The 69,973-nt window shown below is 55.7% G+C and overlaps 1 protein-coding gene and 1 long non-coding RNA gene across 4 annotated transcripts; one reads left to right on the plus strand and one right to left on the minus strand.

Annotated features, from left to right (window-relative positions):
• Positions 1 to 23,939: 23,939 nt before the first annotated feature.
• LOC105468775 (Wnt family member 11) lies at positions 23,940 to 48,847 on the minus strand. 3 transcript variants are annotated; one of them, XM_011719118.2, is made up of 7 exons: positions 48,597 to 48,847; positions 44,402 to 44,575; positions 34,624 to 34,859; positions 32,749 to 33,026; positions 29,754 to 30,046; positions 24,978 to 25,078; positions 23,940 to 24,796 (listed from the first exon to the last, which is right to left on the minus strand). In XM_011719118.2, exons 2-7 carry the CDS (start codon positions 44,482 to 44,484, stop codon positions 24,663 to 24,665), a joined length of 1,125 nt encoding a protein of 374 aa, XP_011717420.1. In that variant the 5' UTR covers positions 44,485 to 44,575; positions 48,597 to 48,847; the 3' UTR covers positions 23,940 to 24,662. The 3 variants fall into 3 exon arrangements, with proteins under 3 accessions (XP_011717420.1, XP_070931424.1, XP_070931425.1); XM_071075323.1 differs by lacking the exon at positions 48,597 to 48,847 and adding an exon at positions 46,763 to 46,884; XM_071075324.1 differs by lacking the exon at positions 48,597 to 48,847 and adding an exon at positions 46,763 to 46,884 and having other exon boundaries at positions 24,790 to 25,078.
• On the plus strand, positions 45,191 to 54,114 carry LOC105468774 (uncharacterized). The gene is made up of 3 exons (XR_979601.2): positions 45,191 to 45,531; positions 52,480 to 52,663; positions 53,901 to 54,114. It is a non-coding gene; the product is annotated as an uncharacterized lncRNA (long non-coding RNA).
• The last annotated feature ends 15,859 nt before the right edge of the window (positions 54,115 to 69,973 follow it).

Here is a 69,973-nt window from a genome sequence, read left to right on the forward strand (position 1 = left end):
CGCACGGGGGACACACACACGGGGGGACACACGCAGGGGGACACGCACGGGGGACACACGCAGGGGGGACACACGCACGGGGGGGACACACGCAGGGGGGACACACGCACGGGGGACACATGCACGGGCAGACACACACGGGGACACACACACACAGGGGACACACGCACAGGGGAGACGCATGCACGGGCAGACCACACACACGGGGACACACGCACGGGGGGACACACGCAGGGGGGGCACACGCACGGGGGACACACACACGGGGGACACATGCACGGGGGGGCACACGCACAGGGGACACACACACGGGGACACACATGGGGGACACATGCACGGGGGGGCACATGCATGGGGGGACACACACATGGGGACACACACACGGGGGACACACGCACGGGGGGCACACGCACAGGGGGACACAAACACGGGGGACACGCACACAGAGGGACACACACGGGGACACACGCGGGGGGACACATGCACAGGGGGACACACACACTGGGGACACACGCAGGGGGACACACACAGGGGACACACACGGGGGGACACACGCGCAGGGGGGACACGCACAGGGGGACACAAACACGGGATACACGCACAAGGGGGACATGGGGAACACATGCACGGGGGGACACACACAGGGGGACACACGGGGACACACACATAGGGGGACACATGCACAGGGGGACACACACGGGGACACGCAGGGGGGACACATGCACAGGGGGGACACACACGGGAGACACATGCACGGGGGGACACATACACATAGGAGACAACATGCACGGGGGGACACACGCACGGGAGGGCACATGCACGGTGGGACGCAGGCATGGGGGGAAACACGCGTGGGAGGACACACGCACAGGAGGGACAAACGCAGGGGGCGGACACGCACGGGGGGGACACACGCACGGGGGACACAGGCACAGGGGACACACCCACTACTGCGGGGGACTCATGCATAAGGGGGACACAGCACAGGGGGGCACACGCACGGGAGGACACACGCACAGAGGGGACGCATGCCCAAGGGGACACACACCTGGGGGATGCACACACTTGGGGACTCACACACAGGTGGACGCACGCACAGGTGGGGCACATGCACGGGAGGACACACGCACGGGGTGGACGCAAGCACAAGGGGAGACTCATGCACGGGGAGGATGCACGCACAGGGGGCACACACGCACAGGGAGGACACAGGCCTGGGGAGATGCGTGCCCGGGAGGATGCACACACGGTGGGGACACACACAGGGGGACGCACGCACAGCAGGACACACTCACAGAGGGACGCACGCACCGGGGGGGTGCACGCATGGTGGGGACACACGCATGGGGGCACACACGCACAGTAAGGACACAGCATGGGGGGGTGCACGCATAGGGGGAAGCACACACGGTGGGGGACACACAAGGGGATGCACGCACAGGGAGGACACACTGGGGGACGCATGCACGGGGGGACACACGCATGGGGGATGCACGCATAGGGGGGACGCACACACGGTGGGGACATACACACGGGGGGACACACGCATGGGGATGCATGCACAGGGGGGACATACACACAGGGGGACACGCACAGGAGGACAGACATACAAGGGGGACACACGCACGGGGAGACGCATGCATGGAGGGACGGACACACGGGGAGGACACACGCACAAGGGGGATGCATGCACGGGGGGACGCACACATGGTGGTACGCACGCACAGGGGGGATGCATGCATGGGGGGAGGCACCCACGGTGGGGATACAGGCATGGGGGGACACACGCACAGGGGGACCCTCCCACAGGGAGGGCACACACACGAGGGGACGCACACACAGGGAGGACACGCGCATGGGGAGAAGCACGCACGGGAGACGCACGCATGGGGGGATGCACGCACAGGAGGGACACAGGCACAGGGAGGGCACACGCACAAGGGGGACGCAGCACAGGGAGGACATGCACTGTGGTATGCACTCACAGTGGGGACACACTCATGGTGGGGACACACGCGCAGGGGGACGCATGCACAGGGAGGACACATGCACCTGGGGGACGCACGCATGGGGGGGACACATGCATGGGGGGGACACATGCACAGAGGGATGCACACATGGGGGGACGCATGCACAGGGATGACACACGCACTGGGGGACCCACGCACGGTGGGGACACACGCATGGGGGGTCACACGCACTGGGGGACACACGCACAGGGGGACGCACACACAGGGAGGACACACGCACAGGGGGGCGCATGCACAATGGGTACACATGCACAAGGAGGACACGTGCACGGGGGGATGCACACAGGGGTGACACATGCACAGGGGGACACAAGCTCGGGGGACGCACGCACAGGAGGACACACGCACAAGATCCTGGGAAGTGGAGCTGCAGCCAGAGCCAGGCCTGGAAGGTGGAAATGGGTTCTCCCTGCACGCTTGTCCACCCTCTCTCTTCATCCTTCTGCTGCTGTTGTTCATCATGTATTCAGAGAATGTTGTCAGTGTCCCCGAGGGCTGTCTGGGACCTCTTTGTCCTTGGTTTGAGTCCACTAGAGCTCGGAAGCAAAACCAGTATCTCAGAACCCAAACTCCAAACTCAATGTGCAGCCCAGAATGAGGACTGGAGGGCAGGGGAGGCGGCAGCCGCCACCCTCACAAGGCTTCTGCACCTCTAAAAATCCATGCTCCCTTTCGGTGGCCGTGCAAATCTCATGCCTTGTTTTATTGTATTATTTTATTTTATTTTGAGATGGAGACGGGCTGGAGTGCAGTGGCACTGTCTTGGCTCACTGCAACCTCTGCCTCCCGAGTTCAAGCGATTCTTGTGCCTCAGCCTCCTGAGTAGCTGGGAACACAGGCAGGTGCCACCATGCCAGGCTAATTTTTGTATTTTTAGCAGAGAGAGGGTTTCACCATGTTGCCCAGGCTGGTCTCTAACTCCTGAGCTCAGGCAATCCACCCGCCTCAGCCTCTGAAAGTGCTGGATTGCAGGCGTGAACACCACTCCTAGCCTCATGCCATCTTTTAATATTCTCTTAATATTTGAAAATCAAAGCGAATTCAATCCTGTGACAAAATGTGAATGAGAGCAAGGGGACTCGGCTGTGCCCCCCTGTTGGGGGGGTGCGTCCTGGCCTCCCCACCTATAAAGAATCACTGCAGGAAGATTGGCAGCAGGATAGAGCCCCCCAGACCTGCCACACACAAAGGCTGCTAGTGTCCCTTACACTCATGCAGGAGGGGACCTGCAGGAAGCCAGCCCTGTCCTCTGACAACTCAGCCAGTTAGGCTCCTTGCACTGGTCAGTGCCCTTTCAAATGCAAGCTGTCCTCTGGGGGATGGAACCCAGTCCCTCAGTCCTTAGTGTGAGAGGGCAGCTGATGCATGCCTATTGCCAACCACATCTTGACATTTTCTGTGGCTTTTAGGGAGTTTGTTTTGGAGCAAAAAGGGTGACTCAGAGGCCCAGAGAACTCCAGGGTTGTAACCCTAGACCAGGGTGAGCATCCTACCAAGATCAGGTGGATCATCTCAGTCCCCAAACAGGCAGGGAGGGAGAATCACCTGGAACACTTGTGTGTTTTAAATTTATTTTTTATAGAGATAGGGTCTGGATCTCACTCTATTGCCCAGCAATCCTCCCACCTCAGCTTCCCAAAGTGTTGGGATTACAGGTGTGAGCCAGCCACCTTACCTGGCCTGGAACCCTTGTTAAAATGCGGACTCCAGGCCGGGCGTGGTGGCTCATGCCTGTAATTCCAGCACTTTGGGAGGCCAAGGCGGGTGGATCACAAGGTCAGGAGATCGAGATCATCCTGGCTAACACGGTGAAACCTCATCTCTACTGAAAACAGAAAAATTTGCCGGGTGTGGTGGTGGGCGCCTATAGTCCCAGCTACTCGGGAGGCTGAGGCAGGAGAACGATGTGAACCCGGGAGGCGGAGCTTGCAGTGAGCCGAGATCGCGCCACTACACTCCAGCCTGGACGACAGAGTAAGACTCTGTCTAAAAAAAAAAAAAAAAAAAATGCGGACTGCCAGACCCAGTCCACCCTATTGAGTTAAAATCTCTCTATTTGTTTTAGACAGGTCCTGACACAAAGTTGTGTGTGTGTGCGTGTTGTGCAGGGGTCTTTCAGCCCAGCCCTCACCTCTGCTAGGCACAGTTCCTTGGCTTTGTGGGCACCTCCCATAGGGTCAGCATACACAGAGTCACAGGCAACCCATGGAACTGGAGGAAGATGTCACCGCGTGGGTGACACAGCCTCACTAGTCAAAACCCAGTTCTGCACTTCCTCCTCTTTTTTTAGGCGGAGTTTCACTCTTCTTTCCCAGACTGGAGTGCAATGGTGTGATCTCGCTCACTGCATCCTCCGCCTCCTGGGTTCAAGCCATTCTCCTGCCTCAGCCTCAGCCTCCCGAGTAGCTGGGATTACAGGCATGTGCTGCCACACCCAGCTAATTTTGAATTTTTAGTAGAGATGGGGTTTCTCCATGTTGGTCAGGCTGGTCTCGAACTCCCGACCTCAGGTGATCTGCCCACCTCAGCCTCCCAAAGTGCTGCCTCCTCTCTTTTATGAACAGGAAGATGCGGTCAACAATAAAGGAAGAGGTGCTGACACCCCAGGACCCCTCAGAGGCTTCGAGGGACCTGAGGAGGGTGGCTGCCTCCATCACAGTTCTTCAAAGGTTTGTTGACCGCATGAATGAAGGAGATAACAGGGCCAGACTCCCAGGTGGGTGGGCCCTGTGGGGTCCAGCTGGCAGCCCTCACCACTGTGACCATGTGACAGGTGGGCAGCCCCGTTAGCCAATGCCCATCCGCCACAGGCTGATGTGGTGGGAGCACAGCTGGAGGCCTGGCGGTGGGGGGCGGGGGGGGTCTCCTTCCTTCCTGGCCCCCCTGGTCAAGTTCACTGTGAAGAGAGGAGGTGAGACATCCAGCCCGCCCTGGGATCCCCATGGGAGCCCAATTATTTACTGGAAACAGTGAGGGATGAATTCTTGGCAGCTTCAGTCCATGCGAAGCAGAGACACAACTCAGCACCAGTCTGGTTTTGATCAGTTCCAACTGAACAGACAGCTTGTTAAACCTGAGCTGAAGGCCTCCCTTCTGGAACCCCTGCCCTACCCTCCCCTCCCACCCCAGGGCTGCAAGGCCCCCTTGAAGAGCAGTGGGTCCAGCCCACCCATTTTACAGATGGGGAAACCAGGCTGGAGTGCAATGGCATGATCTCGGCTCACTGCAACCTCCGCCTCCCAGGTTCAAATGATTCTCCTGCCTCAGCCTCCCCAGTAGCTGGGATTACAGGTGCCCACCACCATGCCCAGCTAATTTTTGTGTTTTTAGTAAAGATGGGGTTTCACCGTGTTGGCCAGGCTAGTCTCAAACTCCTGACCTTGTGATCTGCCCACCTCAGCCTCCCAAAATGCTGGGATTACAGGCATGAAACACTGTGCCCAGCCACCCTCAAGGCCCTTTGATCTGCAGCCACCTCCAGTAGCTGGAGCCTGGGCTGGCAGGGCCCAGGCAGTGATGGATGTGCCCTCCTGGCATCCCATTGGGTAACATGTGTCTACTCACGCAGGTCCTGAGGCCTCTGCCTGGCATTCAAGCTCCTAGCCCCAGCTCACATGGCTCCTTTGCCCACACCCAGCCCTTTTGTCCACTCAGTACCTTCATCTCCCCCAGCCACATTGTCTCTGCCCCCACTGTCTCCTCCTGCGGAGCCTTCCAGGCCAGAGTCAAGTTTATGAGTTCCTGGTCTAGTTCACACATGGGTTTCATGTGTGGCCCCTCACTTTATCCCCACCACTACTTGTGAATTAGGTGGCATTGTGATGGTCCCCATTTTACAGAGGGAGCCACTGAGGCTTGGAGACGCAAAGCCACTGGCTGCGGTTAGTGAGCAGGGACTGAGGTTGTGATCTATATGTTCATGCACTGCAGGGCTTGGCCAAGAGGCTCAAAAAATCCTGAAGTCAGGGCTAGAAGGAGTCTGGGGAGGGAGTGGCATTTAATCCAAACTCAGGAGATCACTAACACTCAGAATCTTGGAAACTCCACGCCTGGAAGGACTCTTGCTGGTCACTGAAACCACCCACCCTACTCAGCAGGAGCCTCCAGCCCTTGCTTGGACACTCCCAGAGATGAGAAGCTCACTTCTTCGCACTTGGGTCAGCGCCCGCCCTTGTGGGACTGCTGTGACTGGAGGAACACCTTTCCTCCTACAGAGCCAAGAGCTGTGTGCCTCCCAGGCCCATCAGTCTGGAGGCCACTGTGGAGGGCCTCTGCGTCCTCTTCCTTCCAGGCAGGTAACAAGGGAGGAATGGGGTGAGGCTGACATCTGGGGCTGGGTTGGACAGTAGGGGGTTCCCAGCTCAGACCACAAGGGCAGAGCAGGAAGTCCAACCCCACCTGCCGCTGATGTGTGGCCCCCACGAAGTCCCTCCGGTCTCTGAGTCCTGTTTCTCTGTCTGGAAATGAGAGAGGGCAGCTGAGGGGCTGACAGGTTCCCAGCTCACGGTGCGGGTGTCGCGTCAAGGGCTGTGGGAATCTCAGGTGACCTTTGACTGCCCTCATCTCCCCAAGGTTGGGGGTGCGCCGCACCAGTGGCTCCTTCCAAGCATTGATTCACAGCTGGGGAGCACCTGGTTGGCAGATGTGGGCTCCTGTCACCCTACTGGATCCTGCTTGTGTACGGGCTTGAGGGTTCGTGTGTGTGCGTGTCGTGCACATGCGTGTATGAGAGCGCATTGGGAAGTGAGGGCAGCACCCAGTGGGTCAGGGGAAGGTGCTGGCTCTGCCAACTCACACTGGGACCCTGGGAAGTCCCTGGCCCACTGCATCCAGCCCCGCATGGGCCCTGAGCAGTGCCCTTCAGAGCAGAGCCTCCACTGCAGGCTCAGAGCCCTGGGGCTGTAGGGGCGCCAACGTGCCTTCTCCGCACTGACCTCCGCCAGTGCCAGACACCGAGGCAGGGAGTGAGTCTGCTTCAGGCAGCGAGTGTCTCAGGAGGATGCAGCCATGCAGGGCATTTTCTGAGAGCAAAGACAGCCTCATGTCAAGGTTGGGTGGAGGGGGTGAGGCCTCGCTTCACCTCCCAGAGCCTGGTTGGCGGTACAGGGAGAGGGGTCACTGGCTCCTCCAGAGTGGGCCCAAGCCATGTCAATGACCCTGTGAGGTCAAGGTTGAATTCCCCATTCCACAGAGAAAGAAACCAGGAACCGGGGGACCCAGCCAAGGTCCCTGACTAAGGGCTGACTCCTCAATCAGCAGTTGCCCCACACAGGACTCAGGGGAGGATTCTGCTGGGCCTGGGCAGCTGGGTGGGGCTGGAGTGCTCTTTGGCCTCCCAGGAATATGGGAGTGAGAGAGGCTCTGGGCAGGACCCTGCTGCCCTGCAAACCAGCATCCACACCTCAGGGCAGGGCTTGGTGCTTTCCAGGCTCAGGCCAGGAGGAGGTCAGGCTGCAGGAGGGGATCTGGGAACGATTTGGTAATTAGGCAAGAGGCCTTGACAAGCAGCCTCCAGGGGGTCCATTCGGGGGGCCCTGCGGCCTGTGGTGAGGCTGGCCACTTGCCAGCCCCATCCTCACTGGTCCCCCATGGCCCCTCTGCTCCTGCCCCCGCACCCTGCCATTCCCCATCCTTTCTTCTGGCCCCCAGCAGCTCCTGCCAGCACCCCCAGTGCACCAATAGCTCTGACTGAGCAAGTAGTGGCTGAGAGCTTCATCCGCTCCAGCCTCAGTCACACGTGGATGCACTCCACAGCCCTGTGAGGCCGACCCTTCTACTTGCCAAAAGGAAAATGAGGCCCAGGGAGGGACTGCACTTTGTCCAAGTCCATACAGTGAGCCCCCTCTGCGGCCCCAGAGAGGCCACAGGGCAGCTCTGCAGGTGAGGGCACCTGGGCTGCAACCTGCTGTGCCCTTTGCTGAGAGGCCAGGGGGCATGAAGAAACAAGCTACAGAAAAAAGCTGGGGGACCAGTCAGGACAGGAGAGGGCGTGGGGAACAGGTGAATGTTGGGGGTCAGTCTCATTGTCCTCAGCTCTGGGAGGGAAAGGATTGAGACGGGTTGTGGGGGGTGGGCAGACATCATCCCACCATCCCCAAATGCTAGAGCGCTGGAAGGGCCTGATGGAGCAGGAAGCTCTTGGCCTCAGCTTCCTGAGTCCTGGCCAACCGCCTGGCATCCCTCATCCTGGCACCGCCTCACCCCTCCTCTGAGCAGCCCTGACTCTGAGTGGCCATCCACCCTGGTCTTGAACAGAAAAGAGGTGTGTGGGCTACCCTGACCCCTCCCAGTGCCCAGGGAGGGCCCCTCCTCAGGTGTCCCGCCCTGGCGGTGGGGATGGCAGGCGGGAGGTTCTGCAGGGAGAGGTTGTCAGGGCCTGCACACTCAGGCTGGACCCACTGACATTGCACTGACCACCAGTGGTGCCGGGTCCTGTGCTGAACCCTCACAGGCATTCTCATATAATCACCCTAAATGGAGGCACAGGATGTGGCAACCAGTGTCCCCGTCTCAGCCTTGGCTCAGAGAAGCTTCGAGACAGAGACAGACCCAGGAATGTATATAGGTGGCAGGGCCAGATGGTCAGTAGGCCCCTCTGACACCGAAGTCATGATTCCTCCCTACCCCCAATCCCCACCCCACACTCCTCCCACGGTGTGGCGTGACCTGGAAATGAAGTGTGGTGTGGGTGTGTGCCCACAGACAAGCCCGGGGCAGGGTATTCGATCCATTCTGAAGAGGAGTCGGCCTGAGCGAAGGGAGTGGTTTCCATGCCCAAGGCAGGTGTGGAAAACAAGGCGTGGGGGGTGGCAGTGGGAGGAGAAAGAGGAGGAGGAGAGGGGCCAGACCTTGAATGCCAGGCTGAGAAGTGGGCTGCACTCGAGACCAGCGGCTCCTCGAGGCTGGGGTGCGGTGTCGTGACGCTGCCCCACACAGCTCAGAGCCCCACACAGGACAGGCGCTCCCCAAATCCCTGAGGTTTGTCCAGAGAACAGCCATTTCTCCAGGGGTCCCTGCGAAGTCACGAGGCCAAAAGGCCCCCAGCCCGCTTCCCGGTGAAAGCATTTGGTGGTGCCTGTGCCGGCACCTTACCGGCCGGGGTGGTAGGGTGGAAGGCAGTCGGGGTTGAAGGGGATCTTCCCTTTCTGGCGAGCACCCTTGTCTTGTGCCTGCCTCTGTTCCAGTGCCAGCTCCAAAACAATCCCAGATGCTTCTGGCACCACCAGAGCCTTCAGAGTAAGGGAGGGCCTCCTCCCTCCCCCGGAGCTTCTGGCCACAGCATGCCCTCTATACCTACCCATGGTCAGACCCAGGTCTCGCCCAGATCTTTGAGCAGCCGATTTGTGTTCTCCCAACCCTTCATCTGGTAGCCAGATCCTCTGGCCTGGGTGGCGGCAGGGGTGGGGGGTCCTCCCCTTTCTCCTGAACCCCGTCTTGGCCCGGGGAAAACACGACTCCCCTGGTGTCTGAGCCCGGCATTTGGGGCCCTGGGCTGCTGGGCAGCCAGCATTCAGAGCCAAGAACCACAGGCTCGCCAGAGTACAGGGCCTGGGAACCGCTCACCCACGGAGGTGATGTGGAATCCGGCCGTGCCCCCCTCGTCGTGTGTCAGAGTGATTTATGGGCAGACGCTGAGAGAAGAGGCTGAGGAAAATAAGCCTTGCCAGCTGCCAACCTGCCACAGATCCGGAAAGGGGGAAAGGGCCGAGCTGCTTCATGACCTCCAGCAGGCTCCTTCCCTCTCTGGGCCTCTGCCGCCTCTGAAATCGGGGTCTGAAAGCCAGCGCCAAATCACAGACTTGCCAGAAGGATCAAGTGAGAAGTTGGCCATCAAGCCCCCAGCCCAGAGCCTGGCACAAAACAGGTTGCACCCCTGCTCCCAAACCTGCAGTGGCTCCCACGCTCCCTCAGTCTAACCCTGGTCCCTCACGGACATCATCCCTGGCCCCCATGGCTCTGGGGTTTGCAAGAGCTGCCATTTGCATTACGAGGTCTTCCTGGACCACTGAAATAGACTAGAATCCTTCTGACCAGTACTGTCTACCCTGTTAAGACTGTTTTTATTAAGTTTTTCCTTAATATTGGCCACCACTTGATTTAAAAAGACAAAAAGAGTCCCAAGTGTTTCTTATTTGTTATCATTCTTCTCAAATAAAGTGTCAGTTGCATGGGGGCAGAGGATTTTTATCTCATTTATTTACTGCGGAATCCCTAGAACAGAGCCTAGAACAAAGTAGATGGCCCAGAAACGTGTAGACAGGCAAGAAGGGAGAGGCATTGGGACTTCAGAAAGGGAATGTGTGGGTGACAAAGCCAGGGATTGTCCAGGGGGTGTGACACCTGGACGGGGGTTTGGTATCTACCAGGTGCAGGGAAGGCTCTCTAGTCTGGGCATAGCCAAGTGCCTGAGGACAGGCATGGCCGGAGTGGACACAAGAAAGTGGAGGCTGGGCTGGTGAAGAGGAGATAGGGCAGGCCCGGAGGAGGTATGGGCCAGGTTGGGGCTAGACAGCAGACAGCTGCCTATGGCGGGCAGGGCTGAAAACTATAATGCATTCCCCACATAATTTTAAAAAATTATGGGTCACTGAAAAGAAAGGATGCTACAGCGGTCTTAAACCATACTCCTAGAAGGTATAGGAAGTGGCTCCACAACCACACAGTAACCTGTGTAATGGCTGTGATTAAGAGGAAGTTTAGCTCTGAATTTCCTGGAAACCACAGCAATAAAGGAAATAATGATGCATCAGATACTTTGCATTGTCTGACAGAAGAAGGCAGGCAAGCTCTTTAGGAAACCTTCCCCAGAGCCCCGCCTGCCACCCTGATGCTAAATTCTAAGTATAATTTATCAAGTGGTTTAGCTGGTAGACAGGGAAGAGGGGAAGGCACTGAAGGAGACTCTGAGAGTGAGGGGCTGTTCTAGAACCATCATTTGCCCATCACACTGTACGCTTTGGCGATGGGTCCTGCGTTACTGCGGATGTATCAGCAAGATGTGGACTTAGAGATATGAAGTCACTGGCCAAGGCCACACAGCTAGTAAGGGGAGTTGCTCGGATTCAAACTAAGGACCGTCTATCCTGAAGACTGAGGAAAGTGGTAGCCACAGTGGGGTGCCCCGGGCTGAAGGAGGGGAAGTGAGGGGATGGGGGGATGAACAAGCAGCCTTGGGCTGGGCGAAGGGCATCTGTGCTAGAGGTTCCTGGAGCTGAACTGCCCCAGGGCAGCAGCTGCTGCTCTTAAGGGCCTCTGGAGGCACTGGTGGGGCTGGAAGACCCCCAGCTGCAGATCCTCTGAAGTCTGTAAACTGTGGGGAGGGGCCAAGTATGGTAAAGGCAGGGGCAAGACAAACACTTTTCTGGAACCAAGGTGTCGGGGGCTCAACTCCCTCCCTGGAGGAGCTGCTTGTGGCTGTTCTGAAGATGCCTTTTCTCCATTGGGATGGGAAGGTCATGTAGCAGCCTTATAGAGATTTGGATAACTTCCATCCTCTGCTCCAAAGCCCTCCATGGCTCCCCACTGCCCTCAGGATCCAGTCCGATTTCTCAGCTGGTGTTTGAACAGACAACACAGCATGGCATACTCAGACCTCTGAATGCAAGCCCCAGCCCACCATCTCCTCACTGTGCGACCCCAGGAGAGTTACCACATCTCACTGGCGTGCTGCAGCTCATCCACCTGAAAAACAGGGATGCAGATAGGATCTGCTGGGAGGCTTAAGTACACCGGTACATGTAAAGGGGTTGGCACGTGTAGGCAAGTGCACTAAAAGCACTGGGAGTGGTCACTTTTAACTGCAGTGCCTTCCTCCTCAACCCCCATCCCTGTCCCCAGCAGGAGCAGCATCACAGCTGGCCTCTACCGACCTCTCCTGAGCTTACCCTCCTGCCCCTCTCCTTCAGACTGGACCACTTACCTAACTGGAACTGTCATTCATTTCTCATTCGTTGTCCGGAAATTCCCCGAAAGCCTCTCTGGACAAGTACTGGATTGAGTATCAGGGACACAGATGATCCAGACCCCTGTCCTATTCTTGGGGAGCCCCAGTCTGTGCTCAGCCCCCTGAGACAGAAAAGGCCAGGGATGGTGGAGGCTTGGTGGAGGCTCGGACCAAGCTGGGAGATCAAGGAAAACTTCCAGGGGGACTTCAGGCTACTTTTAAATAACATCCATCCGTTCATCCATCCGCTTGCCTACTCATCCATCCATCCATCCATCCATCCATCTGCCATCTACTTCCCATCTACTCACCCCCCATTCATCCATTCATTTATTCATGCACCCATTCACTCACCCTTTCATCCATCCAGCTATCTATCCAGCCGTCCATCCATCCTCTCATCCATCCATCGACCCATTCCTCCATTCATTCATCCGTCCGTCCGTCAGTCCGTCTGTCCATCCAACCATCCATCCATCCATCCAACCATCTGTCCATCCAACCATTCATCTATCCACCCACTCATCCATCCATCCATACATGGAAGCATTAATTTTTCCATATATTAGTGTTTTCATCCACCCACCCATCCATGTTTATCCATGCATTATTCATCCAGTAGTTCAGCCATACATACCTCAAGTGATTTGGAAAAACTAGGCACAAACCCTCCAGCCCAGCAGTTCATCTTCAAGACTAGAAAGGATGACAGAGGTCATGTGGTCAGGCGGATGACCACCGAAATCCCAGAGGAGATGAGCCCCTTCAAGAATCTCCCTGACCCTCCTGGCTTGGCCCTTCCCATCTGTGGACCATTTGGATGGCCACACCACAGGTGAGAGGTTAGAGGAGAGTGGGACCTCACAGGGAGTGATCAGGGCCAGGCCTGGCTGTGTGCACAGATCAGGGGCAGCTGGGAAGAGCAGGGTGGGCCTGGGTCCACTAAGGAGGCGCTCTGAGGAGTCTCTCAGGGAACCTGCAGTTCTTCTGGGCAAGAGCCTGACTCCAGTGGGAGCCGCTGTGAGGGTGGAGTCCCAGGCAGGGGACCCTCAAGCCTGGGTGCAGGAGGGGTTCCTAGAGTCCTCAGATCACACCGGGGGTCGGGGGTGTTGAGCGTCTCTGCAGACAGAGTGGAAAGGAGCAGCTGGAACACTGGTAATGTTGGGGAGAACAGACCCCTTGGCTGGGAGGGCATCTGCTGTCTCCAGCACCCTGGCATAGAGCGGATCACAGTCTTGGGTGCTGGTGGAGAAGACAGACGGCCATGCTGTCACTTCACGTCTGGTGTCTCATCTGCCCCTCACCCATGAGGTGTGCTTGGCTGTGTCCATGTGAGAGGAGAGGAGACAGAGGTGCAGAGGGGCTCAGGAGTGCATCTGTTTCCCAGCATCCCCACCAGGTCAACCGACCCCTGTGAGCACAAGATGCTGGTGGGGAGCTGGCTCCCCTCCTCCCAGCCAGCCCAGTGAGGGGTGACTTGGACCCTCTGCAGATTCAGCTGTTTCCCTAGCCTCATTTTCCACCCCATAAAATGGACCATGGGGCTGGGGGTGCAGGCAGTGGACAGCCACAGAGGGTGTCAGGCAGGAGGGTGGCGAGGCTGGGGCCTGTGCTCCGGCAGTGCTGCTCAGTCTCCAGCCTGCTTCCCAGAGTTTCCAATTTGGTAGGTCTGGGGTGGGACCTGAGGGACCCAAGCAGGTGCTGGGGTCACCATTCCTGGGGTGGTGGTGGGAGAGGCAAGTGGACAGAATGAGAGCCCTGGAGTGAAGGGCACTGTGACCTTGACCCAGGGGCCCCTGAGCTGCCGCAAGGGGCTGCCTCTGTCCCCTCCAGCCATATGGAGAACAGGCCCATGGGGCAGGAAGACCCACAGTGAGGCGGTGGTGGCAGGACCCAGAGGTGATCTAAACCAGCTGGGCTCAGTTTAGAAGATGCAGCCCCTTGTCTCTGCAGCCAGACTCTCTTGTTCTTTTCATCTCAGCATTTACTGAGGCCTTCCCTGCGCCAGCCCTTGTATGAAACTGAAACAAGCAGGACCACACAGGGTGACTAGAGCTGTCCCAGAGGGAGCCCAGGGTGCCGTGGGTACTAATTTGGGGCCTCTGCCTGGAGAAGTCAGGGAGGATTTGCCACAGAGGGTGGTGAAGGATCATCGATGTTTCCAGGCTGCCCAGGGACAGGCAGGAGGGATGGAGACATGCAAGAAGACGGCCACGTGGGGAGTGTGGGCTACAGGGCGGTGGCTGGGAAGGAGGGCAAGGTGCTCGGGTGCAAAGAGGAGCAGGCTAGGAGGGGAGACACCAGAGCAGGTTGGTGGCCAGACCAGAGGGGCTGTATGTGCCAGCCTGGAGCTATACTTGATCCTGCAGGCAGTGGCGAGCCACAGAGGGTGTTGGGAAGGAGGCTGGCAAGGCTGGGGCCTGTGCTCCAGCAGCGCCGCTCAGTCTCTAACCTGCTCCCCAGAGTTTCCAATTCGGTAGGTCTGGGATGGGGCCTGAGGATTTGCATATAGGGAGGGGGGACGCTAAAGCGGGTGGGGAATGATGGCACTTCCCATTCATGGAGATAGGAACCCAGAGGGGCTCAGGACAGGGGGATGAGAAGAGGAAGTTAAATCTGAGGCCCCTGTAGGAATCAGATCCCTGTGGTGTCAAACTTCTGCCAGGCTTGAGGCTGCGGAGAGGTCTGGCTATAGAGGAAAAGCGGAGGAACCTGGGATACAATGGTCCCTTCCCCAACCCAGGAGGGGTCCCTTGCAGGCCTGCGGCTGAGGATGGCTCCCTCCTCCAAGAACCCAAAGGCACCACCACCTCCAGCTGCCACTGCCTAGGGGGACCAGGACTGAGACCAGGACTCTACAGTCAGACCTGGACCTGAGTCTAGTCGCCTACTGCTCTCTGTGACCCTGGGCAAGTCCCACCACCCCTCTGAGCCCTGGTTTCCCATCGAAAATAGCTAAAACAGTACCTGCCTTACCGAGCTGTTATGAGGGCTGGGGGATGGGAAAGTCCTGGGTTAACTGTACACCCCTGGACATGCACGTGTTGCTCTTATTGTTATTATTATTATTATTGGAAAAGGGAGCCTAGTGGGAAGATATGATGTCTCACCCCCAAGGAATTATAAATGGTGGCATTTCTGGCACCATAATAGGTCTGTGCAAGAAATCATTTGTGGTGGGGGCCCTAGGACACTGGGGGCCTCATAGTCCTCTGTGATGTGGCTCCTGGCACAGGGCCTGAGGCAGGGCCACCAGGCCAAGATCTGAGCTCTGCTCTCTTCCGCACAGACTAAATATTTGTGTTGCTCTTCCCCCAGCTTGTCGGGACCCAGGAGCCTCTCTGGTAGGGAGAGGGGAAGACCCTGCCTCAGAGGGCAAGGCAGGCGAGGGTGGCAGGATTGATTACAACAGGCCCTGCTTGGCCCAGACCCCACCGCCCCCCAGCCCCTCGGAGGCCCGAGCACAGCCAGGGAATCTGCCTCTGACACACAGCAGAACCGGGGGCAGCCCTGCCCCTCTGGGCCTCAGTTTCCCCATCTGTAAAGTGGGGTTGAGGCCAGGAGAGTTGGAGAAGCTGACTTCCAAAGTCCTTCTGGTTCTCTCTCCAGTGACCGAGGCCTCCCTGAGCCTCCAGCCCTTAGTGAGCAGAGCCGAAAGGGACCTGCAAAATGGGACAATCCCTCTCGTGCTGGGGGGTGGTAGGACCCAGCAACAACATGGATGGATGTCCTCGGGAGATGGGAGGCCTTGCAGTGGAGGCGTCAGGCTTACCCAGAAGCATCCCCAAATGCCACTAATTCTCCCTCCTGCCCAACATAATACATGCTGTGGCCATTTGTAAGCACCTGGTCTGTGCCTAGCATCATGGCAGGGGCTATCACAGGAGGCCAGGCCTCCAGCTCCCCAGGGAGTGGGGGTCCCACGGAAACAGCCTGATGGGACCAGCCATGAGGGTAGGCAGAGCTGTGCCTGAAGAGGAGCCTAGGTGCCAAATCCTGGCATCAGGATCTTCGTGCTGATCATTTACAAGACCTCGACTCTGCCAAAGGCTGTCCCAAGCCCTTGACCTTACCTGCTTCTCTCAACATCCCAGAGAACAGAGGACTGGCCTGGTCCCCATTTTAAGGATGAAAAAACAAAGACAGTGGTCACCCAGGGATGAAATAGTGGAGCTGCGCCTTGATCTGGCTCCAGCGTCACCCACAGTACCTGTTTCTTCAGTAGTAATGATGCCACAGCCTACTCACAGGGCATGTGAGCAGCTAGGCCAGCAGGGGCCGTGTGTGCCCTGTGCGTAGGGCCTCAGAAGTGCTCAGTAAGGGCTGGTTGTGTGCTTGCTACCACAGCAGGGGCTCAGCTGCAGGCCAAGGGCCAGGCTTCCATACTCCCAGGCAGGTGAGTCTGGGGCTGCTGCTGTGAGTGTTTCTTAATCATAGTGCCTTCCAGTAGTGCCCCTTTGCAAGCTCCTTCCAGGGAACAGCTGTTCTGCCTCCAGCAGCCAGGCCTTTGCGGGGAGCCAGGTACCCAGGCAGAGGTGTGGTGCTGTGGCCTTTGCAACGCGTACTGCAACCCTTCCATGGGCCTGAGGCCTGGAGAGCTCTGAGTGAGGCCCCCAGTGCACACACGCACCAAGGGCAGCCCCCAGCACACAGGAGGTGCTCAGGAGACATGGATGTGGCAAGAGGGCAGGAAGGCCCTCAGCACAGGGCCAGGCATCTCTGCAGGCCTCTGAAGTCAGAACCGCTGGGAGCCAGCACCCATCAGGAGCAGCCTTCTTGTCCCGGTTTCCTTGTCTGTAAGTCGAGGTTAGCCTGGGGGAGGATGGGTTCTGGGGGCCCACCACTCACCAGTGAGCAGCATCCTTCAAGAAGCACACATGTCCCACCTAGAGCCTGGACCTGAACCCCAGCCTCGGGCTTGCGGGGCCACCCGCTCCTCTGGTACAGGCCCTTGCTGCCTTGGGCTTCTGCTGTGTCTATGGACCAGGCCTGGGTCGGGTTCTGGGGAGACAGCAGGAGCAGATGGTGTCCTCGCGGACCCTGGTCCACCAGCATCTGCAGTCCCAGGACCACATGAGGTATGGGTGGGTGCTGTAAGGGGCCGGGGGACTCGATGGTGGGGCCAGCCCCTCTCAGAGGCCCACAGCCTCCTGGGAGAAGGGCTGCAGGGCTACAGGGCTTCATCAAGAAGGGCAAAGCCGCCCCCTGCTCACACTCCGTTCCGGCTGTCAAAGGAGCCTTGTGTGAGGGCGGGACTGAGCTTCACCCCTGCAGAGCCTTCCCGTGCAGCTCCCCTGGGATCCCACAGAGCTGGGCTTTTCCAGAAACCCTGAAGGCCCCTGTGAGTGTGTCTCCTGAAGAGACCTTGCTCTCCTCGCCCCGACCTTGGCCACACTGTCCTCTGCCTCAGTGTCCCCCTCCAGTCTAGCCAGGCCATGTTCCTCTTCCCCATGGGGCCTTCCCTGGGAGGGCCACCCTGACTCCATCCCCTTGCTCCTGACCCCAGGCCCCCAGCCCACTTTGCTTACCCCTCAATTACAGTCTCTTCCCCAGACTCTTGGGGCTTTGGGGCTCTGAGGGCTGGAGCCATTTAGCCTCAGCTCTTACACCCCAGCATCTGCAGAGGCTGGCTCAGTGGAGGTTTGTTGACTGACTATGTGACTGAATTATTCTTTAATCACAGTGGCTACCAGTGGATAACTCTTACTATCTGTCTGCTGGGTGCTTGATGTGCATTACCTAGTTTGAACCTTACAACAAGACAAAGAGGTGGGTGCTGTCATTCATCCTACTTCACAGATGAGCAAACAGGGACTCAGAAAGCTGAAGTAACTCACGGCCAGCAAGGGCAGAGCCAGGAGCCACAGTCAGGCCTGTGCCTGTAACACATGGTCCTCCCCAGCCCCTCCTGCAGCAGATCATCTCTCCTTGGTGCTCTTGGGTCAGGTTACCAGTCCCTCACCCCACAGCAGGTGTGTAGTACAGGAGCTGGGGCTAGATTACCTGTGTCCTCAGCCTGCAGCACAGGGCAGGGCATGGATCCCAAGTTCAGGGCAGCTTTGGGGAAGGAATGGCAGGTTGTATAACAGGCACAACCCACCTAGCTTTGGCTGGGCCTGGTCAGCCAGGCAGGGTGCTGGAGGTTTTACACACTTGACTTCTCCCGAGTGTCAGGACAAGCTGTGTTCACCCCCATTTTACAGCCAAGGAAAGGGAATCACGGGGGTTGTGATGTGTTCAGGGTGACTCAGCTTAGAGGGGGCAGTGCAGGGTTAAAACCCTGTCTGTGTGGCTCTGACAGGCCATGCTCCTGCCTGCTACTCAGGACAGCCTCCCACAGAGTTCCTGCATTTCATGTGTGTTCTGGAGAGGGAGAGAGAGAGAGAGAGAGAGGTTGTGGGGGGTGTTGGCATCGGAGGTATGCTGTGTATGTGCAGGAGGTGGTGGGGTCTGTTTTTCTTTGCTCTTAAATGGATTGTACACCATGCCTGGACTTTGGCCTACACAGGAAGTGTTGATCATCATTCCCGAGAATCTGGATCGGCCCCTGGTGCTGATGGAGTCTGTTTGCTGGGAGAGAAGCCCCCAGGGGCCTGCAGGTCCACCCTGCAATACAGCAGGAGGGAAGGACAGCAACTGCCAGGAGGGAACAGCCTCCAAACCAACCCAGATGTCACCTGGAGCACAGAGCCCGCCCCATCACAGGCCTGCAGGACAACCCAGGATGAAGAGCCAGGTCCCAGGAGCTGGTCTTGGATCAGAGGGTGCCCTGGTTACCCACCATCTCTCACCCGGGATGTCCAGGGAAAGTCCAGGGCTGAAGAGAGCCAGGGTCTGCCTGTGGTGGCCTCCTGCCTGCTGCTCCCACTCCGCCTTGGGTCAGATGGGACTGTAAGAGAGGGCAACTCCCGGGGGAGGGGACGTGGGGAGGCAAGGGTGTAGATGCAAGAAAAGAGAAATCTCGCACTTCAGGTGCAGAAAGCCACAGCAGACAGTTCTGGAGTCTTCAAGTACTAGAGGCATGATGGACTTGTAGTGTCTTGAGTCCAGTGTCCTGAAACCTCAGGGCTGTGGAGTGGTTCAGAATGGACGACCAGAATCTAGGAAAAATGGACTCTGGGAATCTTGAGTGTGAAGGAGGCTCCGAGGTAATGACATCTAACAGGCTGTTGTCCCGGCAGCCCTCAGGCAGCCTCCCACTCCACCGCCTTCTTGAGGGCCGCATGCTTTCGCAGATGCGCAGACAGTGGAGACATAAAATACTCTGATTTGAACTGCATCTGTGCCCAGGAGCACAGGAGGCTGGGCCTCTGGCAAGCTCTTGCCTTCACCTGCCAGCCTGAATAGGGGTGTCTGGGATGACTGTCCTGATCAGTCACGTCCTCCTCTTGCTCCTCCCCCATCACCCATCCCTGGCTCCCTGCCCCAGCCCTCCAGCTCCTCTGCTGGCACCCAGCAGGTAAGACAATGCGGACCAAGGGGCCGGTAAGGAGACTGTCTTCAGCAGCCACGAGCCTGGGGAGCAGAGCGGATATTGATTTGGTATACGGGAGCAAAGGGACCCGTTAAATGTGCGGCTGTTAAATTGCTCTGCCTGGAGCCAGCCAGCTCTGCGGGCGGGCGGGTGGCCTGGCGGGCAGGCGGCGGTCAGACCAGTCAGCTGCTAGCGCCCTGTTGGGGGTGGTCTTGGACACCTGGCAGGACCCAAGGCAGCCTGGCTTGGACCCTTGCTGCCCTGGTACCCACAGGCCCCTGAGCTCCAGTCATACCCACCTCTTGGCATCCTCTGAGCATACTTTACTGCCACGACTGTTCTCACACAGACCCCTCCACATCACCTCCTTCTCCATCTCTTAAAATCCTACCCCACTTTCCAGACCCAATGCAAATGGCACTTCTTCCATGAAGTCTTCCTTATTTCCCACTCCCTACTCCCAATACCCAGAAAGGAGTAGGCCTTCCCTCTCCAAATCCCCAAAGCCCCAGGGCTCTGCCTGTCTTCAGCCTCCTGTCCTCTCTGCTATAATAACTAAGAGTTGTGCGCCCACTGAAGAAGACACCTGAGCTTCATGTGCTCCCCTGTCCCTCGCCCCAACACACACACAGGTGGGGCCTGGATGGCCGGGCACACAGGCGATGCTGAGCAGCTCACCCGGGGAGGGCAGGGTGGGAACGTGGTGGCTGATCTGTGGCCTGATCCTGATGGGCAACCCTTCCCGGCACCTGCTCCTGGACTGCGCTTCCCAGGCCCTGCAACAGATGTCAGGAACTGCTCAGTCTTGAATTGTTTCCTGTTCCTCTCTTGCAACGCCCTCCAGTGGCTCCCAGTCAAAACCCCCACTCAGTCAGAGGCCACTTTCATCCCTGGGATGCACGTTGTGGAGGCTGAGACCAAGCCCAATGGTTTGAGTATCAGCAGTCCAAGGTTTGAATATCAGCTCTTCCACTAATTATTCTCTAACACTGGGCCAGGCACTTCCCTCTCTGAGCCTTAGTTTCCTCATCAATAAAACAGAGATACTGGGTCATATCCCTTAGAACGGTTGTGAGAATTGGACAAGACAATTGCCGAAGAGGCCCAGAGAGGGCCAGTGGTTGCCTGGAGTCACACAGCAAGAAGCTAGAAAAGATGCAGGATTCCTACCTCCTAGCCCCAAACTCCCCTTACCCCGTCCAGCCTCTCTGGGTCTGGGGTTCTGGACCGGAGCCTGCATCATGCTGGGGCCTGGTCTGTGTAACCCAGTGGCTGATCTCTGCAACCTCAGGAACCACAGACCAGCAGCTTGCACAGGGCTGGGCTTTGGCCCCTTGGTTGTTCCTCTGGCCTGGCCAGGCCTCCTCACGGGGCCTTATCTGTCCACTCTCCCCTTTCCCACCAAACTAATCTCTCCCTCTTTTCAGGAGTTCCTGTTTCCTCTCTGCCGCCTTCTTGTCTCCCTCCTCAGGCCCCATCTCTCCTGTGTCTCCAGCCAGCCTCCCACACTTGGTTCAGAGCCGCCTCAGAGTGGCTGGTGCTGTCATCACTGGGGAGTCTCCATCTTTCGGACTCTCTGAGTCTCACAGAGCCCTGTCTGGGACTGCTGCCCCTTAAACAGGAGGGAGATGGAGCAAGTTCTGGGAAGGGAAATCTGCTGGGGACAAGAATTCTGACACTCTCAGATCAGTACGCAGCCTTCAAAATTTTTTGGGTGGGCCATTTGCCTGGGGGCCTCTACAGGGCTGGCAAGGCAGTGGTTTGGGGGTTTCTACTCCACAATTCTTGAGTACCAAGATCTTATGCTTCCAAATCTCTGAACACAATGAGATACTGAGCTCCCAGAGCTCTGAGGTCCTGGGAACCTCCATGCCCCTGTGATGCACCTGGCAGAGGCCCCAGCCCCCAGCTCCCCGGAGTGGGGCTCAGCCTGGTTGCATTCTTAGAGCCCTGACCTGGGGGCGAGGGGAAGCACTGGGACCAGCTCCCACTGCCCCTCTGTTGTCCAGCTCCTGGCCAGCCAGAAAGGTTCAGGGCTTTGTCACAGATGTGGGGACTGGCCAGTGGCCTGCTGAGTCAGGGACTCCCCAGGGTCTCCTGTCTTGAGCTTGAGGTCTCCCCTCCCAGCCCTCCAGCTCAGCCCAGGAAACTGTCTTCAGCTCTCCATGCAGCTCCCCCGAGCCTGCTGGGAGTGCAGACGTGTGAGCAGGGACGCACCTGCGCTCAGAGCCCCGCTGTGCTGGGAGCTTTCCTGAGGTCTGGAGCGAGCCGCCTTTCCTCGCAGAGCCTCAGTTTCCTCCTGTGTCAATGGTAACAATACTCACTTCGAAGGGCTGCTGTGATGACTTGGGCCAATGTGCTTAGAAGGTCACACAGCAGGTGCACAGTAAATGGTAGCACTTATCTCACGTGGCCACCCTTTCTGAGAGCCGTTCTTGGTCCCTGGTCTGGTTTCCCCCATTTACTTGTCCTGACAGAGGTCCAAATGACACTCCCAAATCCAACATTTCGGAGGTAGGTTTTATACCTAGCCCTGTTGTTGTGCTGCCCCCCAGATCCCAGGGCCCATGGGTGCATATGGCTGGTCCCAGCCCATGAAAAGGCCCCAGACAGGTGGGGGAGACAGATGATATGACACAACACAGCCCTCTTCAACACCTTGGTTCCGCGAACATTGGAGGGAGCACAGAGGCTGTGGGAACCCAGCAGAGGCCCCTGACCCAGGCTGAAGGTAGCTGGGGAGGGCTTCCTGGAGGAGGGAGCCATTTACCTGGCTTTTGCAGAAGAGGGCATTGACTGGCAGCTTGAGAAGGAGGGTGATGGCTGCTTTGAATGTTCAGAGGGTTGTGGGGAGCCTGAAGAGGGGCAGATCCCTTCCACCCAAGGCACTGGGGAAGGTTTTGTGGAGAGGGCTGTGAGGGTTGTGTGCGATTCCAGCAAGGAAAACAGCACTTTTGGTCAGGGAGAGCAGCAGATGCCCAGAGACCAGGCGGGCTGAGCAGCTGGGATTTGCAGGAAATGCTGTTGGAAGAATTGCCTGTGCCTGGGGAACAGGCCTTGTGTTCCAGGCTAGGGACCGGGAATTGGTTTTGTGGGCTAGGAGGTCGCTGAGAAGCAGGGAAGCCCTGGGTCTGGAGAGCACACATTCCAGGGGCTCCTTCCAGGGAGGCTGGGGGTTTTCGACACAGGGGCTGGCAGGGGCCCCACCCGGGGAGGCTCCACCTCCCCCAGCTCCCAGCCCCTTATCAGCTCTGTGACCACAGGAAGGCCCTTCCCATCTCTGAATTTCCTCCTCTGCAAAACACACCAGAAGACTTATCTTGAGGTTCCTTGCAGCTGGTGACTCTGTGGCTCTGGCTGCCCCCACTGCAAGCTTTCAGGCTGGGCCTTGAAGATGGCCACAAAAACCCCCCTTCTTCCCACTCAGGATAGGTCCAGCCCCTGAGGGGTTATCCATGCCATCCCACCCCCAAGGATGTGGCTTCACTTATCTAAATCCTGCGCAAGGCCCCACTCTGCCCCAGCCCCTCCAGGTGGTGTCTCAGTCCTCAGCCGGCTCGGGGAGGGAAGAGCACTGGTCTGAGCCCGACTCTCCGGTGCATGCAGAGATCCAGATTATAACATCCTCTTACACCCTTTGTCTTGTGTGGTTACCCCCAGCCACAGCAAGATCCAGGTGATGAACCACTACTTCTGTTTTGGGGCCACCTGCTCTGGCCAGGCACTGGGGATACCCCACTTACTCAACTCTTGGTTACTGGTGCTTCCTACATGCGGGAGGTGACGCGGAAGCTCAGAGGGACTGTGATATGCCTGCGATGATCCTGTTCCCCGGCAACAGCCAGGACCACCGACCTCCCTCCTGCTTCCCTGGCTGTTCCTTCTGTCTCCGTGTCTCTTCTGAGCTTCATCTCCCCAACCTCCAGGGCAGGAATGTCCCAGGCCCAGGCCTTGGTCCTCTTCACTCTTCTATCCCACACACTCCTTTAGTGATGACACCCAAATGTGGATCTCCAGCCCTGGCCACTTCCCAGAACTCCAGTCCCAAATATCTTCCCGTCCACTCAGTATTTCCACTAGGAGCATAAACAGTGTCACAATCCCCACGGGCCCAAATCTGAACCCCAGGCCTCTCCCCACCCCCATGTCGGCATCCAGCCCCTTCAGCCTTCCAAGTGCTCCAGCCAAAACCCCGGCAGTCATTCTTGGGCCTCCTTCCCCTCACACCCCACATGCAAAAAGAGAACAAATCCTGTTGGCTTCCCCTTCAAAACAGAACCAGAATCCAGCCACTTCTCAACACGTCCGCTGCCGCCAGCCTCCAGGCACGAGGCCTTTCTTAACCTTCAGCCTTCCTCCCCACCGCTCCCATTTTACAAATGGGGAAACTGAGGCTGGCAGAGACCCCCCCCCCCCAGGGTCATGCAGAAAACCCACCAGGGCTGCCTCCCCGAAGTCTGCATCCCAGCTGCCCAGGGACGGTTTTCCCTTGAAGCCAGCTTAGCAGGCAGGCCTGACAACATGGCCAGGCTTTGAGCCGCGCATGCATGTGTGTCCCTGAGGAAAAAAGATGCTGCCAGCTGGGTTTATGTTTCACGACGTCTGTCCTCGCCCTTGACCAAGAGATCTTACAGGGAGATCAGGGCCAGGGCCCGGTGTGGGGGAGCGCGGGGGGAGAAGGGACATCAATCGGAAGCCGCCTTGCCTGGAAACTGGAGAGCTCCCTCTGCCAGCCCCAGGGTCTGCTGAGTTCACTCAAGGAGGCCGGGAACTGCAGGGGCGGGCTGGGGCTCACTCAGCATTTATTTCGTACAGCTGCTTAGAAAGCTTGTTTTAAAATAGAGATCATTATATATATATATATATACACACACATATATATTTATATATATAAAATATATAAAGAGGAATCGAGAAGTGCTACCCCAAAGAAAAAGCTATGCTTTATAAATATTTCTGTAGCTTCCACATCCCAAAGGAAGAAAAATCAAAAAAACAAAGGAAAACATTTACAACCCAAGCTAGTGGTTCCATGTGGTTGGCCCAGCAGGCTCTGACCCCAGGGTGGGCCAGGGGGTCCCGCAGAACATTCTGAAGAAGGCGGGCAGACCCGTTCCCGGAGGCTGGTCTCTGTGGCCCTGAAAGGTCACGTCTGTATCAGTCTCACCAATCCCAAGCCCCGCTCCTTAGACCAGCCCATGGGCACTCCAGGACCTCAGGCTGCCAAGTTATTTTTAATCTTGTCGGTTTCCTTTGATGTCCCGGCCCTCCTTCCAGGGTGGCCAGACCTTCTGTTCCTGGTGGCTTCCAAGTGAAGGCAAAGCACAAGCCGCCTCCCATGCCTGGCATCTGGAATTCACAAGCAGAATCCATGGAGTGTCTCCAGACCCCTGGCCCCAGGTGCTGAGGGTCCTTGAGCAGAGTCCTCGCTCCTGCATGGGGCGGAGGGCAGGGCCTCACTTGCAGACATAGCGCTCCACGGTACGCTCACACCTGCGGCAGGTGACGTAGCAGCACCAGTGGTACTTACAGTGGCACCGCTCCACCACGCGGTCTGTGTAGGGGTTGTAGCCACGCCCGCAGCACATAAGATCGCAGCTGTCACTTCCATTGGATGTCTTGTTGCACTGCCTGTTGTGGGGGCAGGAAGGAGGTCAGTGCATGCCTTGGTCACCGACCCACCAACACCCCATGACTCCCAGCCAGGCAGCCGGCAGCATCTCCTATGACTCCCAGCCAGGCAGCTGGCAGCATCTCCCATGGCCACCGACTCAGCCCTTCTTAGAAGCTGTCTTGATCTTTGGGGACTTTTAAACAATCCTCTTACCTGAAGGTACTTCTAACTTTCCCCTATATTTCTAATAAGGGGTTGCCAAAATGATGGAGCTATTTTCTTTTATTTTTTCTGAGATGGGGTCTCACGCCCAGGCTGGAGTGCAGTGGTTGTGATCATGGCTCCCCTCAGCCTTGACCCCCACCTCCCCGCCAACCCAGGCCCCCGGCTCAAGTGCTCTTCCCACCTCGGCCTCCTGAGTAGCTGCGACTACAGGCACACACCACCATGCCTGGCTAATTTTTTTTTTTTTTTTTTTTTTTTTTTTTTTTTTGAGACGGAGTCTTGCTCTGTAGCCCGGGCTGGAGTGCAGTGGCCGGATCTCAGCTCACTGCAAGCTCCGCCTCCCGGGTTTACGCCATTCTCCTGCCTCAGCCTCCGGAGTAGCTGGGACTACAGGCGCCCGCCACCTCGCCCGGCTAGTTTTTTGTATTTTTAGTAGAGACGGGGTTTCACGGTGTTAGCCAGGATGGTCTCGATCTCCTGACCTCGTGATCCGCCCGTCTCGGCCTCCCAAAGTGCTGGGATTACAGGCTTGAGCCACCGCGGCCTGGCTAATTTTTTAATTTTTATTTTTGTAGCGATGGAATCCTACTATATTGCTCAGGCTGGTGTTGAACTCCTAAGCTCAAGCAATCCTCCCACCTCAGCCATCCAAACTGCTAGGATTACAGGCATGAGCTGCCGTGCCCAGCCTTGTTTTGTTTTCTTGGAGGTATCTTTTTTCTATTTCTTCTACTTCTAAATACTGGAAAGACCCTCCCACCAATCTAATAATCCTACCTTTATGTGTTTATGTGTAATTTTTTTTTTTTTTGAGACAGAGTCTCGCTCTGTCGCCCAGGCTGGAGTGCAGTGGTGCAATCTCAGCTCACTGCAACCTCTGTCTCCTGGGTTCAAGCGATTCTCCTGCCTTAGCTTCCCAAGTAGCTAGGATTACAGGCATGTGCCACCACACCCGGCCATATTTAATGTTTAATTAAATATTATGAGAGATGTAAAGACCATTTGATTTTTAGAATCCTAGCATAAATGCTGAAATACTAGAAGCCCCAGTGGGCATTGGACATGCTGCTCGTGGAGGAAGAGGGGTCTGTTGGCCATGTGCCTCCTGTGGGTCAGGCACTCCCTCCAGTGTCTTATCTTAGTGGAGGTGCTCAGGGCCCTTGGGTCAGTGGTATTATTATGTCCATTATGCAGATGAAAACAGGCTCAGCAAAGGGCAGAGGCTTAAACTCGGGGACTAAAACTAAGGCCCTGGCTTGCTCTCCCTACCCTAAAGGGCGGGGCGTGGAAGCCGGCAGGGGCTGCATTTCTTCCCAAATGTGGGATGCGAAGGCATTGAAGGTCCCTATAAAATGCAAACATGCTTCCACTGCTCTCAGTTCTTCTGCCTAGTGACAAATCATCTGTTCAGACTGGTGGCTCCTCTAGCCAGGCTGAGGCTAGACAGGGAGTGTTTTCATGAGATGTAGCTGCGGACAGAGCAGCAGGGGGCTGGGGCACTGACAGGGACAAATGGTCCCCACATGTGGACTGAGGAATCCCAGAATGTCCAATGTGGGAAAGTCCTAGAGACGACCGAATGCAATCCTCATATTTACTGATGGGGAAACAGACACAGAAGGGAGAGGGGCCTTGCCCGGGGTGAGTACAAGGTCTTGAGAGTCCAGGAGGGCTTCCTGGAAGAGGAGAGGCCATCTAGGCCATTCATGAAGGAGGAGCAGCACTCCACCGTGCAGAGGAGGGAAGAAGTGCTGGGGTAGAGGGAATAGCCTGGGCAAAGGCAGAAGACCAGGCCTGCCCTCAGAACAGTGAGAGCAGATGGAAGGGGAGAGCTGGAGGCCCGGAGGAGGCTGATCAGTACTGGGGGAGAGGCCAGGCCTGAGCTGGAAGGGGCCATGGGCAGAAGGAGGGGAGCATCTGGGGAGAGCCAGCCAGTGACAAGTAAGTGGGGGCTGCCAGCAGTTCCCGGAAGAAGACATGCCCCACAGCTGGAGAGACCTGGGTTCAAGCCCCAGCTCTGCCACTTAGTGGCTGTGTGACTTAAGGCAAGTCACTGAACCTTTTTGGGCTTTGTTTGGTCACTCAGCATCCATGAGTTCCCCCTCAGCCTTCTCCTGAAGGCTCTGGCTGAGCACTCTACCCTGAGTGGTAGGAAGGAGACAGGGTTCTTTTTTAAATTTCTGGATCCCTGACATGCATTGTCTGAAAACTTGGCTTCCAATGTCAGATTCAGACAAGGCCCAGGTGCCTGGGACCAGGATTGGGGCCAGTGGGGCCACAGGCCCAGGGAAGGGCCATTGGGATGCCTGGCTCCCAGGGCACAGGGTGGCTCAAACTGTGGGTGGTGGGGGATGTGTGGGTTTCAGAGGTGCAAGCCTCTGGAAGAAATATAACAAGAGGGCTAGGGTTTGGAATATTGACTGCAGATTAGGCCTCGGTTTCCGCAGGTTAGATTTGAGGAGGCTGCAAGGTATCTTCCGCAGCGAGGGAGCCAGCCTCTAGAGATACCCCACATGCACACACCTTGCACAGTTCACCAAGCTCGCTTACATCCAACCCCCAACCTAATCATCAATCTCACATTTCCCCTCCTCTAGGAAGCCTTCCTTGATGTCCAGGCTGGATCAGGGACCCTCTGGGCTCCCCTCACACCAAGCTTTCCTGTCATGACCTGAGCCCTTGGGGATCCCCCACCAGCACCTACCAGAGCCAGGCAGAGATACAGCTGACCTGCAGTCTCATGTAATGGGCACGAGAAATGTCTGTGGTTGTGAATTACTGAGAAATTGGGGCTGTTTGTTACCGCAGCAAAAGCCAACTAACACAGATGCCTGCAAGGGCCCTCCCTGGGGAAGGACCGGAGCCGCAAGGCAGGAGACCTGTGGGGGCTGCGAAGGAAGCAGGAGGATGGGTGGTGCTGTGGGCGGGGCCTCCTCATCAGGAGGGAGGGGCGACTGGGAGAGAGGGCACAGTGGGAGGGGAGACTGCCCAGGACGGAAGGGGAGAGGGAGATGCTAGGTACGTGTGCTTGGAGATCACGCGACAACCCTGCGTGCCCTCCCCACTGTGCGGAAGACAAGCCTGAGCCTCAGATCAGTGAAGGATGTGCTCGAGTCCCCCTGCTGTGCCCTCCCTGACACACACAGAGCTGCACATGGATCCAGGAAGACCCTTTCTTCACTCTCGGGTCCTCTGTGGGCCTCCTGCAGCCCTCCATGTTCTAGAATCCTCCTCTAACTCCCCCATCCCCATCTACCTCAGCCCAGCCTCTGGCTTCTTCCTGTCTCCTTGGCCTGACCTGGTTCCATCTTCCCTCTGTCGACCCCCTCAATCTGGCCTCCAGATGGGAGCCTGGGCCTCCTCACAGAGCCTGCTGCCCTGGCCTGTGGGGATGCAGCCCCCCAGCCCACCCCTCCCTCTCCTGGAGACAGGAACGTGGGCTGCGGAGGAAGTCAACGCTGGCTGTGCACCAACTATGTGCCAGACACGTTCCCAGACACCCACTCTCTGGTGCAATATTCTTTTAACCCCGAGAACACGAGTTTTGTGGAATGCTATTAGGGGCTCCTTAATAAAAGCGTTCCGTGGCCAAACACCTCTGGGAAACACTGGCTTAAACAGATCTTTACTGCAGATTCCTCAGAGCCTTTCATATGTTCTAGTGCCTTGTGAATTGCCAGAGAATTTCCCAAAAGCATGTGATGACAGAGCTCTTTCTCTCGTAGATCGGGACCAGCTTTCGCCAGCACCGTCTTCAGGAAATGCTGCTTGTGCAGTCCTCACCAACCCCACCCAGCACACAGTAGGTCTGCAGTCACCCCTGGCTCCCTCACTCTCCTGTCCTGAGCCGACTGCAGCAGTTGTGACTGGGGCTGTGGTAGGGTTCCAGGCTCAGGGTCCCCAGGAGGAGATGGGAGGAGCAGGGGGCCGGGGAGAGGGCTCACAGAGGCGAGGACACAGGGGCAGTGTCGCTGCATGGAATGCAGGCAGACATCGCTCTCCCTCACTCATTGTAGGCTGTCCCCATCTCCCCTGGCACCTCAGTCCCTTTGCTGTGCAACGAGCAGGCTGTATGGCCTTTACCCTTCATCTGTTCATCTGCCAAACATTTTCTGAGCACCTATCTTATGTTGGGCAGCCTCGTTCCTGTCCCGTCTCCCAGTAGCGTCATTGTTTCTTTGCATCTGTCTCCCCAGCTGGGGAAGGTAGAGCAGGAGCCTCCCATCAGCCCCCATTCCCTGGGCCCCTGCCAGGCACAGTGCAGAACAGGTGCTCCCAGCAGCTCTGCAGGGGACCCTAGGACCCTGGCATCTCCACTTAGCAGTTCTGGGGCCAACTCCCTCAACTGAGCAGGGACTCCATTCCCCAAATGCCACCTGAGTCCCTGCTGTGTGCATGGCCCTGAGTTGGGGAACAGTATGTGCAACACAGGTGACCCTTTCCCACCAAGGTGGCGGCAGGCCTCACCTGTCTTGTGTTCCGTGGGAGCCCACCTTCTCATTCTTCATGCAGAAGTCAGGTGAGCTCTGCAGATAGACGAGTTCTGAGTCCTTCACAGGCCGGATATCCAGGTCTTTGGGCACCAGGTGCTTGCGGGTGCCCATGGGTCGGTGCACTACCTTGGTGGCCGACAGGTATCGGGTCTTGAGGTCAGCAGCCACATCCCGTAGCTCCTGCAGCCCCTTCCAGCAGGTGCGGATGGAGCAGGAGCCAGACACCCCATGGCACTTACACTTCATTTCCAGAGAGGCGCGCAGAGCCTGCAGACAGGGGAAGGCGTCGGCTGGGTGGCCAGAGTCCCCTCCCTGGCCTGCCCCAGGACCCCAGCCCCACCCACCCATGGCTGGGTGCTCAGGGAGTCACTGCCTGCTGGAGCCTCAAGTGATAGAGCTTTTTGCTTTAAAGCTTGGAGGTGGTGTGGGCCTTCCTGCAACCTTGGGGGACAGCTGAGGGGCAGGAAGAAAGGCATTTGCAGGGATAGGGATGTCATTATTGAGCACCTACTGTACACCAAGCGCTCTAACGCATAATGGAGATTGATCACCACAACAGCCCTTCAAGGGAGGTATCCTTACTTCCCCCATTTTAAAAAGAAGAAACACTAGCTCAGAGAGGCTAAGTCTCATGCCCAAGGGTGCAGTCAGAAAATCAAGGAGCTGGGATTTGAACCCAGATCTGAGGGTGATTCCAAAAGTGGTGGCTTTTAATTGTTCCATGCTTTTTCATTCACTAAATGCTTGCTGGAAAAAAGGAAGAAAAGAAGAGAAGGAAGGAAGGGAGGAGCGTAGGAAGGGGATAAAAGGCAGGGGTGAGTGCAGGGGGCACCTCCCTGCCACCTGGCCGGCTTTCCCCCCACTGCCAGTGCTCCTGCCAGGCCACCCTCAGCAAGCCACGTCACCACTCAGGGCCTCTGTCTTCTTTCGTGCAAAGCGAGCACATAATTCCTGCCCTGCAGAGAGCTGTAAGGATGAAATGAGATGGCACACACAAAAGGGTTTTGTGAACCATAAAAGTTAAATCAATGCTGGTTTTGAAAAATCCATTTAAGTAATAACTATGGCGGAGACCCCTTGGGCTCAGAGGCTTGGGGAGCCTCTTGCCCTGGCTTCAAAAAGGACTCAGGCCCACCAGCTTCCCTGGGCCTCAGTTTCTCCATTCATACCTGAGGGGCAGAAGTTAGATGCCTTCTACAGGCCTTCCAGTTCTGCCTTTTAAACCCTTCTTTCAACACAAGACTTGGATTCCCCTGCCCAGGCCTGCCCTCCTGCCTCTCCTGTTCATAGACCTGCAAGAGTCATGGGAACCTGGGTCCATCCCCTGCATCAGAGAGATGGAGAAACTGAGGCACAGAGTGGGCAGGACTTGCCCAAGACAAGTGAGTTAGTGGGGAAGCTGGCCAAGGTCCCAGGGCTCCTCTCCTCTCCAGTGCCAGGAAGTGAGGACCCAGGGAGTACTTTTGGGTACCCAATCTGGAATTTGCTGAGAAAAGTCTATGGAGGTCACAGGGATGAAGTCAGCAGGACTGCAGGGCACCGAGGCACTGGTGAGCCATCAAGGGAAGGTGAACTAGGTTCTGCTGCTCAGCATAAGCTGGGGGAAGGGGCCTGGAACTTCCCGAGGTACTAAACATGTGTTTGTGATCTCATTTAATCCTCAGCAGCCCTGCAGCTTTCGGGGATACTGGCCCCTTTTGCAGATGGCCTCAGGGACGGTCCTGATTTGCCCTGAGGCTGAAGATCCTCTTTGGACTGCATGGTGGGGAGGGGAGGGCTGTGCCCCTGGCAGCATGTGGCGTCCAGCTGGCCTGGCCATGATGGTGGGCGTGGCCGTGGTGGTGGGCGTGCAGGCCGCTGGTGAAGGGCTCGCACTGGGTTTCATGAGCAGGGGTCGGGGACAGGTAAGCAGGGCCAGGAGGCAGGAGTCCTGAGTTCCTGGCCAGGCTTTGCTATAGATCCACAGTATGATTTGGCCTCAGTTTCCCTAACTGTCCAAGGATGGCCTGGACATCCTAGAATCCTCACACAAGTCAGACCCTTGAGAGCAGATGAGGCCACGGAAATCCCTGAACTTGGGAGTCCCACAGTCCTGGGCTCTATCGTGCTGTAGGTCTGAGCCACTGAAGTGCTTTCAGCCTCACTTAGTGCCTCTGTAAAATGGGGCTAAGGGGTGCAGGGAGGAGCTAATGAGATGCCATCTGCACATGCAGCTCTGGCCAAGTGGCCATCCCTGCCATTCACGGTCCTTTCTCCATCTGTGAAAAGGGGACAACAAGGCCTGCCCGAGTTGTTCTGTGACCACAGAACAGAAATGTATGGAGCAACAAGCACAGTGTCTGCAACACAGATTGGTAGAAAGTTCATTCACTTACGGGTCCACTCACCCCAGTCCTTTGGGCAGTGAGGTGAGGAATGAATGAAAACCTGATAGTAATGAATGCTGGAGGAAACTGTTCTAGCGGCTGCAGTGGGTATGGGTGGGAGTCCCCGTTACATCCAAGCAGATGAGCCCTTAGGATAGGCTTCTGTTGACCACAGCCCTCTCCACACCCTGGAGGGAGGGACAGCCTGAGGAACATGACAGATGGGGACTCAGCACCAGGTCACCTCCACCATTTTATAGATGGGAACAGCTGAGGCTAGAGAGGCACTGACTTTCCCAATGTCCCTAAGTGAGTTTAGTGCCAGAGCCAAGGCCAGAACTCAGAGCGCCTGACTCCTAGTTCAGTGCTCCTTCTGCTTGGACAACCCAAACCCCGGTGGACCCCCTGGAGGAGGAAAGCGAGACAAACCCCAAGCAGCTGGCAAGGGAAGGGCTGAGGATGAGGACGGTGTGAGGCACGTCAGGTGTGGGCCAGTCAGGGCCCGTCCCCCCGCACCCCCCACCATCGGGGCACGCTGGGTGGCCCTTTTCCGGCCAATGGTACAAGCACAACTATCTGGGGCTGGGTGGGGTGGGTGGTTACCTGTCTCCCCACTTCACTGTTGTGTAGACGCATCAGTTTATTGGCTTGGGATCCTGTTTTTTTCACCTTCATAGGAGCATCGGAAAACTTGGCCCCCATGAGGAGCCCGTAGCTCAGGTTGTCCGCACATCCTCCCCAGCGGTTCCCGGGCCCGGGTGGCTCACCTGGGACGGGGCCGCAGGAGCAGCCCGGCAGGTCGCCGGAGGTGCAGGCCCGGGCGATGGCGTGGCTGATGGCGGCGGCCGACAGCGCATACACGAAGGCCGACTCCCGGGTCCCTGGGGGTGGGAGGGAAAGGTCAGCTGCCCAGGTCAGAGGTCCTCCTCCTTCGCCCACACCCTCATGTAACCAAGGTGGCGCCAGCAGGGGTCGGCACTAGGGCCATTGAGCTGTCACCCCTGCTTCCCCAATTCCTTCCGAATATACCAGCTGACAGCCACACTCGACCCACACCCACAGGCATGCCCTTGCCCACGTCCTCCTACTCACACTCACAGCTCTGGGCTTTCACCCACTTGCCCTGCACTGGCGTTAGGGGATGCTTTACAGTAGTGAAGCCCAGGCTCTGAGCTCCTGATGCACCAGACGAATGCACAAAGGGCCTGCTGTGTGTGGACCCGTGTCCCCCTGAAGGATGTGTTCAAGTCCTGACCCCTGGACCTGTGAGCATAATCTTATGATGAAGTGGGGTCTTTGCAGATGTAATGGGGCTTAGACAAGGTCATATCAGATCAGGGTGGGCCCTAGGCCAGTGGCTGTAAAAAGGGAATTTCGGATACACAGACACACAAAGAGGGAGCTTGCCCTGTGATGACAGAGGCAGAGACTGCAGTGACGCAGCTGCAAGCTAAAGAATGCCAAGGATGGCCAACTGCCACCAGGAGCTAGGGACGGGCCAGGAAGGATCCTCCTTGGCACCTTCAGGGGGAGCACGGCTCTGCTGACACCTCAATTTTGGACTTCCGGCCTCCAGAACTTCGAGACAATACACATCTGTTGTTTGCAAGCAGCTAGTTGTGGCCCATTGGACAGCAGCCCTGGGAAACAAATAGGGCACTCAGGAGCCTCAGCTGCGGGGTCCTGGCCATTGGTCCGAGCCCTGGCTCTGTCTCCTAACTAGCAAGCCACTTTCCCTTCTCCAGCCTCAGTTTCCTTAACTGTAGAATATGGGTGATAACACCTACCTCACAGGCTGGCTCTGGAGTTCAAATAATTCAGGAAGAAAGGAATTTGTCAAATATTAGCTGCTACTGTTTAGGACCCACAAGAAAAGTTATTACAGTGCAGGAGAGAGATGGCACCTACTGGGGCACTTCTGTCTGTCAAAAGCCTCCCTATTGTACATGGGCCCCCCAGACACCCCCCACCAGAAGCCACCACCTGCAGGAAGTCTTTGAGATGTTCTGTCTTTACACTGCTTTGTGCATGGTGCAACAGTTTCAGCAGCCCAGTTCAGTGTTACCTGTGGCACACCTGTCTGCCCTGAGGGTGGGCTCTATAGCATTCTTGTTTCTAGACTCCCCTCCCAGGAGCCTCCCTGATATGTGGCCTCAAGTACAGCAGGCCACAGCCCTGGCTCATTCCTTCATTCATGCACGGGGGCACACAGGTACATGTGCTGGTCTTCAGGCTCCCCTGCACTGATATTGCCACTCATCTGTGTTTACTTATTTGTGAATTCATGCCTACACACCCATCTTATGATTAATTCATCCACCCATGCCCCATTCATCCATGCCTGTATCCACCCGTCATTCATCCATGAATCCATTATCCACCCGCCCATGAACCCATCCCTCCATCTAAACACACAGATCGATGCCTGAATTCCTTCACCCGCACCCACACGCATTTAGCAGCTTTGCCAGCTCCTACCTCTCTCCAGGTCAAGCAAATAGTTGGGGGCGAGCTCGATGGAGGAGCAGTTCCAGCGCATGTCGGCGAAGGCCCGGCGACAGGCCTTCATGACCTCACGGGCAGCGTGCACCACCGTGTGCATGAGCTCCAGGTTGCTGCGGCACAGCTGCACCTGTGCAGACACCAGGCCCTCCAGCTGCTTGCAGTGTTGCGTCTGGTTCAGTGCCAGGGCTGCTGGTGTCTTGGACAGTGCCCTGCACACCATGGAAAGGCCATGACCGATGGAAGGAGAGACAGGGTTGTCAGGGGCCACATGGCCTCCAACCGCCCTTCTGACCCCAGCCTTTCCTTCAGTGGACTTTGCCTCCTGGTTTCCTGGCTCCTTCCAAGAAAGGCTCCCAAAGTGCCGGCTGGCAGAGCAGTGGATTCCCCTCCCACCCCGTGTGCCTTGGGCGCATCACTGTCCCTCTCTGGGCCTCAGGCCCTATTCATAACACAGGATCACAACCCCCATCCTACCTAAGCTTTATGATAATTATACGAACAAAACAGCTCTATAGTTCACAAAGCTCACCACTACCACCTGATTTAGTTCTCACACAGCTGTGAATTATTAGTCTTTATTCAACACTCATTCAACACTGAGCAGCTATGTGCCAGAAACCATGCGAAACGCTAGATTCTTATAATCACAATAATTATATATACTATTAACTGAAGCCTTACTAGATGCGCAACATGAGGTTGGAGTTTTCCATCATTGTTTCATGTGATTACTAAACCCATTTATTATGTTGTAAAGTCCCATATCCATGCAAGGAATTCCTAATAAAGGATTAAAGAGCCACTCAGTTTTGTGATGACCTGGAACTTGAAAATTTTAGTACCTAATCCAGACTTGGCCATTAACTCGTTGTGTGATGTTTGATAGTTCATTGCCCCTCTTCGGGCCTCTGTGTTTGTACTTATAAACTGTATTTCCCAGAATGGGCTCCAGTGAGACACTGACAAAAGGGATCCATTTGGGGAACACAATGTACTATGTCCCTGCTTGGAGAGTCAGGATGCATATTTACATTTTAAAGGCCCTGAGAAGTCCTGCAGCAAAGCAACAGGCTTGGTTTTGTTTAACTCAGGGAGTCTATTGAGTATATTGAGCACAGAGCCCTTTGCTTGAGGCTGCTGACCTCATCCATGCTTTGGGAAATGTTAGCCTAGTGGGTCTCTATGAACCCTGGTGATGTTAGAGGACCCAAGAGCCTCCCAGATCCCAGCTCTGGGCACCTCGGTTCCAAGACTCTAGGACCAGGTTCCTCCTGGATCTGCTGTTCTCCTAGGCCTTCTCTGAGGGGCAGGCTGCATCGACGGCACTTAAGGACCCCACAACCCTAAAAGACTCCATATGGACTCACTCCCAGTCCCGCCACCCAAGCAGGGGCCGTCTGGAACCCAGAGTCAGCTGGCCTTCAGCAACCCAGCAGAGACCCAGGAGGGACAGGGAACCAAGAGGGGCCATTGTGCAGCCAGAAGTGCTGAGTGCCCCGCCTGCTGTGGCCCCAGCGGTTCTCGCCCAGGGTCAGGGCTGAGACCTGGCAAGGTAGAGATCCTAGAACCCCTGAGCTGAGTTCTGAGGGAGGCAGCCCATTGCCAAGGGCACTGCATAGGCTTGGGTAGACTCCAGGCTAGTCACTCCCCTTGCTACCTTGAGCAAGTCACTTAACCTCTCCTCTCCCACCAACCTCCCAGTATTAACTGAGGGCTTAAATCAGACAATGTGTGTCACACGTTCTGCCCAGGGCTGACGCTCTGTGGTCAGTGGTCAGTGATGGAAGCTACTACAATTACCACCTTGGTGGTCTTTTCCTACCTGGGGGCAGCCTCCCTGGACCTGCCTAGTCAAGGCCAAGGGCTGCCACTTGACATTCAGAGCCCCTCAAAGCCTGGCCTCCCAGCTCTCCCCAGCCACCCATCCTCATTCTGACATCCAGCTATACCAGGTTCTTGACTTCTCTGAAAGGAACTGTCTTGCCACTATGCCTTTGCCCAAGCTTTTCCTGATGCCAGGAATGCCTTTCCCCCTGCTTCTGGACATGAATGAATAAATGAACTTGATCTACTTGTGGAAGTATTTTCTAAGCACCAACTCTTCCCAGACTCATTTGGTAATGAACATGACATAGATCCTTTCCTCAAGGATCCCCTAGTCTAACGGCTGGGTAAAGCTATCAACAGTTATAAATCAATGACCCAGCTGTTCTCGCTCCTGGCCTGGCCCCAGGAAGAGCACAAGCTTTCGACACCAGCTGTGTGACCTAGGTAAGTTACCCAACCTCTCTGGGCTCCATGTTGCTCATCTGTTATAAAGAAATGATAAGGCCAGGCGCGGTGGCTTACACCTGTAATATCCCAGCACTTTGGGAGGCCAAGGTGGGGGCAGATCATCTGAGGTCAGGAGTTTGACACCAGCCTGGTGAACATGGTGAAACTCTGTCTCTACTAAAAAAATACAAAAATTAGCCAGGCATGGTGGCGCATGCCTATAATCCCAGCTGCTCAGGAGGTTGAGGCAGGAGAATTGCTTGAACCCAGGAGGCAGAGGTTGCAGTGAGCTGAGATCGCACCACTGCACTCCAGCCCGGGCGACAGAACGAGACTCTGTCTCAAAAAAATAAAATAAAATAAAAAGAGAAATAATTACTACTTCAAAAGGCTACGATGAGGCTGGGGGTTGTTGCTCATGTCTATGATCTCAGCTACTCTGGAGGCCAAAGTAGGAGAATCCTTTGAGGCCAGGAGTTCAAGACCACCCTGGGCAACATAGGGAGATCCCCCGTCTCTACCAAAAAGTAAAAAAGTAAAAAAGTTAGCCGGGTGTTGTGGTGCATGCCTGTAGTCCCAACTACTTGAAGGGATCACTTGACCCTGGGGGTTTGAGGTTACAGTGAACTATGATTGCACTGCTGTACTCCAGTCTGGGTGACACAGTGAAACCCTGTCTACTGGAAAAAAAAAAAAAAAAAAAAAAGGCTATGGTGAGACTTAAATAACAGAACGTAGGCAAAGTGTTTTAAACATTCATAGATGTGTAATCCCAGCACTTTGGGAGGCCAAAGCGGGTGAACCATGAGGTCAGGAGATCAAGACCATCCTGGCCAATGTGGTGAAACCCGGTCTCTACTAAAATACAAAAAAATTAGCTGGGTGTGGTGGTGTGTGCCTGTAGTTCCAGCTACTTGGGAGACTGAGGCAGGAGAATCGCTTGAACCTGGGAGGCAAAGATTGCAGTGAGCCGAGATTGTGACACTGCACTCCAGCCTGGCGATAGAGCGAGACTCCATCTCAAAAAACAAAACAAACAAAAAATTCATGGATGAAGCTAAGTCCCCCGCTTGTTGCCTAGCAAGTGCTGGACCAGACAGAGTGAGAAGGCCTGGGTTCTCACTCAAGCTCTGTCCTCTATGTGCTGGGCAAACTTGGGCAAACTATTGCCTCTCTCTGGGCATCAGCTACAACGTGGGGACCTCTCAGGGTCTTGCCAAGGCTGAATGATATGTGCTATGATAAGTACTCAATAGGTTCCTTCACTTCCTCCTGCCTCTCATGCTCTGCCATGCCCACCCACCCTATAACCCCCCAAAATAAAAACCTTCCCAGAGACCCAGAAAGCAGGGCCTGGTGCCTGTGGTTAGGGCAGTGCGACTCGCCCTGTGTAAGATCAACTGTGGTGTCCAGGGCAGTCTCCCCTCACTGCCACCCCCTAAACTGAGCCGGGAAATGTTTGGTGTGTCTAGATGCCAGCATATGGCACAGGGTGGGCCACACAGCAGCCTTCAGATGCGGTTTCTTGACCTAAATGAACTACTCTGGCCTGCCCTGGCCTCACCTTCTTGGGGAACCTGTTGCTGAACCCTGCCGTAATTCCTGGCGGGCTGTGACCACACAGAGGCACACGTCATCACTTCAGTGTGTTTCCTGGTTGTCAGCAGCCCCTCCACCTCCACCCAGCAAACCCTGTCCCTGCGTAAGGTGTCATCGCAGGGTAACAGCCCCACATGGGCATGGCCCTTCCTGGTTGACACAGCCTCCCACTTCACACCTCAGAGGGTGGCCCGGACGGGATGATCAGCTCTGCTTTAAGGGCTGTGCTTGTCCAGCACCCCCCAGCAGGCCCCGTCATCCTTCTCAGTGAGGCTGTCAGTCCCTGCAGGCACTGGGGTCACTTCTCTCTGGGTTCCCACTCTGCTTTACTCTGGGTGGTCCCCACCCAGCCCGTCCTGAGCCCGCTCTGCCGCTCGCCCTTGCCCAAGTTTCCTCCCGCTCCTTCTGAGCCAGCTTCTTCCATTTTCAAATGAGAAGGATGACGTGGGCGACAGCACATCAGCGTGTGGCCTAGCAGCAGGCTCATGGCACATGGTGGGCGTTCAGGCAGCGAAGGCGGCCTCCCATGTCTTTCCCTGGGCTCCAGCTCAAGCCACGGGGTGGGATGATGGGGGCCGAGCCTCTTCCCGGAGAGTTCAGTGCAGACAGCTTGTGAGTGCTGGGTGCTGCAGCTCTCAGGGAAGGGAGACTGGTGTTCCTGATGCCTGGGTCTCCTTGGCTGGGACCCTGGGGTGAGCCCTGGAGCCACTTTGGGTCTCAGTTTCTCCAACCTCCTGAGAAGGCTGAGGGAGAAGGTGCTGTCAGAGCACCTTCCAGATGAAGCTCAGACTCCCCAGGTGGCCCGAGGGTAAATGAGAAGCAGATCCAGAGGCCTTGGTGGGCACAGAGCAGTGTGAAGGCCCAGGGGCCCGCCTTGGAGGCTGAGGCTGGGACAGGAGCAGGCTGCCATGCGTGCCAGGGAGGCCACCCGCCCACCGGGGCTGCAGGCAGAGATCGCAGGCGGGAGGCAGCAGATTCCACTCCCGAGGAGGGCCATGCGGTCATCTGGTAATTAGTGGTAATGACCGTTTCCAAATAAATCCCCCTTGGGGAGGTAATCAAGGATTAGGACGGGAGGCGGGGGAGTTCTCCTTGTGGACATCTCGCTCGCTTCACTCCAACAGACCCCTAATTGGAAACATTTCAGTTTATCTGGGGGTGGGGGCCTGGGGGAGAGGGTGGAAGAAAGGACAGGAGGGAACGCAGAGTTCACAGGCAAGGCCCAGGCTCAGCGCCCTACCAGGGTGGCGAGGCCTCCTCTCATTCAGGAGTTGGGGGCCTTGCTGGGACTGGCTGGGACAGAGACCTGGGTTCAAGCTCTAGCTCAGCAGCTCTCTCCCTATGCAACCTGGGGCAAGTCACTGCCCCTTGCTCCACCTCAATTTCCCCATCCATACTGCTCAATGCCCAAGAACAATGTAGGCTCTGACATTGGTAACACAAGTTGTCAAATGACTTCACTGAGGTACTTTCCTGGTGGTGCCAGCAACTCTACCCTCAGGCCGCTCTGGGGGACCTGGCCCAGGTAAGGCACCCTCAAAGGAGGGCTTCCTTCCTGGACCTGCACTTCACAGCATCCCTCTCCCTCTATGCACAGGGGTCAGGTCACATGAAGAATTCTAGGCCAGAGACCTGGGAGCTGGGTTCAGGCTCCTTTAAGTGACCTGGGCCCCAAGGTCCCTCTCTGCAGTTCTGCAGCCTGGCCGCCCACGGTGTGGAATGATATTGCCAGCTCATTTCCAGGCGAGGCTTCGGCAGAGCTGGGCTCAGAGGGCCTCAGAAGGTGCCCCCACCAGCGCCACCCAAAATGTAGCCTGGCAGCTACCAGGAGAGAGATGGGATGAGGTCAACAGGTGGGGTGGGAGAGACCCTGATGCCCACATCTGTGCTTCTGGGGTGAGGAGGGGGCTGGTGAGGGCTTCGGGCTGGCTTAGGGACTCAGTATTGCCCTGGAATACCTGTGCTTCTGCATCTGTGGAGCCTGCTGACCCTGAGGTGGGAGAACAATGGAGTTGAGGAGACCCTGTTCTCCCAGACAGACTTTTGTCCCTCCCTTGCCCATGTCCCTTTGGGCTTTCCTGGGCCCACCTCATCCTGGTGCCCACGTGGCAGGGAGGATGGAGCAGGAACTCGGGCTGTAGGCCACCCAGGCAAGCCCAGCCTCTCCCCAGGCTTCTGTCTGTTCCCCTGGGGTAACCATGGGGAACCTCTCCCTCCATGATTCCTCAACTAACTCCTCAATTAGGCGCCAGGTCCAGGAACCAGGGGGAGGTCTAGGAACTTTGGAAGTGCCCCTTCTTCACCAGCCACCCCAGCTTGGGGCTGCAGCTGCCTGTCCAGGAAGAAGAAGCCCCTGGGGCCCCATAGCCTAAGAGTCCTCCTATTCCCTCCTAGGCTTTGTCCCAGGACTCCAGAGTGAAGAGGGATCCATCCAGTCATTGTCCCCACTGTGTAGATAGAGAAATGGAGGCTGATGAAGGGCCTGGAGCCTGCAGATCCAGACCTGCCTGGAAATGACACTGGGTCCCCTTCACACCCTACTGCCCAGACCTCAGAGGTGGAAGCCCGTCCCCTTGGCCTCACACACGCTGACCCACCTGTGCAGCCCATCTTGCAAGGTAAAGCCCTAACAGGCCTTGGTCTGACGCTTCTCAACCAAGAAGCCAAAGGGGAGCTGCCACAGCGTCACCAGCTCCCATTATGCAAGTGGGGAAACTGAGGCCTGGAAAGGGCAGGGCTTACCCAGATCTGTACACAGCCAATCAGAGGCAGAGACAAGCTAGACCCCAGGCCTCCCGCATCCCGAGGTAGGGCTCCTTCTACCTCTATCTTAGAGCTGAGGAAACTGAGCCTCAGAAAAGCTAAAGCGATTGACCTGCAGAACTCAGGCTGGGCCTCACAGTCCCAGTCTGGCACCCTACTCTGCAGCACCATGGCCCTCTAGAGCCTCCTGGCCCCACCTCAGTGGGAGTGGCAGATGTGGGACTGCCCAGGGAAGGGGGCGGCCTGTATGGATGTTCCCAGCCAGCCTGGGCCTTTCCTCTCACCCCATCGCTTCCATGGTTCACAGGAGTGTGGGACTCCCCTCAAACCCTCCCGCTACCCAGGGAAGCCAAGAAGGGGGTGGGCAGCCTAGACCTGGGACCCCGAATACTTGAGGGGCTGGGAGTCTTCTGGTGCCTGGCCTGGGTGGAGGTAAGGTAGGGAAGGATCCCCAGGTTATTTCTGGGCAGGTGCCTCTATGGGCAGCCAGGTTCTGATCCCCTCTCCCCAGCCCCCATCCCACCAGCTCAGCCTGCGTCTCACGCACCCACCAGGTGAGCATTCCAGGCCACTGGGCCATGTTGGCCTTCAGTTCCTGTGTCAAGCGCCCCTTTCATCTCCAGCTCACTCTCCAAAGCCCAGGCCAGCAGAGGCTCCTGGGCGAGTCCCCGGCTTTCCAGCCTTACTGAACACTTTTCTGCTCCCAGCTGTGCTGGGGCTCACTGTGCCCAACAGGCCACAGAGCCAGGCAGCTTAACTCAAACCCTGCCTCCTCTGAGCTGTGACACCCTGCTAGAGTCCCCCATGCCTATTTCCTCTTCTGTGCAATGGGGGTAATAGCAGCACCCACCTCACAGGGTGGTTGGGATATTTAAATGGAACAATATACATAAAGCACTTAGAACGGTGCCTAGCATGCAGTGAGGCTGTGTGTGTGTAGACATATATGTACATATGCATACATATATGCACGTGGCCTACACATGTGTATCTATATCTACACATATACAATGCACACATAGATAATTGTTATTCTTACACTCTACCCCTTTTCCCACCTCTCTTTAATCCTCTCTTGCTAGACTATCACCTTCTCATAAGAGTGCAGTATGATCTAAATTAAATGACCCAGGCTCTTGGAGCAGCGTCTGGGGCACTTAGGAGTAGGCTCTTGTGGTGCCTGGTTTCTCCAGGTCTCCCCGCACGCACTGTACGGCCTCCGGGGCTTCTGCTCATGCTGTGCCTCTCGCCTAGGATGCCTGCTTTGCATTCCATCTCTGACCATCCAGATCCTCCCTGTCCTTCCAATCTTGGCCCAGGCACCTCTCTTACGTAGAACTGACCACTCCTCCTCTGGGCTGCCATGCTCCCTCTGCTAGGACACAGACCATAGTCCACTTTGTATTTCTATATGTCCATCTCCCCCAAGAGGCTGGGGGCTTCTTTAAGGCACACAATGAGTCGCACCCATTTCTGTGGCAGCCTGACTGCAGTGGGGACAGAGGACATGGATATCAGGTTTAGCCAGCCGTCCATCCCACCACATGCCAGCATGGGGGCTTGTGTGCATCACACCCTTTGCAGGGCCTCAGTGTTGCCACTGTGGAGCAGGGATGCGCGTAGTGACCCTACAGGACTCTCATAGGCAGCAAATGCCACCCAAGCCCAGGGCAAGGCCTCTGACGCTCCTTCAGCCAATCCTCTCCTTCCCTGGACCTTAGTATCCTTATCTGTAAAATAGCGGTGGTGGATGAGAGAGCTTGGACTCACTGATCGGAGGTCCCTGCCAGCTGGAACAGTGCTGGGTACCCCGTAGCAAAACGAAGGTGGCTGATTTCTCACAGAACTCCTCAGGGACAGCTGGGAAAAGCTAGTGCCCAGGGCCGGGAGACCGCTGAGACCAGGCTTCTTCTTGTAAACAAGAAAGGCAGGAAGACGGGGTTCCCTCCTTGAATCATCAATTAATCAATAACTTGGCCCGAGAAGGGGCAGGCCAGTGACCTCCAGACTGTTTGCTGGTGGCGGAGCCACTATCACGCTGTCTTCCAACTAATTCACAAATCCTCTGCAGCGCCCTCCCCAGCCCCCACAATCTGCCCCCTGCTGTCTTATCTGCAGGCTCCCTGCCCCAGCCCCAAACTCCAGACCCTTGTCCTGTCCTGGACTTTCCCTCTGAGTGAGGCCCTCTGCCCACAGCGTCCTCCTCTCCATTGCCCGAACCAGCCAACTCCCGGCAGTGCGTCAGTCACTAGCGGCACAGCCCCGGAAAAGCTTCCTGGTGTCTCAAATCTGTGTCCCCACCAGGTGGGCTTCCTTCCTCTAGGACCCCAGAACCCCCCTCTGGTTTCTCCTCCAGCACTTGGACACTTGTGGAGTTATTTACAGCCTGGGCTTATCTCTCTTAGCTTAGAGGGCAGCTCCTCCAGGAAGGGGCTGGCATTTACTCCTCTCTTCACCACTTCCAGCCCCCTGAGCAGGCACTCCCTTCAGCTCGGCACCAAGCCTCTCTCTCCCTCTTACCCCTGCCTGAATAATTTCTATCTAAAGGAATGCCCTGCACATGTGCACAGCGGCATCTGACAGTTTCTGAGGTCCTTTCAGGAGCCTCTTCTCATCTGATTTCAGTGAGGTGGAGAGTCTCACCCTCCTGTGACAGAGGAGGACAAGAGGCCCCAAGAGGTAGAGTGACACTTTCCCAAGGTCACCCAGGTGGAGGGGTCAGGAGTGTCTCAGCGGAACTCCCGCTAAAGTCAAGGAGACTGACTGACAAGGAACGCTCCTGGGCTGGCCGCTCTGGATTGCACCCCCTGAACAGAATGTCTTTTTCCATCTGCCCCTGCTGAGGTGGCCAGAAGCTCCGCGGCCCTTGCGCCACCGTCAGCTGCACAGGACCAGGCGCTTCCGTCGCGGTCCACGCCCGTCCCACTCCCTCTTCGCAAGCCTCCGGGAGGTAGGAACATTTTACAAACGGAGGCTTAGGGATGATTTGCCCACGACAGCCAAGCCAGCTTGGGCTCCCGGGTCTTGGTACGCTCGCACCAGCCAGGGGACCCCATAACGCCCTCCGCCGCCCCAGTCCCCGGCCTGTGCGCGTGGATGCGGGGTCCCTACTCACAGCCACTTGATGCCATAGCATATGCCGGTCTGGAGCGCCAGGGCGAAGAGCAGCGCCTCGCAGACCTGCGGCCGCGCCCTCATCGTCGCGCAGCGGGCGCGCCCGGGGTCACACCCAGGAGGAGCCTCGCTGAAGTCCTCCGCCTGCACGGCCGCTGCTGGTCCTGAATGCCGCCTGCAGCCGGGAAGAGCGGAGGCGGCGGGTTAGGGCCGCGCGCGGGCGGGGGAGGCGTTTTATTCAAATTACAAAGGAGGGGTCGGGGCCCGGGGAGGCCTAGCGCAGCGGGCGTCCCCTCCCGCTGCGCCCGGCCCGGGGACGCGTCTCGCGCCTGGCTCGAATTAGGCGCGGCCGAAGGCGTGTCCCCTGCGGGGCCTGGGGCCCTAACGCGCTTTCGGGGCCCTAACGCGCTTTCGCGCCCCTCCGGCCGGGGCAGCCGAAAGGAGGGACAGGAGGCGGCAGAACCGGAGACCCCCGGAGAGACCGGGCAGACACAGCGAGAGGGACAATGACGCTCAAGAGGACAAGGCTGAGAGCCACGGAGGCAGAGGGGAAACCCGGACAGACGCAGACGTGGGACGGAAAGGAGAGGAATGAGGAATCAGGAATCCGGGCAAGGCAGCAGCGTCGAGGCCCCGGTGCTGGGGCTTATCCCTGCAATATTGATCATTAGTTATTAGGGCCTCGGCAATTCTCTTTGCCAACCGTGCCTCAGTTTACCTCCTCAGTACGCTGGGGCAGTTCGGCACAGTTCCGCTTTTATAAAGAACGTTCCCTGGCCGGGAAGGGTGGCTCACGCCCGTAATCCCAGCACTTTGGGAGGCCGAGGCGGGCGGATCACCTGAGGTCAGGAGTTCGAGGCCAGCCTGACCAACATGGCAAAATCCCGTCTCTACTACGAATACAAAAAATTAGCCGGGCATGGTGGCGGGCGTCTGTAATCCCAGTTACTTGGGAGGCTGAGGCAGGAGAACCGCTTGAACCCGGGAGGCGAAGATTGCCGTGAGCCGAGATTGCGCCTCTGCACTCCAGCCTGGGCGACAAGAGCGAAACTCCGTCTCAAAACAACAACAACGACGACAACAAAAACTTTCCTAACACGATCGTATCTGCTCCTCCCAGCACCCCGTGAGGTAGGTACTATCACTGCCTGATCTTACAGATGAGGAAACTGAGGCGCAGAGGTGGAGTTGTTCAGCTAGGGAGCGGCAAGCCGGGTGTCCGGCGAAATCAGGAAATGGGGCTTGCTCGGGGCCCCTCTTTCTCGCTGTGGGAAGGGGAGGATGGGAAACGGGATGGTAGGGCTCTTAGTACAGGGAGGATTCGGAGTCTCCAAGACAGTCTTTAGCCGCCCCACTTTGGAGGGTGGGGGTGGGGGCGGGGGCGTGCGAGCCGGGACTGGGCAGCCCAGCCTTGGCGAAGCGGGGAAGCTCGCGGGGCTGGCGCGGTGTTGCCTCTGGCCTCCAGGCGGCGCCCTCGGGCCGCGAAGGAGCCGCTGCCCCGCCCGCCCGCAGCCCGCGGAGCCGCTTTCTCCGCTTTTTTTCTCCTTCACTTCATTCTCACCTCATTAACTCCCTTCCCAGCTTCTCCCAAATTTACCAACACCTGGCGTTCGCCCGGAGTCAGACACAGCCCCAGCCTCTCTCCTCTCGGGAGGAGCAGAGACAAAGGGATTCCTTCCTAAGGGTTTGGGGAGTTGGAAAAGGAGGCGCCCACGGTAGTGAGGGGCGCTGGAGCAGAAAAGGGACGTTCCTATCTGGCTCTGTGAGCTTGAGCAAGCCCTCAGCCATCCCAGCCTCGGTGTCCCATTTCATAAGAAGGAGGAACGGGGCTTCACCGTGCGTTCCCCGAGGACCCCGTCTCCCTGCAGCCTGCGGGGCTCCGCGCCCCTCTGCTGTTTGCACCGCGACGCCACCTGCGTGGCGCGTTCCTGCGCGTGGGTCGTCAGCGCGCACAGAGGAGAAGCCCCACTGTTTTCTGGAGCCTGTCGGCAAAACTCACAGGAAGGCGAGGAGAAGCCTGGATCTCACGGTTCTTTTCCTCCGCAGAGCCCCTTAGCTAGCGCCCAGCACAAGGGCGCCTGCGACAAACATGCCGTCAAGGCTGGGGGTTTCAGCGGGGTTCCCCGTGTAACCCAGCCCCGTCCTCCCACCCAGCCTGTATCCAACTCCTTTGTCTTCCTGGTTCTGCAAGTTTCCCGCACTTCTCAGAACAAGAAAAATATCCGCTGGATATGGAGGAGGGAATCAAAACTCCAGTCACCGTCTTCCCCTCTCCCAAAGTGAGCCGCCCCGCGAAGGCACCCGGCATTCCTGAGTCGGGAGGGGGCGGGGGCTGCACGACGACGGAGGCGCGCGGACTCACAGCGGGGGATCTGTGTCTAGCCTGGTCTTCTAGGGAGAGGAGGAGCGGCCTAGGTCGCACAGCGGACGGGGACCCAAGGCCTCCAGCCCCGCCCGGCTCTTTCGGTGCAGCTCCGGCTGTCCCAGGGCTCTCCCTCCGCCACCCAAGCTCGTCGCGGGGGGAGGCAGCGCCGGGCCCGAGCCTCTGGGTCCTGACGCACTGTTCCTGTCCCTTGTACGAGCGCCCGGGAGAGCCGCGCGGGCCTTGGGGTCACTCTCCGCCTGAGCCGGCGGGTCAGGGTGCACTCGCCTCCCGAAGCCCTCAGTCCGCCAGGGGGCGCTAAGCCGGGGCTCGGGTGGGGGTCGGGATCGCGGCTGCCACCCGCATCACGGGCTGGGGGCAGGTCCCCTCCACTTCCTGGGCCCCCGCTTCCCCATCTGGGGATGGGACGAGGTGTCGAGGGAGTGCCCCCTGTGTCCTGGTCGTTCTATAGGACACTTGCCGTGGGCCGCCCTGACCTGCCCGACCCCTTGCTTGGGGCCGGGCGCGTAGTGGGCCGCGCCAGGCGCAGCACCTTTGGAGAGCCAGCGGTCACCTCCTCGAAGTTAGTCCGAGCTACCCTGCCTGCAGCGGGCCCGGGAGGCCCCCGCCTGGGGCTGTGCACAGGGAGGGCACCACGAGCGCAGCGCCGCAGCCCAGCGCCGCCAACAGGTGGTCATAGGCCCGGGCTATGGAGGGCTCTGGAAAGCCCGCTGCCGGGACCAGGCCACGCCAGCGAGGACTTGCGGGGCCTCCCCTACCCCGATGCCCCGCGAGCACCGTGCACAGGGGCCGATTGTCCGCGCGGCACGCAAGGTCGGCACCGGCGGGTCCCGAAGCCTCCCGCCGCGCAGCTCACGGAGCTGACCCCGCCAACCAGGGACGCCAAGAGACGGCTTCAAGGTTACCTGTGGGCCAGGGAGGCCGGGGCGGCCACCCGGCTTTGACCCCAGCCGCGAAGTTTTCAAGAGACGTCTGCTTGGCTGCGCACGCGGCGCCAGGTCACCCGGGAGATGGGCTGTTTTGGAAGTGGAAAGGGTGGGTGGGGGCACTCGAGATCCCTCCTGCTAACCCCCTGGAGGGGGGCCCTGCACGGCCAGGGTCTTGAGGGACACCGAGGCATTTCAGCCCGGGGGGTGGGAGGCGTGGAGCTCGTGCGCGAACTTAGCCAGATGTTCGGAGCGGTTCGAGATGTGCCGCGGGGCCGGGGACAGGACTTTTTCCTCCCCAGCCCCCAGCCTGGAGCTCAGGTCAGTAAACAAACTCGGTTCTCCCGCTCCCCCCGCCGCCCCTGGGACCTGTTCTCAAAGTCAGGCGTCTGCCTCCATCCCCAATTTACTAGGCGCTGCCGCATTTCTCTGCCTTTTGCCACCCTCTCCCCACCACCACACACACCCTCTGTCTCGGGATCCAAGTCCCCCACCCCCGGGGGGTGGCTCGGGCATGACCTCATCCACGGGACGACTGGGAAGGAGGGGGTCGCCTGGGGTACAGGAGCAGAAGGGGGGGCCGGGCCGGGAAAGTTGGAGGAGGGCCGCAGGAACTGCACAACCCACCCCCGTCCCGCGTCCCCCTAAACCCCGCGTCCCCCTAAATCCCGCGTCCCCAGGCTCCCGCGGCTGCGCTCCGCAAGGGGGAACTCTTCGGAGTGCTGCGGAGGAAAGGTATGCAGGAGCGATTGGTTTGCTTACCCGCGAGTGGGAGCCCAAGGGGGTCGTGGCGGGTGTGAGAAGCGTCGTCCCCCTCCGACTCGGGCGCCCCCAGCCCTAGCCGGTCCCCGCTGAGCAGCTGCCCGCTGCCCGCAACCACTGCTTACCTTCCGGGGCGCTCGCCAGGCGCGCCCTGCGTGCCCGGGTGCCCTGGCCTGCCCTGGGAGCCGCGAGCGCAGTTTCCAGCTGGCCCGTGCGCACTCCGGCTGGGCTAGGGGCGGAGGCGCCCTCTTCGTGAAGCGGCGCCAGAAGGACGCCAGGGATCCTGGCAAGCTGCGGCTCAGGACCCGCGCGGAGTCAGGCGCGGACTCCGGCTGCTCTCGGCTGCGCTCAACTCCCGGGGCCTGTGCTCGCCGCTCGCCCGAGCTCTCCTCCTCGCCCGGCGCGATCTCCGGCGCGGGCCTCCCAAACTGCTTTATAAGGCGGGCGGCCGCTTTGATCCGCCCACGTCAGCGCGCCGCAACCCCACCGGGTGGCCCCGGCCGCGCGCTGGGGGTGGGGGCGGGGTCCCCGCGGACGCCACTGACCTGCAGCGCCCGCCGCTCCAGAGAAGTTTGTACTCTGTCGAGTTACAAAGGGGGACTCGCTCACTACAGCTGGTGTTTACTAAGCGTGCGTGCTGCGTGCCTGCGACACGCGTGGGGCCCGGGTAAGGCCCATCTCGAATAGTCGCAGCAACCAGGCAAGGAGCCTCAACTCGCAGGGGGAAGTCAGACTTGGGTCTCAGTCTGGAGCTGGGGCATCCTTAGGTGCTGGTCGCGCAGCGTGGTTACTATAAACGTCTGAGGTCCTGACACCTGCCTTCGTGTCCTAGTCCATGTCCTTCGGGGGACCGTCTCTTTTGGCCTCTGGTTCCAGTTGTGGGAAAGGAATCAACGATCCTGCAGGAGAAAGAGACACGAGGACTCCTCGCTACAAAGCCCGCTGTAAACCTTAAGTGTGGAGCTGGGCGGCGTCCCAGCCGCTGGGGTGACTGCTGGGGAGTGTTCTGGACACAGGGGAGGCGGAGCAGAGGAGGACTGTGTTTCAGAAGCTAAAGGAGCCTAGAGAGGCGCCTGCTGCACTGTGTAGCCCAGGCATGTGGTGCTTCTGGGACCACTTCTCCCTATCACTTGGCCTCCCCTGAGGAGACCAGCTGCTTACCCTACAACACCACTACTATTTCTAACTGCCCGTCGGGTGCTGTGGGTTCATCTGTGTCTCCCTCTTCTTCTAGGGACTTCAATCCCAGGACGTCCTCAAGGATAACTGGTTCATTAGCAGAAAGGGAAATGGAGACTTAGTGAGGACACGGAGCCTGTCTCAGTTCCCCCAAAATGCCTGACATTCTTTTCCCCATTCTTTGCAGCTGCAGATGAAGTGGCACTCGTAGGCTGCCCCACACCCAGCCACAGGTACCTCCATATACAACACAAACATCTGGGCCTACAGTGCCCACAGCAGCCTCCCAGCCATACCAGCACTCCCACACAGCCAGTCCTCACACACAGCCAGGGGCATATCACCCCACAAATGGTTACAAACACACTCGGGAGATACCGGGACACATCATCTGCCCTCACACACAATAGCACAGAGGTGTGAAATGGCCGCACACACGTCATGAAGGGGAGGCTGCACACAGACCACCTGTGCCCACACAGTTGATGTGCAAACATGCACGGGCTTCCATGCACACACAGCTCCCAAGTGTACAATGCCAAACATGTACTCCTGCACACAATCACAGGAATATCCTTTGGAACACACGCTGGGACACCCCCATCTCTTATGCCAGAACACTGGGGCAATCTGATCAAAAAAGCAGTGGAAAGACAGTGGGGCTTGGGGCATTGAGGAAGGGAGGAAGGGGGGGCAGAGGGCAAAGGCCTCCGGGGGCCCAAGAGTGTCCTTAGCTCCCCTGCTTCAGGCCCCCTGGCCACTTCAGTCAGAGCCATTCCAGGTGGCCTCTGTCTGTTTGGGATGCACACCCCTCTGCTCATTTAAGAGGCTCAGTCAGTTGCCTCCAAACATTTCCAGCAGTCCTCCTGCCAGAAATCCTCTGGCTCCCAGCTAGAGTAGAAACAGAAGCAATTTGGAGTCATGTAAACTTGGATTCCAATACAGATTTTGCCCAGTTTTATTTTTAGCTGTGTAATCTTGAGCAAGTTGCTTAAATTCCCCGAGACTTAGTTTTCTCATCCATAAAATGGGAATAATACAATCCCATGGAATCCTCTACTTCTCCAAGATCAGGATTAGTATTCCCATTTCACAGATGTGGAAGCTGAGGCTCAAAAAGGAGCTGATATTTGAACCCAGATCTCTCTGGCTCAGAGTCCACTATGGCTGGTGGCTCCCAGTGAACACATGGGGGAAGGATAGTGACTTTCCATTGTCTTGTGGGGAGTTGAAGGAAACCAGGAGAACATCCCATACTCCTGAAGCTCAGCCCTGCCCCCTCCTGCCCCCTGCCAGCTACTCAGCTGTGTCCTTTGGATCAGGACCCAGGCATCATCAGCTAGGGCTGGAAACCTGCCTGGGGGTAGGATAGGGGGAAGGGCTATGAGAAAGTGATGCCAAAAGCTTGCATTGAAAATCAAAGGAGACTTGGGGTGAGGGTCTGCTCCTCCCTGCACCCAAGTCTCTCCATGTGTATAATAGGCAGTACTTGAGAAGAATTTTGTTTTCATCTTTAGAACCAACTGACCTTCCCCCTTCCCTCTGTCCAGTCCTCCTCAAGGGCCACTGTGTATCTGGCCTGTGCTGGCCACCTGGGCTGCAGACTCCTCTTCAGAAGGGATGAGGCCCCAAGCCCCTGGCTGCTGCCGCTGTGGACATGGATGTGAATATATTTTTCTTCTCAATCAGCCCAGGCGATTCTGGTGATCTGATCGCCTAGACATGCTGGGGGCTTCCTGTCAGCTGGCTTCTCAGCCCCTGCCTGACTGCCATTGGCCAGGGGCACACCCCTTTCCCCCCACCCCCATCCCTGCACCAGCCCTGCCCAGGGAGGCACCCAGGCTGAAAGGACATGGAGGTGAGGGCTGACACAGTTCTGTTTGCCATGCTGACCTCTAGTGACCCCTCTGCCCACCTCAGCTTCCTTCCCTTAGGCCAAAGCCTTGGTGGAGATGGTGGGGGGCAGTCACCTCTTTCCAGGGGCGCCGGATGGGGGTGCAGGAGAACTGGTTGCAGTCCTGAGCCCCGTCACTAGTTTGCTGTGTGAGTCAGGTAGTTATTTTGCTTTGTCTGAGCCCCAGTCGCCCATCTATAAGTGAAGGGTTGAACCTCTAAGGGCCTTTTCAGCTCTAGAACCCGCACATCTTGGGGCTCCTGACCCAAGGATGCTGTGTGACCACAACCCCAGATGTCCCCCAGAAGCCTTCTCTGTCTTCCCTAAGCCCACTACCCATACTCGGACCTCAGCACTTTATGCCTCCCACAGCAACGAAGGCTGGTCCAGAGAAAGCTGAAACCAGTCAGTAAGGAGAAGGGTCAAGATCACCCACCCTGGGCAACGACTTTGCAGTGTGTGAAAGGCGGATGTGGTGGGGCCCTGCTCAGCTCACTGCTGTCGCTTCACCAAGGGAATCAAAAGAGAGTGACAGCTAGGTGCAGTGGCTCACGCCTGTAATCCCAGCACTTTGAGAGGCCGAGGTGGGTGGATCACTTGAGGTCAGGAGTTCAAGACCAGCTTGGACAACTTGGTGAAACCCCGTCTCTGCCAAAAATACAAAAATTTGCCAGGTGTGGTGGCAGGCACCTGTAATCCCAGCTAGTTGGGAGGCTGAGGTAGGAGAATCGCTTGAACCTGGGTAGCAGAGGTTGCAGTGAGCCAAGATGGTACCACTGCACTCTAACCTGGGTGACAGAGCAAGACTCCATCTCAAAAAAATTAAAAAATAAAATTAAAAAAAAAGAGTGACAGTGTTTTGCTCTGCTTTTGCTGTGTACAGAGTCTCTGTGGCATCATCCACAAGCATACGCCTCTCCCTTCCATGTCTGCAGGTTGGCTGGGGGCAGCTGGCATGGGCTGGACTCATGGATCCCAGGCTCCTGGTTGGGTTTGGACCTGCTCCACAGATGACTCCTTCTAGCTTGGAACCAGCACTCCCTAGGCCATGCTCGTCTCACCACCAAGCCAACCTGTGCCATAGGATGAGCCATGAATGTGGATGAAGGAAGCCCACAGGTACTCTCCCTCTCCCGACCCCAGGCCACCTGGCAGATGCTGGCTTCCCAGAATCTTTTTTTTTTTTTTTTTTTTTGAGACAGAATTTCACTGTTGTTGCCCAGGCTGGAGTGCAATGGTGCAGTCTTGCCTCACTGCAACCTCCGCCTTTTGGGTTCAAGCGATTCTTGTGTCTCAGCCTTCCAAGTAGCTGGGACTACAGGTGCCCACCACCACACCCAGCTAATTTTTGTATTTTTGGTAGAGACGGGTTTCACCATGTTGGCCGGGCTGGTCTCGAACTCCTGACCTCAAGCGGTCCACCCACCTTGACCTCCCAAAGTGCTGGGATTGCAGGCGTGAGGCACTGCGCCCGGCCAGAGCCATTTTTTGAGATCCCTCATCCTGGTTCTGGACACATCTCTGGGGAGGGCAGGGCAGGGCAGAGGCCGTCATCACCATTTCCCATTTCTCACTGGTTACAATGAGACTAAAGGGCACTGCTTCCACCACCAGGGTGCTTTTAGAAAGGCCTTTCTGAGAAGACACATGAACAGGGGGTCTGAGCAGAGCAGCCCAGCTGTTTCTGGAATGCCCTGTGAGGCCAGATCTTCCAGGCAAGGGTGGGGTGAGGGGACCAAATAGTAGCAGGCCTGTCATCAGAGCACCTGGGCCTGGCTATCAAACTCACCTCCTCCACTTAACCCACCGAGGGACTCCAGGGAAGTCACTCAGTCTCTGAGATCCTTAGTTTCATCATCTGCAAAACAGGAAAGCCACGAAACCACTCCTTCTCAATGTTACTGAGAAATAACATTGTAAGAAATTGTATTGGTTGAACAAGCACCTACTGTGTACCAGGCAGTTTCTGTGCCTATGCATGAGACAGGCATTGCTCTGCAGATGAGCACACTGGGCCAGGTCTGTCAGGTAATTCATGCAAGATCTCTCTGTCAGTGAGTGGGCCTGGCTGCAAGCCCTGGGTCTGTGGGCTGCTGGAACCTCTGCCCACTACCCAGGGTAGGGTATGTCCTCCTCCTCCCCCTCGGTTACCCCAGAGGAGGTATTGTTATTTTACAGGGCTCAGGGAGCAGGCCTGGGGCACCACGGAGAGACAGGAGGTGTCTTTCCTGGGTGCACGTAACAAAATGCCACCCGTCATGTCTACTGAGGGCGTCACGTCTGAAAGGCTGCTTTCAGCTCTCAGTTGTTTCATCATGGTGGTGGCTGCTTAGGAGACAATGTTTGTGTTTCTCAGGCCTCTTGCAGCTCCAAGAGAGAAGAAACCCAACCCCAACCAGCTTCAACACCAGAGAAATTGACTGGTTCCCGCAGGAGAACCCGGGTAACTCGTGGCCCTACTGCACTCAGGAGGGCTCGGGGCTGGTGCTGGGGCCCTGGGCCCCTGGAGACGCTGTGCTGTCTCAAACTCACTTCTGCTTCTTCCTGCTCTCTTTGAACTCACCTGGGCCTCATTTCTCCCCATTGGGATGCAGCCACTAACAGCCCCAGTTAGAAATTCGAGTCAGATGAGACCTCTGTCTCCTAGGGCTTCTGAATCAGTCCCAGGGAAGGCGGCTGATTGGCCTTGTTTGAGTCCTGCACTCTCCCTTTGATGCACATCTGTTATTGCCATGGGAAAGGGGCTCTGGGCATGGCCGGGTGCAGTGCCTGTCACCAGAAGAGGAGGCATAGGAAGCAGTGGGCCAAAGGGGCATTTGTGTCAGGATGGCAGTTTCTTCTACAGTTGGGCTTCTGCTTCTCTGATATGTGTACAGGTCAGCGTCTCTGCACCTGGGAGAAGAGGGGAGGCATTGTCTGAGTTTCACCCCATCACACACACACACAGCGCCAGAGACCTACCATGCTCAGTGCCCCCACTGTACACATGTAGAAGCTGACGCTGACAGAAGGGTCGTACATCACTTGGTTAGTGGTGCAGGAGACAGAAATCAGGTGTCCTGACATCCAGGCATAAGCCATGCAGTTATTTGTCACTGGTTCTGAAGCCTTTCTGAGCAGGCCAGTGAGGCAGCTTTTTAGTAGCACCAATTCCTCCCATCCCAGAACATAAAGACCCTTTGGAGTATGACTCCATGCAAAGGCGAAGGCTCTGTCCCCACCCCTCCATTTAGGCTGACCTCATAGCTTGCTTGACTAGTAGATGTGGCCTGTATTCTGCTGCCCAGGACTTGGGGCCTTGCAGCTTCTGCCTTCACCCTGTTGGGGCCCAGCCCAGCTGCAAGGTCAGAAGCCCAGGCTGGGGCAGAGAGAGGCCTTTGCTGTATCGGCTGGCCCATCAGTCACATGCAGCCACGCCAGCCAGCGCCACAAGATCAGCAGAGCTGCTGGGCCAGCCCACAGAAGCAGGAGAGTCCATTATGGCTTTAAGCTACTAAAGCTTGACAAGGTTTGTTATGTAGCAATAGAGACAAGCAGCAGCCAGGCTTAAAGAGTGAAAAAGCTAAAAAAAAAAAAAAAAAAAAAAATGCAATTATTTGTCTAATGTCATTTCAGAATCTTAGAATCTTTTTTTTTTTTTTTTTTGAGACAGAGTCTCGCTCTGTAGCCCGGGCTGGAGTGCAGTGGCCAGATCTCAGCTCACTGCAAGCTCCACCTCCCAGGTTTACGCCATTCTCCTGCCTCAGCCTCCCGAGTAGCTGGGACTACAGGCGCCCGCCACCTCGCCTGGCTAGTTTTTTGTATTTTTTAGTAGAGACGGGGTTTCACGGTGTTCGCCAGGATGGTCTCGATCTCCTGACCTCGTGATCCACCCGTCTCGGCCTCCCAAAGTGCTGGGATTACAGGCTTGAGCCACCGCGCCCGGCCGAGAATCTTAGAATCTTACAGTTGGGCCACCCCCTCTCATAACCCGGAGGTTCTGGCCACCAGAGCCCTGTAATGCCTCTGCTGATCTGGGGGCAGCATGTGGCCAGTGATGGCTCTGTCATCCGCTGCTGTGTCCCCAGTACTGCACCAGGGCTGGACAGTAATTCCTACAAAGTTGCCAAATGAATGCATGAATGTTATCCAGCCTCTGCTTGCATACCCCCAAGCATGGGAGCTCACTCCCTTCAGGATGGTGTCTTCCATTATGAATGGCTCTGTCTTGGAGAAGGTCCTCCTCCGTCTAGAGCAGAGACCTGTGATTCCCCCAGGGGTCCTGGCTGTCTTCCTGGGGTCCCCTCTTATATAGGATAGCGTTAGGCACATCACAATGGTCCCTAGCATTACAAAGCAGCACAACCTCACTTAATAACAAGTATTTTTATGTACTTGTTATTTTATATATGTACAGTTATTTATATATGTACAGTATTTTATATATGTGTCCCCGGACACAGATATAACCCTAAGGGAAGTGCTTCCGCCTGGCCCTAAAACAAGCATGGGCTCTGCATCACACAGTTCGGGGTTGCAACTCAAAAGCAACCTCTGTTTGGCCTTGGAAAAGACACTTCATGTCTCTGATCCTCAGTTTTCTCACCTGAAAAATAGGAGGAGTGAAATTTACTGCCTGGGTTGCTGTGGGGCTTAAAGGGGAGATGATGTATGTAAAATGCTCAGCATGTAATCGGTCCTTGATAAAGGTTAGTTCCTTTTCTGCCAGGTACATAAACAGTTCCAGATGGAGAGCTCATCCGTACTTAGCATTCATGTCTATATAAATAATGTGCAGGTGGGAGAGGAATTGTCAGGTGACTGGGGAAGTGGGAGGGCGTTCCCAGCAGGGGAACAGTGTAAGCAAAGACAAGAAGGAGAAGTTTGCTTTCAGAGAAGGGTAAGTGGGTGGTTCGGTGCTGGTGGCAAGAAGACCAACAGGAGGGAGAATAATGGGAGAGGAAGCCAGGCCCATGCCATGGGGGGCCTTCAGTGCTGGGCTAGGGAGCTTGGGCTTTGCCAAGGGAGACATGGAGGAGGTCTGAAGAGGGAAGGGGTAAGGTCAGGTTTGGGATTCAAGTCTGGGGCAGGTCTGGGGTTGGATGGGGAGGTGAGGGGAGATGGAGCTCCTGGAAGCCTATGAGGGGAAAGTTGGGGTAGCAGCAGGAATAACTTGGGCTAGTGGATGGGAGGGACAGCGTGGCCACTGAGGCAGCAGCTGAGCCACCTGCGTGGGCACACCTGTTGTGGGAAGCAGGGCCCTTGGTCCTCTGGTCTAGCGCTTCTGCTCTGCATCTTCAGTGCCAAGCCCTGTTGGGAAGAGCACTTTTTCTGTCCTTTTCAATCTAGAAACAGACCTGAGAGGGAGAAGACCTGGGCTAGATCTGTAGCCAGAAGGATGCTGGGTAGACCAGAGGGGAACTGACTTACTGTCTGTCTGGTGGGGATTCAGAGAAGTCCCTCTCAAGGTCCGCTTGCTCATTTTATTAACCATCCCAGACCTCAAGCTGAGCTTTCCAGTTTTCTAAGCCCTGCCACAGTTATGGGCAGGCTCCTTTGCGCCTCGCCACTGGCTTGAGAGGGAGGCTGGGCAGAGGTGATTAGTTCTGTTGTTAAGATGGAGAGACCTAGGCCCAGAGAGGGCAAGTGACTTACCCAAGATCACACAGCAAGTGCATGGCAGAACTACCCTGGAACCCAGTTCTCCTGCCTCTCACTCATATCCTAGTCCCTTTCCATGTCACTGAGGGACAGGCAGGACGTTCTCACTTACCTGCTCTAGGTGAAGAGTGAGGAGAGCCAGAGAGAGGTTGACAGCCATCAGCAGACAACACTTAACCCAAACTGACAATTTAATTGTGAAAATGTGGACGAGCTATAGTTATGTGCAAGGAAATCCAGACGGTCTGGGCCACTGGGGAGCCTCGGCTAGCACCCCAGTTGTCAGGGAAACGGGAGAGGGTTGTGGATGATGTCACTAGACTCCAAGCCGAGGCTGAGGTATGGGGGTGGGCTCTCCATCCACCTCTTTGGGGCGTAGGCTCTCATCCTCACGTTTAACCCCTTCTCTTACAGATGGGAAAACGAGAGCTCCAGGGGGAGGCGGTGACTTGCCCAAGGTCACACAGGGAGTCAGTGCCTGAGCTATCCTTGTTCAGGGCGCCATGTTGATTCACCTAGCCAGGCTGCAGGCCCTTGAGGGCAGGCTGGGTCAGAGTCACCTGAGTCCTCAAGCCCAGCACAGGGCCTTGAGGGCAGATGCTCAACTCTGTGGTAAGAGCTGCTCGATCCCTTTAAAAAAAACAGGGAGTGTGGGAGGTGACACTGTTGACTTTCTAGCAGCCTTAGATGAGCAGGAATCCTGAGCAGGCATGCAGAGCTGTCACTGGTTCAGGGATCATTGAGCTCAGAGATGGCAGGTCACCAGGCCAAGGTCAACCAGCAGGTTGGGGCAGTGCTGGGCTGACCCTGAGTTCAGGACTCCTAGGGGTCAAGTCACCTCTCATGCCGCACAGAGGACATCTATAATCCTTCCCCGGGAGGAGTCATCTCTCTCACTGTCATTCCCCTTAACCCTGGTGCAGGGGTCTGGGCCTAGACAAGCTCCCACTGTCTGAAGCATTTTCGCAGAATCCCCAGGTTCTGACTTGAAGCTAAATATCGACCCACCCAAAGCATCAATAACAATGACAATGACCAACCTGAGCACAACCCCTACCATGCACTAGGCTCTGGGCTATCACTGCATTGCCCTTATCTCAAATATCTACAACTCTATAGGCTGGGATTATTGTTTTCACTTTGAAGTCCAGAAAAATGAGGCTCTGGGAGGTCCCTTACCCACCTGCACACAGCCAGCAAGTGAAGAAGCTGGGTCTTGAACCCCAGGCCACTCTGCATCCAAACACCATGACTGCCTTTTCCCCTGGCTAGCGGATCATTCCCACAATGGCCTGAGTGCTTACGGGAGGGGGCAGCTGAGTTTTTGCCTGCCCAACCTCTCTTTCACTTCTAATGATAACAATACCCCTCCCTGCCATCCCCCAACTTTATGAAGTTCTGATGGGGTTCTCAGGCACAGAACCCAGTCCCCTGATAGAAGGCTTGGCCTTGTGGAGAATTCCATCTTCCTAGCCACATAATTGGTCCAGGAAGAGTATATGACCCAACTGGACCAAATAGAGCTATTTCCCTGTGATGCATGAATGGGTTCTGGAAGAAAGGAGTCAGCCCCACCTTGGAATGCAAGTTCCAAAGGCGTGATCCCCAGAGCTTCCTACCCTGTATTCCCTGCCATGTGAGGAAGACAAGGACAATGAAGAAGGAAAAGAAGAAACAGGTAGGGGGGTGGAGATGGGGTGCCATTTGAGTCCCTGAGCCTGTCCTTCCCAATTATGGGGCCAGTGAATCCATGTTTCCTTAGGATCATCAGAATAGGGTCTCTATCTACTCTCTTGCAATTAGAGCAATCCTATTTTCACCACAATGTGTTGAGTCCTATGCTGTTGTTACAGGGAGTACAAAATTAATAAAGGTTTCTGTTCTCCAAGACCTAACAGTCTAGTCAGGGAACAGCGGGGTGGCAATAGGCAACAGGTTCTAGAGCCTGCTCTGTCTCAGACATGCTGTGTGATCCTCCCCCTCTCTGGGCTATAGTTTCCCGTCTTTAGCATGGAGGTGTGTTGAAGCAGGAGAGGGAGAACATTGGGCTCAGTGTTCTGCAAGATTCTCTCCAGATCCACACAAGTACCTTTAAAAAAAACTTGATATTTGCAAACTATGCATCTGACAAAGGTCTAATGTCCAGAAGCTATAAGAAACTCAAACAGATCAACAAGCAAAAAACAACCCCATTTAAAAATGAGCAAAAGGCTGGGTATGGTGGCTTATGCCTCTAATCCCAGCACTTTGAGAGGCCAAGGTAGGAGATATCACTTGAGCTGAGGAGTTTGAGACCCGCCTGGGCAACTCAATTTTTAAAAAGTAATAATTAAAACAATTTTTAAGTTAAAAAAATGAGCAAAAGACATGAACAGACGCCTCTTAAAAGAAGACATACATGTGGCCAAAAAGCAACGAAAAATGTTCAACATCACTAATCATTAGAGAAATGCAAAACAAAACCACAATAAGATATCGTCTCATACCAGTCAGAATGGCTATTATTAAAAAGTCAAAAACAACAGATGTTGGTGAGGTTGTGGAGAAAAGAGTATGTGTATGCACCACTAGTGAGAATGTAAACTAGTTCAGCCACTGTGGAAGCAGTCTAGAGATGTCTCAAAAACCTTAAATAGAACTACCATTTGACCCAGCAATCCCATTAATGGTTACATACCCAGATGAATATAAATTATTCTACCATAAAGACACAGGCACACATATGTTCATTGCAGCCCTATTCACAATAGCAAAGATACGGAATCAATCTAGATGCTCATTAACAGTGGACTGGATAAAGAAAATGTGGTACATATACACCATGGAATACTAACTATGCAGCTACAAAAAATGAGATCATGGCCTTTGCAGCAACATAGATGGAACTGGAGGCCATAATCCTACGTGAATTAATGCAGAAACAGGAAACTAAATACTGCACGTTCTCACTTTTACGTGGGAGCTAAACATTGAGTACACATGGACACGAAGAGAACAATAGACACGGGGGCCTATCTGAAGGTGGATTGGGGAAGGAGGGTAAAGACTGATATTATGCTGATTACCTGGGTGACAAAATTGTCTATACACCAAACTCCCATAACATGCAATTTACCCATGTAACAAACCTGTACATATACCGCTTGAACCTATAAGTTGGAAAGGAAAAATATTTGAGATATAACTTCTATACCACACGTTCACCCTGTTACAGCATACCGTTCAGTGGTTTTTAGTATATTTACAAAGTTGCGCAACCATCACTACTTTCGAATTTCAGAACATTTTCATCCATCACCCCAAAAATCAATCCCATACCCATTAGCAGTCACTTTTCATTCCACCCACCACTCCAGCCCCTAGAAACTGCTAATTCTTTTTGTCTCTATGGATTTTCCTATTCTGGACAGTTCAAGTTCATTTTCACGTTTATCTATGTTGTAGCATGCATCAAACTCCTTCATTTCCTCTTATGGTTGGTTAATATTTTATTGTATGGATATACCACATTTTGTTGACTCGTTCATCAGTTGAGGGACATTTGGGTTGTTTCTACTTTTTGGCTATTACAAATAATGCTTCTATGAACATTCACGTGCCAAGTGTTTGTCTGAAATACATGCTTTCAGTTCTCTTGTATATGTACCTAGGGATGGAAGTGCTGGATCATATGGTAACTATATGACTTTAAGGGAACTGTCAAGCTGTTCTCCGTAGTGGCTGTATTTTTTTTTTTTTTTTTTTTTTTTGAGACGGAGTTTCACTCTTGTTGCCCAGGCTGAAGTGCAATGGCACAATCTCGGCTCACTGCAACTTCTGCCTCCTGGGTTCAAGCGATTCTCCTGCCTCAGCCTCCCAAGTAGTTGGGATTACAGGTACCTGCCACAATGCCTGGATAAATTTTTTTGGTTTTTGTTTTGTTTTTTGTTTTCGTTTTGAGACAGAGTCTCACTCTGTTGCCCAGACTGGAGTGCAATGGCGCGATCTTGACTCACTGCAACATCCAACTCCCGGGTTTGAGCGATTCTCCTACCTCAGCCTCCTGAGTAGCTGGGATTACAGGTGCCTGCCACCATGCTCAGCTAACTTTTTTTGTATTTTTAGTAGAGACTGGGTTTCGCCATGTTGGCCAGACTGGTCTCAAACCCCTGACCTCACGTGATCTGCCTGCCTTGGCCTCCCAAAGTGCTGGGATTACAGGCATGAGCCACTGCACCTGGCTTAATTTGTTGTATTTTTAGTAGAGACGGGGTTTCACCATGTTGGCCAGGCTGGTCTCAAACCCCTGACCTTACGTGATCCACCCGCCTCAGCCTCCCAAAGTGCTGGGATTACAGCCATGAGCCACTGTGCCCAGCTGTGGCTGTCCTATTTTACATTATGAGAGTTCCAATTTTTCCATGTTCTTGACAACACTTGTTAATTTGGTATTTTTTATTATAACCATCCTGGTAAGTGTGAATGGCATATCACATGGTGGTTTTGATTTGCATTTCCCCAGTGACTAATGGTGTGGAGTATCTTTTTAAGTGCTTATTGGCTATTTGTATATCTTCTTTGGAGAAATACCTGTTCAAATATTTTGCCCACTTAAAAATTAAGTTATTTGTCCTTTTCTTGTTGAGTTGCAAAGAGTTCTTTATGTATTCCAGTTACTAGAATACTTCATGTGCAAGTATTTCCTCCCATTCTGTGGGTTGTTCACTTTCTTGATAATATCCTTTGAAACACAACATTTTAAATTTTGATGAAGTTCAGTTTCTCTATTTTTTCATTCGGTTGCTTGTGCTTTTGGCACCATGTAGAAAAAACCATTGTTTACTTCAAGGTCACAAGGATTTACATCTATGTTTTCTCGTAAGGATTTTCTAGTTTTAGCTGGAACAGCATCACTTGTTTAAAAAAAAAAAAAAACACCTATTATTTCTCCACTGGATGTCTTGGCACTCTTGTCAAAAATCAATTGACCAGGCTAGGCATGGTCACAATATATCACACAGTAATCCCAGCAATTTGGGAGGCCAAGATCGCTTGAGATTAGGGGGTCTGAAACCAGCCTGGGCAACATAATGAGACCCCTGTCTCTACAAAATTTAAAAAAAGAAAATTAGCTGAATGTGGTGTGTGCACCTGTGGTTCCAACCACTAGGGAGGCTGAAGCAGGAGGATCACTTGAGCCCAGGAGATTGACATTGCAGTGAGCGGTGATCGTGCCATTGCATCCAGCCTGGGCAACAGAACAAGACCCTGCTTCTTTAAAGAAAAATAAAAGTCAATGGCCATAGATGTGCGGGTTTATTGACACAATTGCTTGTTAAGTGACATCTAGGAAGTAAGTTACAGTAGGGTCCATGTAGTCACCACCATGTAAGGGGTGTGGCAGAGGGAAAAGGATGAATGAGAAATTTGGAGTCCTGCAGACCTTTGTTTCCATTCCAGATCCACTGTAACCCAGACAACCTGTTTCATTTTGCCTTTTAAGAAGTGACACAATATATCACACAGAACACATTCTCATAAAAAACACAAACATCAGAATGCCCCTGAGCCTCAGTTTCCTCCTCTATCATGTCTAAGCCCCAGAGCTGGTGTGAGGCCTAGGCTTGGGGCTGGGGGACAGCGGGGAGAAGAAGGGTATTCCAGATGGGGTCAAGGGCACTGGTAAGAGCTGGAGGCTGGAAAGTGCAGGGATGTGACATGGGGACACAGTGAGGAGTCTGCAGGCCAGGGGTGGTGTTGACAGGTTGCCTCTCCTGTCCTGCATGTGGTGAAAAACAAGACTCTGGCACCTGAGTCACAGCTCAGAAGACACCTCCCACGTCCCCCTGGAGAGCCTCATACTATAGCCAGGCCCTCCAGGTATGAGCCTCCCTCACCCCCGTGGTGGGGTGGCCGTGAGCATGCTGCAGGGATGCTGTTGGTGATGTCAAGTCTAGGGCTGGGAGGTAGTTAGGGGCCAGCTGGGGGCTTCTGTTTCTTGTTTTGTGTGTGAGTGAGTGAGATGTGCAGGTCAAGAAGATAGTGCCTGAGGAAGGTAAGAGGAAGCTTGTTTGTTGGGCACCTCCTGTTTGCCAGAAGGCACTTTGTGGACTTCATCTCAGCTCCCAACCACCCAGAGAAACAAGAGTTATGAGGTTCATTCCCATTCCACATGACAGGAGCCTGAGTCAGATGGGAGGACACATTTGCCCAAGCTCACCCAGCCAGCAGGTGACAGGGCTGGGATTTGAACCCAGTTCCATCTGTCCTGAAGCACATGCTTTTCTATAATGCCAAGTTACCCTAGAGAAGAGCGAGAAAGAGGAGGGGGGTGAGATACAGGGAGGCCCAGCAGAGGGACAGTCACACAGAGGACAATCAAGAGAGGCAGAAATGAAAAACAAGAGTGGAAAGAGCATGAGGCCCTGGCCCGGCCGAGGCCTGGAACAGGTCCTCAGGGAGCAGCCGAGGGCGGGGACGACCGGAAACCGGCTCACCGAACCTGGAGCCAACAACCATGCTTGGCCTGAGACATGGTGGAAAAGCTCTCACCTCAAGATACTAGTAGGGGAAACTGGCATGGGGGGGAGCAGGGTCTGCCTGGGAAAAGGACAGCAGGGTCGGATGGCCAGGAGCTGCCAAGCAGGCCCATCATCTGGCTAAAGTAACCGCTGTGGCCGCCGGGCTGGCAGGCCCTTGCTGCTGGCCGTGCAGAGCGGCAGGCCCAGAGGCCAGGATGCAGGCAGCGATGACCAGGCCTTCCTGGAATGCGGGTTGTTCTTAGGACAAACCCTTTCACGTGGCCTGCAAGTAGGGTGGCTGTATAGTTTACTGTTTCATCTGGGACAATTAAAAGTGTGAGGGGACAACAGGCGTACATGGGTATGTATGGGCCTAACTTCTAAGGTCCTGCTTGGCCAGGCCTGGCTTGTTTCTGGGGCAGCCTCCAGGCTCTCTGCCCTCTGCCTTCACTGCCAGGCCTCAGCCGACCCTTGGGGCTTCCACATTATCTGGAATACCTGTCTGTGTCACCTCCACACCTCTCCATACCCCTTCATCGTTCCTACAACACCCTCAAAGCTCCTCCAGCAGAGCCAGTGTTCTCTCAAGCTATTCAAGACACTGTGAGCTTTCCCTTTGTGGCACTGATAGCAATAATGAAATAAATTCTTAATTGTGTGCTTGATTGTTTCAAAGTCTGTCTCACTCCCTAAGGGCAGACTGGGTCTGGCTTGTCCACTGCTGCATCCTGCTCACCCAGCCCAAAGGCCCCAAAGCACACACGAATAAACCAACCCCCAGGCCCCATGCACTGCCACAGAGGTGTGTGCCCACCCTGGGAACTTTTTCCTTTTCTTTTTCTTTTCTTTTTTTTTTTTTTTTATTATTATTATTATTTTTTTTTTTGAGATGGAGTCTCCCTCTGTTGCCCAGGCTGGAGTACACTGGCATGATCTCGGCTCACTGCCACCTCTGCCACCCCAGTTCCAGCAACTCTCCTGCCTCAGCCTCCCGAGTAGCTGGGATTACAGGTGCCTACCACCACGCCCAACTAATTTTTGTGTTTTTAGTAGAGACAGGGTTTCACCATGTCGGCCAGACTGGTCTTGAACTCCTGACCTCGGGTGATCTGCCCGCCTTGGCATCCCAAAGTGCTGGGATTACAAGCGTGAGCCACCGCGCCTGGCCCACCCTGGTATTTTTGTTTTGTTTTGTTTTTTCCTATACAAAGAAAGGAAAGGAAGGAGCTAGTCCTAAAAAAACAAACCTCTTGCACAATTCATACTTCTGATTTCTTCCACAGACATTGAGCCCCTTCAGGAAGGGACTGTACTCCCTTCTCTTCCCCAGCCTAGCTGTGGACCTGAATCAAGCTTAGGCTGAGCTTGATGAGTGACTGCAACATTGAATATCACCATGGTGGGTCACAGAAAGTCAGAACAGGAAGGAACCCTAGAGGTCATGAGATATGCAAGTGCTGAATCCAGACCCTGGGGTGTTGTAGGCACACAAAAAATTAATGTTCCTTCCTTTACAGGTCATCTTATCCAACCACCATCTTTTTCTTTAAGGTTTTTAAGTGTACAATTCACTTTAGCATATTCACAAAGTTGTGCAATCATCTTACTACCAAATCCCAGAACATTGTCATCACCGCATAGGAAACCACATACCTAGTAGCAGTCATGTCCCCCTGTCCCCTTCCCTCAGCCCTTGGCAACCACCAATTACCGCATTTTAAAAACAGAGAAACTGAGGCCCAGGGAGGGGCAGTGCCTTATTAATGTCACATCGCCAATGGCAGAGCCAGGCTAGAGCCCGGGCCTCCTGATGCCCACCTGCTACAGTAAGGCCACAGGTCTGAGTTCTCTCCGGCACACTCAGCATACTCTGGGGCCTGACATGCAAGAGGGGGTGGGCAAAGGCCTCTCCAGGGTAAGAAGTGACCGTACCATCTGTAACTGTGCCCTTAAAGTCCAGAGCGTGCCGTTCCCAGAATGGAGCCGAGGGTTGTGAGGAGCAGGAGACACATGGAGGGAACATTTCCACCCTGTGCCTTGCTTCTTCGAAGCCAGCGTCCTTCCAGGGCTGGGAACACCCTTCCCCCAGATGACCCTGGGCTTCCTCCTCACCTCTCCAGCATCCTCTCAAAGGCCCCCTTCTCAGTGAGGCCTGCCCTGACCACCCTGTTTAAAACTGCCAACAGGCTGGGCGGAGAGGCTCATACCTGTAATTCCAGCACTTTGGGAGGCCGAGATAGGAGGATTGCTTGAGCCCAGAAGGTTGAGGCTGCTGTGAGCCATGATCGCAGCACTGCACCCTAGCCTGGGTGACGGAGAGAGATCCTGTCTCAAAAAAAAAAAACCAAAAAAACCCCCAAATCCTAAAAAACAAAAATCACTGCAAATAGACCCTGTGCCTCCCCACTGGCACTCTCTATCCCCCCACCCCCACCCATGGTGGTTTCCTCCATAGTGCGTCCTGCATCCTTTCCTTCTTTACCTGGTGATTGTCTTCCCCACCACGGCAGCTCCATGCAGGCAGAGGTTTTGTCTGCTTTGCTTTCTGCTCTACCCCAGCTCCTAGAATAGTGCCTGCTATATAGAAGGTGTTTTGTAAACACTGAATGGATGGATGGATGGACGGATGGATGGATGGATGGATGGGATGGCTATCGTTGCATTTGATTCTTACCAGCAATGATCAGGGGAACAGCTATCATGCCTGTTTTTTAGATGGCAAGATGAGGTCCATCTGGGAGCTAGAGGCAGGCTATGGTCTTCCTTGACCTTGGTCCTGTCAGGGGAGCCTGAAGCAAGAGCAAGGTGGGCATGAGGAAGCAGGGGCTAGGCTTCCAGGTTCTGCCGTTGATTTTAGGGCCCAGAAACCAAAGCCACTTTCAGAATCCAGCCTTTACTTCTTCCTGCAGTAATTCAGCAGCTTTCACTTTCCATGCCTTAGCCAAAATGGAAAAAGAAAGGAAGAAAAAAGGCAGTGCTATTTTTTCAAATGGACTTAGCTCTGTGAGCTCCAACGTGGAAACTGCTGTCCATGATGTCACGGGCCCCGAGGCCTCTGGGCAGCGTTACTGACACTTTATATGGCAGCTGGGCACAGGGTCCCCACTCCTGTTTCTAGAGCTCTGTAAGCACCACGGGCAGATGGTGGCTCCATCGACAAGCCTGGGCCCAGATCTCCAGAGCCAGGATGGAGCCAGGCACTGGGCAGGCAGGGGGCAGGCTGATAGCCCAGTGGAGCACCTCACTCTATTGTCCAAAGGTCTTCGACATCCACCACTCACAGGATCTGTGGCAGACCACAGGGCGAGCACTGTGGTCTGTGTCTTTCCGTGGGGAGCAGAGGGTCAGAGTAGTGTGGTGCTCTGCCCACGGTCACATACACAGTCCGGCTCCGAGTGATGGACTTTGTGTTGAACCCTGTCCTCTGATTCTAAATTCTATGGTTTGCTAGAGAGGAGAAGGCATGGCTCTTGCCCAAGAGAAGTTGGCAGTCTGAGAACGGCTGTAAGGAAGCCACTTGATCAAGTCTAAGTCTTCATTTTACAGTTGAAGACACCAAGGCTCAGAAAGGAGCAGGGACTGGTCCAAGGTCACACAGCCAATCCACAGCCCAGACAGTGCTGGACGCAGTCTCTAGATTCCTGGCTGAGAGTAATTTCTATAAGATCCTGCACTTAAACAGTTCCATTTGGCAGAAGCTCTGCTGTTCCGGAAGAGACTCCAGGCCTTTCCAGAATCCGGTCTAAGGCTGTCTTCCAGGATCTGCTGTCAAGGCGTACTCCTTAGGGAGCAGCTGTTGGCAAATGGAGGAGAGATATTGATTATGTCTGGGGCTGCGGGGAGGGTGGTTTGGGGAGGTGGGGGGGATGGGGAAGAGCAGTGGAAGTTTCTCTGAAAAACGAAAAGCATATTTGTTTTGACTTTTGCTTATCTGTATGTTATAATTCTTCTATGGTTATATAATCAACATTTCATATTTGAAAGGGATAAACTGTTTAATTAGGCAGGTTCTGGACATCCAGGATTGTCTCAGCTCTGACAGGCTGTGTGAATTTGGTGAGATCCCCCCGTCCCTCTGGGCCTTTCTTAGAAATGCCAGTAATGTTGCCCTGTGAGAGGTAAATGAATCACAGGGCTCCCTGGCTCAGGAAACAGCCATCCGGCCTATTCATGATGTTAACCTGTCTAAAGAAAGAATGCAGCAACCAAGTCATGAGGTCCCGAGAAAAGCCAAGGTTCGGAGAAGCCTGTGGCTGTGTGTAGGTCCAGTGCTGTCTGGAAGGTCAGGGAGATTGTCTGAGACCCAAGCCTGTCCCAGTCCCCACAGAGAGCCCCCTGCATGGGTGGAGATCATTCTTCAGGCTTCACCAAGGTCTGCATGAAGCACCTCTCGACTAGCATTCCTTGCCCCTTTCCTCAGATCCCAGAGCCCTGGCTCCCAGGAGGGAAGGAGACTGAGGAGGGGACAAGATCATTCCTGTCAGTAGAAGGGTAGGGTGCCCAGTGTCAGTGCTAAGTGTTGTGAGGAGGCATCATCTTGAGTGACATGGTTAGGGCCAGCCTGTCAGACCTCTCTAGGTGTCTGGAGAAAGGTCAATGTCAGAAGCTGCCAGGTGAGGGCTGGACTCCAGGCTGAGACCTGCTGCCCAGTGAAAGGGCTAAATTATTTCAATACATGTGCAGTGCATGGCACAGCGCCTGGCATAAAAGCAGTGGACAATAAAAACTGCTCAGTGAAAGTTAGCTGTGCCCTAACTGGACAGCAGGGTGGAGGCGCAAGTGCAGAGAGGGAGAAGAACTCGATCCTGGCCCATCTGCCCGGCGGGCCCCCGTCTTCGGAAGGCAGGCTCGGCTCACACCCACTTTCTCGCCTGTGACCCACACCACAATCTCTGTCACTCATGGGCACTGAGGGAGCACCTAGCTTCCTGTTCTGAGCTGTGGTGTCACTTTCTGGTCTTCCCCTGATCTCCAGGCCTGAGGAATCCATGGCTTCCCATCCCTGAATTATCCCTAGCTCCCGCCACCCATCCCTCGCTTCCCACCAGCACTGGGCTGGACCTCAAAGGCCAGGAATTAGAGGTCGGGTTGGGACCCCTGAATGTCAGGGCTGGAAGACCTCCAGTGAGTGCCTTGCTTGCCCCTCCTCCAGGGATGCACATGTCAGGGAACTGAGGCCCAAAGAGGAAGCTGCCCTTTGCACAGCCCGTGAGTCTGTGGCTGTTTCTCCAGCCTCCTCTGCTCTCTGGGGGCCCCCAGAGCCTCTGGGAGACCATACGTCCCCCCACCCCCTCACGGCTACACCTCACCTGGTCTTTGCTCTGCGGCTCTGTCTGGGATAATTTTCGCCAAGCAGGGTCAGCCCCTGGGGAGCAGGCCGCTAATGAGCTTCAGATGCCGGGGCCAGACTCAGTCTTGCAGCAGGCGGATGCTCAGATGCTTTGGCTGATTGAGGATGTCTGGCCAGTGGATATGGGTCAGAGAGGACACCTCCCCTCCCTTCACAGGTTACCCCACTCCTGACTTGCACTAGGCACAGCAGGTGCCAGTGTTTAACCCCCCAAACCCCAGCTAGGGCAGCTGTTTCAAGATCTGGAAAAGGACAGACAAACTGGAGGACAAATGCATTTCCATCACTTGGGAACTTAGTTCTTCTTCTCCCAGGACTTTTCTGGGTCCTAAGCTGGTGTTTCCACCAAGGTGGCAGCAGGAAGGGGGAAGAGAGAGGGACAAGTTGCTTTCTGATACCCAATCATGCACGCTCTGGGCTGGGCACAAACGTCATCTTCTCCAGCCCTCACAGGAACCCTACAAAGTAAGAACTGTCACCAAGCCCTTCACAGGAGGAAACGGAGGCTCAGAGAGGGGAGATGATTTGCTCAAGGTTACACAGCCCCTGAGTGGCCAAACTAGGGTTCCATCCCACCTCTGTCAGAGCCCACATTCCACCTGCAACACGCTGGGATGTTTCTAGAAGACCAGAATGCTATATTGTGATCTCCAAGCTTTGTGAATGGTGAGGGCCTGTGGCCACATGGGTTTCAGACCCTCAGGCTGCCTCTGCAGCTGACTCACTCCCTGATCTTGACAAGGCAGCAGATTTCACATCTACAAAACGGGGATCATCATCGCAAGTTCAGGTGAGGTAATGCTAACTGCCATCATCACATTCTCAACCATGCCCAGAACACATTCTGGGAGCCAGACTCACTGCTGGAGGCTTTTTGTTGGGGAGCTTTAAAAACCGTAGATTCCAAAGCTCTGTTGCCTACTAGCTGTGTGACCCTGG

This window comes from Macaca nemestrina, chromosome 12, assembly GCF_043159975.1.
Source record: "Macaca nemestrina isolate mMacNem1 chromosome 12, mMacNem.hap1, whole genome shotgun sequence".
NCBI lineage: Eukaryota > Metazoa > Chordata > Mammalia > Primates > Cercopithecidae > Macaca > Macaca nemestrina.

Excerpts from the sequence above, each read along its gene's own strand:
- LOC105468775 (XM_011719118.2), bottom strand. The coding sequence starts at position 44,484 with ATGAGGGCGCGGCCGCAGGTCTGCGAGGCGCTGCTCTTCGCCCTGGCG. Across the intron at positions 33,027-34,623 it reads TTTGCTTGACCTGGAGAGAG|GGACCCGGGAGTCGGCCTTC; the intron begins GTAGGAGCTGGC and ends TCCCACCCCCAG. Across the intron at positions 30,047-32,748 it reads ACAGTGAAGTGGGGAGACAG|GCTCTGCGCGCCTCTCTGGA; the intron begins GTAACCACCCAC and ends CCCTGTCTGCAG.